Below are 72,089 nucleotides of genomic sequence, written 5' to 3'. Positions count from 1 at the left end.
CACGCTAAGTGCTGCATGAAAAGGGATCTTATTTACAAGGCGAAATTAGGCCATAAAATGTGACGTTCTGGTGGTGATGAGCCCTTGTAATTATGCCCCATTGTAATTTGTCTAAAGTGGCAAACATTTTTGTCCCAGCTTGCAGGAGGCAGATATACTGGATGACTGTCCTAGATGCAAACAATGATGAAACACTCATTTTACTATCATCATGTCTATCCCTGACAGCGCAGCTGTGTATGAAACGTATTGTAGCCAATTCTTTAAAATGTATTTAGACTGGGGTATGGCTCCTCTCAGAGGAGTAGTACTATCTCAACCAATGCTTCTGACTGTTTCGTTTATCATTCCTCTTTCAAGGACGTGCTTCAACTGGAATGCATGAGGGATTATTTTACATCTGAAAAGTAGACTCGAAGATCAAGCTGTTTCATTCAGTTCTTTCTCTCTGGAATGCATTCTATGCAGAAAGCAATCCTTTTTTCACTTTTTCTTGCCCAGTATTGCCAACGCTGATAGGACAGGCTTTAATGTGTTAAATAGGATTTGTGAACACTTGTGTTCAAATGCACTGAAACACTAAAGCAACACCTGCTGTTATTGGGTTATACTTAGAAGATGGCCTTTGTCCTGCTGTGGGTAACCTTTTCATTTTCTTCATTGATGTCAAAGAAAGGATCAAACTGGACCAGTATTTCGATGTTAGTGGGCCCTCCTTACAGATAATAGGTTGAGAGCTGAGTAAGTGGATGCAGAGTACACAGAGGTACCGCACAGAGTGGTCGGTTAGCCAGTAAGTGGTTGAGGGGGCAAAAGGGTGTGGTGGAATACTGGGCAAAGAAGCACTGAGTGGATAATGTGGCACAGAATTTGTCAGAATCACAAAGTGGGATTAAAACTAGTGGATGAGGGGGCACAATGTGATTGAGGGTGTACACAGTAACCGGTGGAACACAGAGTAGGGTAAGTACTCCTTATTCATGTATTTGTTTGTGGTTTCTATAGCATGTACTAGAGCAAAGGAGAGGCAGAGAGAGCACTTTACAGAGATCTAAAATCTGAAAACTTAACAAGAGGGTTACATTGCATTTAAAAATAAATAAAATTTACACATTATGGTAACACACAAAATCTACAAAGTGAGGAAGTTCACTAATAGGTAGAGAATTCGGTTCGGAAAGAAGTCTCATCTCAGGTGTGTCCATTGTAAAAGATATGGGACACCAGAGACTTGAACTTCAGTAGGCCCCAGAGTAGTGTGTTGTCAGTGTGAAGCTGAGAGATCACATTAAAAAGTGTTGCTGCAATAACAGTCTCTCCGTCTCACTGTTGAAGGCTTCATAGAAGGGGAATTGAATGTTTGGAGGGTGGGATGGAGTTCAGCAGCCTGGGCACACCACTGAAGGATGGTTTATGGGTCCCTTTCTTTCTGTAAGTAAGGTACTCAAGCATGAGTATCTGCCAGTTTTGGAAGTATGAGGATAACAGACTTATTCATCATCGTATGGAAGTGAAGGTGGAAAACAGGCAGATAAGGCCAAGTGCTTCGATCCCATTTATCTTTGGATGAGGAAGAACGTCCATTACTTGTGCAATGTCAGCTCAGACGGCCTTGTGATTGGTGGTTCTGATTACAACACAACAACCCGCTTCAAATGTTCCATCCCTGATAGACCGGCCTTGAACTGAGAGACGAAGGGCCGGATCCGGGCATTTCAATCAACTGTGAGCTCACCACACCTCCTAGTCAGCAAAGGTGTAAAAGAGTTCAATTTCAAACCATCCATCCCCCCAAGGATTGTATTATTCTTTCAGAAAAACTTGACGAAGACATAGTAAAAGGAACAAGGCTTCTTGCAGAAGGTGCCCCTGACTATGAACCACCTGGAGTCCTTCAGCTGACCAAGTTTACGAACATCTCATATCAAAAGTTCAGAAGAAAAAAAACTCAGCCTGGCCCTAGGCAAACAAGGTGATAAAAGGCTAGTTTGTTCCAGAGAGCTAAGTGAACCTACCTCGTCTTCTGACATCTGATATTAAAAACAAATGGGTCTGTATCTCAGGTGCCCAGTAGACTGGCACACATTCACAGTCTTAATAAATGCCTGTTGTAGGCGGCCCACCAGTTTATCTATAGACCCTTCTGTGCCCCCCTTAAAAATCACATGTAGCAATTCCAGTGTTGACAGCCCACCTTGGCAATTACAGTAGCAATGTTCATGGCTCCCACCAGGTGCCTGTGTGGAAAGACTGCAGGCTGACAGGCCCCAAAGTCCTCAGATCACTCTCCATTGCCACTCTCCTCTGTATACCCGTATACACCTGGGGCACACTGCACTGTACCCCTCCTGGACAGACACTTCTCCTGCATGGATGACATGCACCTTCCCTCTCTCAGCAGGTAGTCAGACTTCTAGGCACTTCAGGACAGGTACACAGGTCTTCCAGAGATCCAGACTCAGGTGACGTCATCTCACCTCTAGGAAGCTCAGCATCAGGCAGACAAGAGCTCTGGTAGCAGAGCATCCCTCTGTGTACTCTGTGGAGCACTCCTTTCCCTGGACATATATGGAGCAGCAAGCAGGGCGGTGAAGTCCCACTTTTATACACCAAAATCAGACAGGAGGTGTGAACCCACTGTCTGCAACTGTAGAACTGGTTTGGGATGACTCCCTTTCAAGAGTACTTTCTAAGCTGCTCTTCAGATACAACCCTGTTGTACCCAAAACATAGGCATAATTAGTAGTGAAGTCTTTGCGGCTAATTGTGTTCAGCCAACTGAAGGAGTGGACAGGGAAAGACAAAAGGTAGCCTTCCCTCGGCCTGGGCCTCTAGCTCCATTTCTCTTTGTCTCTGCCTCTCAGCGGCGGCTCCTCCATTAAGGCGGAGAAGTGTTGCCCTACTGCTCTCGCAGCAGTGAAAACATGAAAAATAAAAAGTTAATAACAAAGGTTATTATCATTTTATTTTTCCTCACTTACTTGAGCCAAGTCTAAGGCGGGCAGGTGAGTCGGGCCATCCTGATAAACAGCTGCAGCAAGAGGGAGGAGAAGTGGTACTGGTTCAAGTGCGCATGTTGGTTTAGCCGGCCGTCTTAGGACAGCCAAACTAACGTGCGCACTTAGATCTCTCTCCACTCGAGCTGTGCTGTGCAGCTGGGTGGAGAAGAGGCACAGGGTCATAGTCCCTTAGTGAGCACCGAACCAGGTCGCTCAGACTAATCCCGGCGCTGCTCTGATGCTGGGTAAAACCAGCATGAGAGCAGTCTCTGGATTGGCGTAGGGGAGCCTGTAGACTTCCAGGAGTCAAGGAGCAGACGCACAGAAGACCACCAAGGGGCAGACAGCAGGTAAACACTATTTTTAATATTCTTCTACCCCTTGCTGCCCCTCATGCTAGCCCCACTAATTGAATGCCACTGCAGCCGCCACTGCAGTGCCTCTGTTTCTTGCAAGTTCACCAATTAATTTTAGTCTCCTTCTATACGCTTATTTCATATCTTTAAGTGATGATGAGAGATATAGTAGCCCTTAACATTGCCTCTGAGAAAAGCTGAAGAGGCTTTCCTTGCATGAGATTTTGCACACATTTGTTCCCCTTCCATTTTACCCATCTCAGTTCTTACCAGAAATTCCCACTGGGACCATCCATAAAAGAAATTCTTTTATGCCTCAGTTTCCTTGGAAACCGATGGCAACAGATCTAGATGGTTCCTTCCTGCATATCTCACTCCTGGACTTTGAAATGTGATATTTAATCCATATCATGCCCTATCCTGTTGGCTTCAGATTAGATCAAACATCATCTTGAGATCTAGCCCCACTCCCATCCACTAACACAGGACTCGAAAGTACCCTTCCCTTCCAATAACACATACGCCTATGCAAACATTGTTCCCCCAATATTACCTGTTTCAAATACCTTCATAGAAATATTATTACAGTCAGAGACGAGAAACAAAGGGAACAGTAAGGTTCGTGGTGCAGAAGGTGTAGATGAAACGGGTCGAATGGTTGGGTCGGGCAGATTTCGTCTGGCATCCGAATGTATTTATCTATGTAGCTCTGGATAATGAAAGGCCATCCCCTGCGGCACATCAGAAAGAAACTGTAGCGGAATGACGGCAGACATTCCTATCTGAACAGCTGAGGCATCAAGGACTTTTCAATAAAACGGTCTGCCTTTTCTCAACTATGAGCACTCTAGTGTGTGCCAGCCGACCGCGGAGGGAGTTCAGTGGGGCGGAAAGGCGGGGCTGGGGAGAGGCAGGGTGGGGGGTACTAAATACCGGAATGCGGATAATTGGAGGTAAGTAAACAATTAAATAAATAAAACTAATTTTGTTGCACGCCCTGCATCACAAAAAGGTACGCCAAGGCACAACGAGGATAAATATCTTTAATTCTCCTCGCTTTTTTTCCTTTTCCTATGAGTGCTGCACACACAGAAAGAGGAAAAAGCCTCTTGTGACAATTTTTGTTCAGGAAGGTTTCTCTTTCTCCACAAAAATAATAACCGGAATGCAGGCACCCTTGCACCATGGTGCAAAGGTGCCTGCGTTGGCGCACGTCAGTCCATTGTGCGCAGGTGCAGCGCATTCCTACCCTTTTCTTTTGCCGTAGGGCAGTGCAGCAGGAAGGCCTGCGGCGCTGCTCTGCGTCAAAACCTCATAAATGAGGCCTCCCGTTCGCTGCTGCAAAATCTGTGATTTCTGTGCTTCTTGTGTGATTTAACAAGTTTGTCAACAGATCTTTTAAAGTCGAGTATGCCTACAGTTTTCTTTTCATGAAGCTTTAATAATGCACTCAATGTATTTGTATATTGAGCATTGTTTAAAAAGCATATAAAATACCTGTTATTGAGGGCAATGGTTGTGTGATGTCACTTCCTCATACACCATCGGGGTGAAGCTAGCCCTGTAATTTTTGTGAAGTGACACCAGTGGTTGTAAGTGGAAAAAGCTGAAGGGGAGAGCTGAGCTATGGCCCTCACTACAAGTCAGGCGAAGCGGAATTACTGTATGGATCGTGACTGGCCCGGTGATTAGACATCAGGCTATTCCAGGTCCAGGAACAACGGATCTTACCTTACCAGCCTGTAATTACTGTCCAGGTAAAATCATATGAGACTTTGGCTGCAAGAGCCAAGCCTTGACTTCCGCCCCTTCCTAACCTTCTTCTCTCGCCCCATTTTCATCTTCTCAGAGCAGGTAATAAATATGTGCACAGGAAAAAGGAATACCATGCAGAATACGACATAGTAATTCCTTGTCGGCACGGTTATTCCACATTCTGAGGGGTAACTTGTAATTGCTTGTAACTAGTAGTTACTACAATTTAGATGTCATTTTGTGTCTGGAGTTTGTTCTGTGGGACCATGCCACTCAGAACCATAGAGCAGAGGGCCAGAATGGTGGACTGCTGTAGGGGCTGTGGGGAGTGTCTTGAAGATAATCCTTTTCCCCACCGTGATCCAGTGCCACTTACTCAGGTGGTACTTAATGCATGATCGCCTTTGCGCCAAGACGATGATGAGCAGCCATGCTTTGAATGATTTGAAGGTGAACAACAAAATACTTTGGAGAAATCAAATACAGGCCGTTGCCGTAGTAAAGTATGGTAGCAATAGGTTCTTGTATTACCAGATGCTGGCGTAGGGAAAAGAAAGGATCTTCTTCTGAGGCTTAAGGAGGAGAAAAGAAGTGCATGGCACTTTATTCATTTGAGAAGAAAACATAGGCAATGATGGAAGAGCACATCAAGGTTTTCAATGTTAGCAGCCGCAACATCCAGGAGGCTGCCACCACACAACATCCAGGAGGCTGCCACAACACAACACCCAGGAGACTGCCTCAACACAACATCCAGGAGGCTGCCACAACAACCAGGAGGCTGCCAGAACACAACATCCAGGAGGCTGTTGCAACACAACATCCAGGAGGCTGCCACAAAACAACATCCAGGAGGCCGTTGCAACACAACATCCAGGAGGCTGCCCCCAAACAACATCCAGGAGGCTGCTACAACCTCGAGGAGGCTGCTACAACAACCAGGAGGCTACCACAAGATCCAGAAGGCCCCCACAACATCCAGAAGGCTGCCACCACACAAAATCCAGGAGGCTTCGACAACAATCAGGAGGCTGCCTCCACACAACATCCAGGGGGCTGCCACCACACAACATCCAGGAGGTTGCCTCAACACAACAACAAGGAGGCTACCACAACATCCAGAAGGCCTCCACAATATCCAGGAGGCAGCCACAACACACATCCAGGAGGATGTTGCAACACAACATCCAGGAGGCTGCCACAAAACAACTTCCAGGAGGCTGCCACAACACAACATACAGGAGGCTGTTGCAACACAACATCCAGGTGGCTGCCACACCACAACATCCAGGAGGCCGTTGAAACACAACATCCAGGAGGCTGCCACAAAACAACATCCAGGAGGCTGCTACAACCTCGAGGAGGCTGCTACAACAACCAGGAGGCTACCGTAAGATCCAGGAGGCTGCCACCACACAACATCCAGGAGGCTTCGACAACATCCAGGAGGCTGCCACCACACAACATCCAGGAGGATGCCTCCACACAACAACTAGGAGGCTACCACAACATCCAGAAGGCCTCCACAACATCCAGGAGGCAGCCACAACACAACTTCCAGGAGGCTGCCGCAACACCCAGGAGGCTGCCACCACTCAACATCCAAAAGACCTCCACAACATCCAGGAGGCTGCCACCACTCAACATCCAAACGGCCTTCACCACATCCAGGAGGCTGCCACAACATCCAGGAGGCTGCCACAACATGTAGGAGGCTGCCACAACATCCAGGAGGCTACCACAACATCCAGGAGGCTGCCACAACATGTAGGAGGCTGCCACCACGTGCAGTCTTCAAAGCTGAATATTTCCATAGTCAATCTCTGCCTGACCTGACAGTGATGTGCCTGTCATCGGCATAAGCATAGAAAATGACCTCGAAGGATTGAATGGGAGCAGACAAAAGCCACACACAGACTAACGAAGGTGTGTCTGACGGCAGACTCTTGAGGAACCCAACTCTGAAAAGTATGAGGCATACAGTGATAAGAAGAAAGCCTGTGTTTTGTCAGTGTGAAAAGATTTAATCTGTCTGAAAGCCAACATGACTCCTATTCCATGCTGCGTCTCAGAGCCTGTGATGGTCGAAGGTATCAAAGGCCACTCTATGCATGCACATTCATTCCATTCCATTGAGGGCCCCTCTCAGGGTGGACTTTGTGCCATAAGCCAGAAGAAAACCTGGTTGAGCAGCATCAAAGGTCTGGCAGGGCCGGACTTGGCATTTATCCCAATTGGTACTGTGCTAGCGGGATGGAGCAATTAGAGACCAGTTATTAAAGGCCCACGGCAGCTGCGGCGCCTCTGTCACTTTGTCCAGCAGGCCCAGTGGGCTCTTCATGTGTGAGAGAGAGAGACAGACAGACAGACAGAGAAAGAGGGACAGAGAGAGAGAGAGAGAGAGAGAGAGAGAGAGAGAGAGAGACAGAGAGAACAGAGAGAAGAGATAGAGACGAAAGAACAGAGATACAGAATAGAGAAGGAGAGAGGCATAGCCTGGATATATGGAAAGAGAGAAGGAGCAAAAGTGGCTCGGCTGGTTTGAAAATTTTTTTGAACATTTTTGCCAGGGCTGCTTTTGATTCTCGGTCTGGCCCTGCTGGTGGGTGCAAAGGCGGTTGTTGAGTGTTTTCCGTGATATCTGTGATTATAGGAACCAGAGATATAAGCGAAAATGCATCAGTATTTTCTGGCCAGCTAAAGGTTTTTTCAAGAAAGGAACCACTGTAGCCTTTTTAAGGCTCAATGAGATGACTGCTAGGAGGAGAGAAAAGCGTATGCAGTGACCCCGGAGGGGCAGTCATGGATGCAACATTCCTAAGTCGGATAGGACAGTATGGGTCTAGTTCTGAACCTGATTTAAGGGGCCTAGTCACATAGGTACATTTCCGTTCTAAACCGAAATTTAGACTACATTACCCTCACTTACGCCTACCAGCAATTCACAAAGAGATTCATGAGAGATGTAGGCACTTTGATGGGTACAAGATCTACGTCGTAAGGGGCGTGCTCTCCGCACCCGTAAATTCCACTTGGGATGAGATAAGATTTAACCTTGGCGTCCCAAGATGTGGTTTGCCCTGGAAGTCCGCGAGCACCCACACACTCATATGTTTGTGGGCATCCACCAACTCCTATCTTTCTACTTTCCAGCCTGGAAAGAGTCCTATTTTTACTCCAAACAAATGCTGGTGTAAATCCCTTTACATAGTGTGGATGGGAATACATTACTGTCAAATTTGATGGGGGTGTGAGGGGAGGGGTTTCTCTATGGGCAAAAGTATTTTACAACAGAGAAAACAAACTTACAAAATGTGGATTTCAAATTCTAGCTCTTCAGCGGTCTCTGACATCGAGACCTCTCTGTACAGTGGGAAAAGGTTCCATGTTTTCAAAGGAATCCGCAAGGAAACTTGCAAAGGTTGCAGCTTTTCATGTGTCGCCTTCAGGTAACAGATACCGATTGTCACATTGCGGGAGCGTGTGGCAAGGGCTCTCCTGATTTTTAAAAAAACACTTGTACAGTAATCCCTGCGATATTTCTCTCTTCATTTTTAACTTTAACTTGTGAAAGCTGCTTAGGGACCAGCGCTCACCTGTCAATCACCCCATTCCCCGGTCCACCACTGATGGTGTCAGATTGTTGTGGAGGGAAGGCGGGCCCGGAAGGGATGTATGACGTTAGCACGCATACTATTACCACGCATACCTTTACAACGCGGTATTTACAACGAATACCGTTACAACGCATAGCGCTTTGAGGTGCTGGATAGTGGTAAGTATAATTTTATATTCCAACTCCAGTCCCCGTGGACACTAGGGAAGGTGTTGGATATAAAATTAAACTTATTCACTATCCTAGAGCGCCCCCCAGCGCAATGCGTTGTAATGGTATGCGTGGTAATGCCTGCGTTGTAATGGTAGTGCGTTGTAAAAAATGCGTGCTAAACGTTGTATACCGCCCGGAAGTGATTACAACTTCACTCGCTTGCGGCGCAGGTTAGCAGGGTAGTTCTACCCTGTTCACCATAAAACCCCAATGCCATTCTGGTCACGCAGCGGACGCGCCGGCGGCACGCCAAAGGTGCGCCGAAGGCACGCCCATCTGCGCCCATCCGTGCCAGAACGGGCCAAGGGCCAGGAACCTCTTCCCCCCTTCCCCTAGCTCCCAGATGCTATGCTCGTGAGACACTTCTCCAACTTAGAAAGGTCACATACACACCATGTCTCCACTAGCTCTACATGGAAGATCGACAAAGCAACTGCACTCACTGCTCCTACACTCTATCACTACCAACAAAAACAACTCCACCGCCCACTGAGCATTCGATTAAGATGGCCCTACTCATTGGCAGGTCCCTTTCCAAACACTCTGTGGAAATTAATATACTCCTCCAAGACACAGAGCTAGAGGTTCTGTTCCTGACAGAAACCTGGCTATCCCCTATTTCAGAGCCAGACAGCGTTCAAGCCCTCCCACCAGGTTACCTATTCCAATGCCACGACAGGTCCTCCGGAATAGAATTGCAGTTATTTACAAAAGTCACCTCTCCTGCCGACTTCTAGAGAGCCCTATCCTGGATTGTGAAAACCCCCACTTCTCCATCCAAATCTCCCCTTTAAAATCACTCTCGGGCATCCTCATATACCGCCTACCAGGAGCACAGGGACAGTTCTGTAGCTCCCTGATGGAAGCCACCATCTCTCGGGCCTGCTCTTCTCCCAACTTCACAATACTGGGAGATCTAAATCTTCACTTTGATGACCCGGCAGGCAAAGTGGCGGGAGACTTAACACTGGACCTAGCTTCCTACCACCTCCATTTGAAAAGTCACCTGGCCACTCATACAAAAGGCCATCTCCTAGATCCCATTTTCTCAAACATCTCCGAACTATGCACGGGTGAGCCCCTCGCCATCCCCATGTCAGATAATTGCCTAATTCCATTCAAGTGGGAAATCCGTACTGAACCCCCTTGCAGACCTTCACCCCGCCTCTCTGAACGCCCATGGTCAAAATTAGTCCTTGAGGACTGGAGACATGAACTCGAAGCCTCCACACCATTACTCGAACCAGACCCAGTCTTAGCTGACGAGCAATTCTCCACCTGGATCGAAAAGTCACTTGATCAATTTCTGCCAAGAAAAATTCTTCCTAACAAAAAGGTAACCTTCAAATCCCCTTGGTTTACCCCTGAGCTCCGCGACTTAAAAAAACAATGTAAAAAACTTGAATGTCTATGGAGGAAGGACTGGGCCAACAACAAAAAAATTGAATACAAAACAGCCATCAGATCCTACAAAGCCAACTTAAAAAGAACCCAGGCGGCCTTCTTTGAAGATAAAATTCAAGCATCCGCCAACTCCTCTAAGGAAACATTTCGTATCATCAGAACACTGATGAAAGTCTCTGAACCACAACCTGCCAACGACCCCTCAGGTCATAGATGCAAAGAACTGGCAGAATTTGTCTCCACTAAAATCCTAAACATCCTAAAAACCCTCCCCACTCCCGACTACCTTCCAGAGTCCCTCCCTCTAGCCCCCGCAATCAATGTCCCCTGCCTGGACTCCTTCTCCCCGCTGACAAAGGAGATGCTCCCCACCATCTTAAACTCCATCAAGAGTGGCTCTCCAATTGACCCTGCACCCCTCATTAAGTTAAAACTCGTGATACCCACCGTGACCCCTCTCATTACTAACCTAATAAATTCATCCCTAGAAAAGGGCATCGTCCCCCCAACTGGAAAAGGGCCACAGTCAGAGCACTGCTAAAAAATCTCACCTTGACCCCCTAGAGCTGGGCAACTACCGACCCATTTCCCTCCTACCTGGAATCAGCAAGGTGGCTGAGAAATTTGTCAATCAACAGCTCTTCACCTTCCTTGAATCCAACAGACTCATACATCGTTCTCAGACAGGATTCCAGCCGGGCCAGGGCACTGACACCGCCCTGATAGCAGTGGTTGAAGAGGCAAGCAGGAGGCAGCAGGAGGACGCAGGAGGGTCGGCAGCAGTGATCCTCCTGGACCTCAGTGCTGCCTTCGACACGGCGGACCATGCCATCCTTTTCCACCATCTAAGCAGAATTGGAGTCACTGGTCTTGCCCTATCCTGGCTCAAATCCTTCTTAGAACACAGAACCTTTGAGGTCGCCAAAGGAAACACACGATCCAGAGCTGTGCCTCTCCAATATGGGGTTCCTCAGGGCTCATACTTAAGCCCCACACTTTTTAATGTATATATGTCCCCTCTGGAGGAAATTGTAGTCCCCTTTGGCATAAATTTAGTTATGTATGTCGACGACACCCAACTCGTAGTCTCCCTAAACCAGTCGGCCCATTGCCAGGAAAACCTATGCTTGTGTCTCAAAAATATCTCCAAATGGATGAGCGAATCTCTCCTCAAACTCAATGGTGACAAATCAGAGATCCTACTGCTAGGCAATCAACCAAACTCCCCACCAAACTGCTATGGCCATCATGCATGGGACCTACCCCATTCCAAGAAAAGAAATAAAGAGCCTAGGTGTCTGTCTCGACCAGGATCTCAATTTTCAAACACAAGCGAGGAAAACCGCAGGAACCTGCTTTGGCCTCTTACGCACTGCACGCAAAATCCTCCCTCTCTTGCCCCCCCCACTCCAGAAAACTCCTCATTTATCTTGTCCAGACTAGACTACGGAAACACTCTATACCTTGGCGCTCCAAAATCGGTCATCAACAAACTTCAACATGTCCAGAACTCGGCAGCTAGGCTGCTAACAGGCACAAAAAAACGATGCTCTGCGAAGCCTGCCCTAAACTCCCTACACTGGCTCCCAATCCCTGAAAGACTCAATTTTAAGGCCCTCTGCATCACACATAAAATCCTTCAAGACAAGGGACCCCCAATCTTGAGGTCCCTGATTAAACCATACAAAGCTAACAGGAAGCTAAGATCCGTCCTCCTCTCCCTGGCAAGCGTCCCCAGAATCAAGAAAGCACGATCAGGAGGACGCCTATTTTCATACAATGCCTCCAAGCTTTTGAACTCCCTACCCCTCAACATCCGTAGGGAGACCAATCTACTAAAATTCCGCAGGCTCTTGAAGACCTGGATGTTCCCCATGGTCGCTCTGTTCCAGATGTAATCTCACGAGTCGAGCGCTGGGACGCCCACAGGTAGCTATGCGCTCTACAAATCCACTTCCAATTCCAATATTCCAATCAGAATCTGTGCATTCCAAAAAGTAGTAAAATTACACTTGATAGTACATTTAAAAAATCACAGTGTAGTTTTAGTACTTGTTTTTGAATATCTACTCCCATAAATTTCTTGTGACTAGACTCGTGGTTTGAATGATTCCTTATTATTAGAAAATATGTATTTATGCTCAATTGTAGCACACTAGAACAGAAGATGCACAAAGGGAATATTGTGTTATAATAGATAATTTTTCATGTTACCATGACAAAACATGGGAACACCTTGCATAGAACGTTAGGGGATTATTTACAAGCCCCTTTCACCGCCGGCGCGTCACTTTTAGCATGGGAAAAAGTGACGTACCAGCGTCGCAATGGGCTTGTAAATAAGCCCCTTTGTTTTTTGTTACTCTTTTCATATTTCATTTAATATTATGAATGTGAGGTGCTCTAATTAATTTATGTGTGATCAGAAAGTTTAGTGTTGGGCGTGGCTAGCAGCCAACAGAAATGGCCGCACACTAACGGAGACCTCGTCGAATATCCTGCCTTAATCCTGATAGTAATCCTGCGAAATTACCTCCACATGACGGAGACCCCAGGCCAACCCCAAAGGCGATAGTTTGCCGGCAATTCCAGGTGAGAGAGGCTGCGAGCAGGAGTGGTGTCTCGACACGGCCAGAGCTCCAGGAAACATGGCGGCAAGTCATCGCTCTGCTGCTTGATGCCGTGGGAAGTGGCTTTGTGCAGCAGCTATCGGAACCCCTACTGGAGCCCTCCAGAAACAGCGGCAGACTCTGGGCGGCGTGGAGCGGAATACTACACACTCCGGGCTGAACCATCCTGTGACTCCGTCACAAAAGAGGCGGGCTCATCTCGACGGGCATGCAGGAGGCTGGCCGGCTGGAAGCCGAAACTGAGGCCTCGGCGTGGATGGTCTAGCGGGTCATACTGGCAGCCTGGGAGCAGAGACACTACGCAACTGCACTGAGGCGGTGAGTGACTCCCACGAGCCATAAAAAGCCCTGGGCGTGATACTTGCAATGTCTAGGGGTTGTTCGCAGCTAAGAAACACGTCGAGGAGGTGGTTAAGGGTGGTGGATCTGCACAACTGACGGCGAAAGAGTATCGCCGGGAGACCTGCGGATGGCAGTCTCTCACGCGGTAACATCACATCGAAAGGGAGCTACCAGCTTGCTGTAGGAAGAGCGGTGCTCCCCTGCAAGGAAGCCAGTTGACCACTGTTAGATTTGGGGTCTCTAGTTGGCACAGGTAGGTACTTGTGACAAATAGGGACCCTTGCCTCTAGTCAGGGTAAGGGGATACACTTCTAAAATAACCCCTGCTCACCCCCTTGGTAGCATGGCATGAGCAGACAGGCTTATCTCAGAGGCAGTGTGTAAAGCATTTGTGACCACATACAGTAACCAAGTGACAACACTACAGATGGACACCACAAACCTTAAAATTAAGTATTCTTTACATATATTTAACACAACCATAAACAACAAAAATCCACAATAGTATACTTAAGATGGTAGTTTTAGCTTAGTTCTGTTCAGTTCTTAAAATGCAACACTTTAAGTCAATGTACCTTTCGATGCGTGACGCTTCCACAACAAACAGTGTTGCAGCGATGGAAATGGGGCAAAGTTTGATGCATCGACTGCAGCGGCGGCACCCTTGTTCAGCGATGCAACAGCAACAGCTTTCGGCTGTGACACTCTTCTCCGATGTTGCGAGAGGCTTCCGCACAATGCAACAACTAAAGCAGCGACATTGAAGATGCGGCAGCAGCAGCTCTGACAGTGGTGCGCTTCTCCGGGGATGCAAGGTGCTTTTCTTGATGGGGTGCAATACGACAGCTACAGCGGTGACATACACGATGCAACGGCAGCAGCAGCGACAGCGACACACTTCTTCCTTGTTGCGAGACACTTCTCTCAATATGGTGCAATACGACAGCTACAGCGGAGACATCCAAGATGCAATGGCAGCAGCAGCGATGGCGACACGCTTCTTCTTCGCTGCGGGATGCTTCTCTTGATGCGGTGCAATATGACAGCTACAGCGGCGACATCCAAGATTCAACGGCAGCAGCAGCGATGGCGACACGCTTCTTCCTCTTGATTCGTGCTTCCAGCTCCTTGCGACACGCAGTCCCTCAGAAGGCCCAAAACAGCAGCAGGCACTTCCCAAGGAACTCTGGGGAGCTGGGGTGGAAGTCTGTTGCCCCTGAGACTTCAGCAGGAGGCAAGGAAATCCTTCAGAAGTTTAAAACAAAGTACACAAAGTTCCTTTCTCCTTCCTTTGGCAGTCAGGCAACCACTGCAGGCCAATCCCCCAAGCAGCACTTCAGCTTAGGGATAGTGTCTCCTCAGTTTTCTTCAGGTCCCTCTCCTCAGCAAAGGTTTCTTTGTGTTTGCCCAAAAGTGATCTAATTTCTTGGGATCAGGGTCCCAATATTTATACCCCAAAATCCTTTGTCCTCTGAGGGCAGAGGGGCCTGTGCCAAGTCCGAACCAGTTCTGGAGCACTCTGTTGACATGACTCCTTCTTTCCTTTCACTGTGCAGGGCAGAAACATCAGACGCCCCACAGGAGGTGGAGCCAGCATTGTGGAGGGAAAGCACAGCCCTGGTGCACTCTGTTGACATGATTCCTTCTCTCCTTTCACAGTGCAGGGCAGAGACATCAGACACACCACAGGGGGTGGAGCCAGCACTGGGGGGGGGGGGGGGGCAGGCACTGCCCTATTCAGGTCCCAGGTGCAACTCCTCCCTCCCATCTAGATGCAGATCTCTCTATTCACCACTTGGCGGACTCACCCTGTCTCCTAGAATCCCCCAGCCCTGTCACTCAAACTCCAGACAAGGAATACACAACCAAGCAGAGGCAAGCTTGGATAGTTAGACAAGAAAATACCTACTTTCTAGAAGTGGTATTTTCAAACTCGGAATTTTAAAACCAACTTCACTAAAAGATGTATTTTATAATTCTGAGTTCAGGCATACTAAACTCGAATTTCTACCATGTTTCCTGAGTCAGTTAGGATTATAAAATGTAATAATCTAACTGCCCATTCTGGCCTATGGAGAACAGGTAGCCTTGCACTAGTGAAAAACGAAAATGGCTGTAATTCACTATTAGGACATGCCACACACACCAGGGCATGTCCTACCTTATACTTACAATGCACCCTGCCCTTGGGCCTACCATAGGGGTGTCTGATATAAAGAAAAGGGAAGGTTTAGGGACTTGCAAGTGGGTGCACTAGCCCAGTCAGCATGGCAGTACCAGACTGCACGCAGGCTCTGCAATGGCAGGCCTTAGACACACTTTTACAGGCTGCTTCTGTGGGTGGCACAACCAGTGCTGAAAGCCCACCAGCAGCATTTGGATTTACAAGCCCCGGACACACTCAGTGCACTGCACTAGGGTCTGAGAAGTAAACCAAATCAGCCAATCATGGAGTCACTAATCCATACATCAATTTTCACTAGGGAGAGCATATGCACTTTAGCACTGATCAGCAGTGGTAAAGTGCCAAGAGTCATAAAACAGCCAACAACATGTCAAAAAAAATGCAGGAGGAAGGCAAAGGGCCAAGTCCAGTTACCATCATCACAGACTGCCCCCAGACCTATGCAAGGAGACAGAGACAGTCTGGAAAAGGGCCCATTGCGAAGGCATAACGGTTACCACTGATCCTGAACATGGCTCCATAGCCCTTGCTAATAGGGCTCACCACAAGCCTAATTCCACCAGAATCTAATCCCGTCCCCTACAGTGCAGGGCGAAGAGATTGCAGGGGAGGCCCGAGGTGTCCTATCAAGACCATAGCCCTCACTGAGAGGAGATTACATGCACTTGCCCCGCATACTAATTTCTCCTACACCCTCTCTTCTAATATGTGGGGGTCAGAAGACTAGGAAACCCGACAGGCCACCCGAGGGACGGGCTCCCCCTGGGCAGGCAGTGAGGACTACTGAAACTGATCCCTGGATGCTCGGACCTCATTGCTACACTGAAGATTGAAAATGGCGAGCGGGAGAGGGATTAAAACGACAGTGCAAAATAAACTGGCCAAATTTGCCTGGGTGAATGCCGGAGAAGAACAGGACACAGTACACCTGGAGGCCCAGGGCACGGCGCGAAACCCCCAGAGGCAGCGGGACTTTACGTTTCAAGATATTATGGCGGCCATTACTGGAGTACGAACATCCCTAGAGACTCGCCTTGATACAGTGAATATTGAAGTCTCCCTCATCAGAGCTGATCTAAGAAAGATGGACCTGAGAGTGAATGAAGTGGAAGACGCCACAACAGCACTTAACAAGGTCTCTACCCTGCTCAAACAACAATTGCTCCAATTACAGAAGCAGCACATCTAAATGGAGGGGCTGCTCGATGAGTATGAAGGGAGGGCACGTAGAAATAATGTACATATCCTAGGGTTTCCGGAGCGCTTGGAAGGCCATGCGGTGGATCTATTTGTTGAGGACTTAATCCTACAACACTTGCAACCTAAGACACTATCGAGTTACTTCTCTATTGAATGTGCTCACCGTGTCCCAGGTGTGAGGTCTAAGCCGGGGGCACCCCCACGGCCGATCATAGCTTGAGTCTTTAACTTCAGAGATCGGAATATCATACTTCAGATTGCACGTGCCAACCCGCCAATTAAAACTGAAGATAGTCCAGTCACATTTTTCCCAGACTTAACAACAAAAGTTCAGAACCAAGGTCGCATCTTTCTTGCAGTCTTGCGGTCAAGCGGGCGTTGCAAGAAAAAGAGGTGAAGTACGCCATGTTTTTTATAGCAAAACTCTGAGTGGAATCAGATGGCAAGGCATGGTTTTTCTCTTCCACCGAAGATGCGTGGGAGTGGGTGGAAGGCTGGCGTTGAGTGGAAAAACCACACAAGGAACAACGCAGTGGACTCCAAACAGAATTGAACATAGCACTGGACAATGAGGTGCTCCTGCCACAAAAGAGACAGACTCAAAATCACAAAGCTAAAACAGCAAAACTCCTGGTTACAATATGGACGCATATATATTACAGCTAAGTGATTTTGATGTAAAATTGTGGAACTAATGAGAAACAGTAGGGTAACCCCAATAACATATTCTTGTATATGGGACCTTGATATATATGCCCAGAGCTGGGGAATTTGCTATATGCTGTATCAGTAGATTATAACATGGAAGGGGGTCGGGGTCTACCCTCTAACTACTGCCTAAATACTGTCATACTTCGACTCAGGCAAGGGGGTAGAGCTGTAAACTAAGCACCTTTCAGATAAGGGGAGGGGCAAAGGCACTCTGCCTTGTTGGGGAGTGAGTAGTTTGAAATCCACTGGAAGGGGGCAGGAAGGGGAGAAGATGGGGATTGTTTGATGTTTGTTTTTGTGTCACAAAGTTTGGAAACTCAGATTCAGCCACATATATGCTTGCTCCACCTGCAGGGAAGGTAGTCACATTGTTCTTTAAGCTGTATGTGCCCGGTCATCACTTAATGTTTATATACTTGTTGCTCCTCACGATATGCCCATGAGCTCCTGTGTTATCTACCCACAAGCATCATGGAGGGAAATCTGGTAGAAACATCACTATCCGTCCTGACCTGGAACTTGAACGGGGAGCAGGATAAAATAAAACAGGGTATCGTATTACAGTATCTTAAGAGACACACCCCTGATTCTGTCCTGTTGCAGGAGACGCACTTAGTGGGAAATAAATGTAAGGCCCTAATGCGATGGGGATATAAACTCCTGGTTCATGCAGGATATACAACAGGCTCTAGGGGTACAGGCATCCTAGCTATGAAAAACCTCGCAATCACTCCAACACGTACATGGGCGGATCCCCACAGTAGATTAGCAGTTCAAGAGGCCAGCTGGGAAGGGAAAGCACTCAGTGTAGTCTCGGTGTATCTTCCACCAGCGCTGGGCAAGGAGGCCCTTATAGACCTCAGGAAAATCATGGTAGATCTCTCCATGGCAACCCTTGTTTTAGGGGGGTATTTCAATATGACTATGAATGATCAGGTAGACAGACACCCACGCCACCCCCAGACACGCCCCAGTACACATATGGAGGAATCCACGAAGGCCATGGGCTTGACGGATGAGTGGCCCTCTTTACACCCAGACCTGACCTGCTATACATATTATTCCAATGCACATAAAAGTATGTCCCGCATAGATTACTTTCTGACACACCTGGCAGACATTGGAAATTTTCAAAACCCACGCTGCCTACCATGAGGCGTTTCGGGCCACTCTCCGGTGTGGGTCGAGCTTACGTACTACAGTAAGCGACAACATAGCGCCACAATACGTAACCCCGGGTTGCTTAGAATTCCAACCATTAAAGAAAATCTGCTCACTCAGAGTGAACACTATTTCAAAGAAAATGTCAGGTCAGTAGACTCAGCAGAGATAATATGGGAGGCCTTCAAGGTGGTGCTGAAGGGGCAGGCACTGGCACTTAAACTGGGATACATTAGGAAACAACAACAGCACCTACTACAGCTAGAATGTGAACTCCAGCAGCTGGAGGCGGAGAGTGCTAGGTCACTGAGCGAAGCCATCACACACCAACTGTCCATAAAGCAGCTAAAATATAGAACCCTGGCTGAAGAGGGGATGTCGGCTAGATTACTTCACACACAGCAGCAGCTATATGAAGTGGGAGATAGGATGGGGAAAATGCTTGCATGGCTGGAAAAAGAGAACAAGGAGAGTGCTGGGTGTCCTGATTGACACTCACTGATGCAAAGCAGATTTTAGATCCACAAGACATTGCCGGGGCATTTGGAGACCACATAGAGAAGGTCTATACCTCATCGACTGAATATACAGCAGAGGATTCCAGTCAATTGCTAGTGAATATACATCTGCCCACCCTATCTTGAAGTACCGAAAATGTATTACAACCCAATAGAGCTATACTTACAAATAGCCCTAATACAATTTAGCAATAATCAGTCAGTTGGCAGTGCAGAAGGTCCAATAGTTTATCATACAAACAAACTCTGCCAGAGGAGCCTCTCGCGACCTAACCCCTCAAGGTCCGCCGAGAAGACTGCTGGCACATTATCAACAGTTCGCATATATACTGTTACATTTCGAAACTATTACCTAAGAAGGAAAAATACAAGTTGGTACAGGTTGGTGCAAAGGAAAGACCATATATGGCACACAAAGCATCCTTAGTTTTAGCTCAGCTCGTTATAGCAAGGTCGAGGAGGGTGACTCCCTTCTGCTAGCTGTAGGAGAGTCCGCACAGCACCTCCTGAAATGTGCTTATCCAGCCTACCCCCACCCACAACCTTGACAGGCCTGACGTGCAGAAGCAGCAGCTTGTTACATTTGTCAGACTATTTTTCAGGAGAACGGTTCTTACTAAGTGTAATGGTAGGTTTCCACTAATGCTGCAAGCGGACTAGGCCCCAAGATGGCGCCCGTCGGATCAAACTATATTGCTAGTGAGAAGACGAAAAGCTAAATAAGGTTTACGTTAATCCCAACAATATTACATATGTGAGCTTATTAATACTCGAATACCTACATTAGTCTAATAGGTACATCACACTAATTTCTAACCGTATTTATGTGTTTTACTAGGCCTAATTCAGATTTTGGTTCCTAAAACCCTCTTTTTAGCGTGATGTAGCTAACTAAGAGAAATATTAGTTTTGGAAAACTTCCTTGTCAATGGCCATTAACTCACGAATCTCCTGTTGGAGCATCTGAGGCTTAGAAAGGGTAGGAGAGGGGACAAGCATGGCTATCAATTTGGTGGCACAATAGGAGCAACAGGCTGGACCACATTGCATACAAATGCAGCAAGTGAAGAGGATACCTGCGACTCCAGCAACTATCATCAATAATTTCCAGCCCCAAGTAGATAAAAGCCCTGGTTCTGAAGAGAAACGAGCCCCGTAGCCTGAAGCTCTACTGTAATATTTGTCATAATCTCAGTAGTGATATTTATGACATTCTCCACTATCCTGGACAATCGTCTTATTTCTCTACTATTGAATATCGGTATCCAAAATGGGACCAATCCCTTTGTAAAATCCGTAAACTGTTGCAAGGAAGTATCAGTTTGATCAACCTCAGTCATTCTGAGCTGCCTTCGCTGTCTATTGAAAATTATTTTTGTGTTATGAAGTTGACGAGTTTTGTGATAATCTGATGGTGCTATGTATACGGGAGGTTACAGGAAAGACAGGTAACATTGCCCAGCCTATCCCCGTGGTAACCAGGTGTAAGCATTTTCCCCGCCTACAAAATACACATTCGGTGGTGTCAACAGTGGAGGACTGCTAAAAATGTTCATTCTATATGTGTAATTACAAACACTATTCCCAACTTCCACATGCCCAATTCCCTGTACACAGAAAGCAGAGGAAGTATTCAAGATAGGGACGGGCATAATGCGTTCACTTGTAACGTTCCTGGTGACAAAATGCCGGAAATACTGAGAATGAATAAAATTAGCAAAATCATAAAGTTCATCTTTCAAACAAGTACTGTTTTCATTAGTAGTATACAAATTCATACAAGCATCTGGGTCCAGTGATCCCTCTCCCCCATTTCCCGCTGGATCGAATCCCTGGTGTGTTTCAATGTAAGCAAGAATGATATTATAATCTTTTTCTGAATAGTGTTTTGGGTTTTCCACATAATGGTTGTCATGGCGGAGAGCATTTGGAACCATGCTTCACAGCTACCTAAGTATGATAAGGGCAGAGAGAGGAATAAGTTGTGTTTATGCATAACTGATGGCAAAAGTCCACAAACCCAACAATCGGTCATATTAGTAGTACTATGGGTTTGGTGGAGCATTTCTACGAATATATTCTTAGCATAAGTCTGGCGGTGTCTCTCCTTATGTGGTGCTAAAGTGAACATCAAGTGCTCAGGCGGAGCAATGGTAGAGGGCATCATGGCTTGCATTGGATATCTATACTCCAAATATACCAATATGCTCATAAAAATGACTAATATAACTGTTATTACTAACACAAAAGCTAATTTTACATGCATAGTCCAGGCAGAAAACATGGGCTCATAAAATGGCAAATATCGTGGTGCAAAAAGACGTTCTTCTTCAGGTACAATGCGACCAAAAGGGTACATTCCTAACTAAAAGTCCAAAGCTAAACTCGGGCACAGCAGTCCGTCCTGCCAGAGGGGTTCTTCTCCCTGTGTCCGTCTCGAGTCTCACAGGCAGACTCCTATCGTTCATCTCAAGAAAGCAAAACATTGTCGACAAGGAAATCCAATGTACAACCTGGCCGTTTACAGGTGACAGTCTTTCTTTCTGAACAGAGCGCAAGACCAAAGTTCCAGCTCTCAACTAGTTCAGTCCAGTGTCTCACTCAGTACCTCAGACTTGAAATTTAGCAAACCCTACTTATTCAAGTCTTTCCTTATCTCCTAACCGTGACATCTGAGGTACCGTGATGTTTCTTGGCCTCAGGTTGTAACGTACATGACCGGGAACCTCCTTATCAGAGAACAGCACAGAAGGTACGTTTCCTTCATCAGAGCCCCTGCTTACTGGGATATCAGTGACAGGATGAAGGGCAATTGCGGATTCACTGGGGACCGTTCCGCCCGATCCCGTCACTCCTTCTTCTTGCCTTTGCTCTATTTCACAGGCGTCGGAAAAAGGAACAAATGCAGTGGCTCTCTCACTTTCCTGGGTCGAAATTCCATCTGGATGCTGCTGATCATAAGGGAGCGGGAGTGGTAACCGTTTGAGATGGAAACGTGGATCCAGTGTTTCTTCCCCTCCACCTTTACATTCGTCCGCATGGCAAGAAGGATTTGATATGGCTTAGACCACCTCGGAGCCAAGCTGGTGTCTCGTTCTTACTTCTTGACCAGTACCGATTGGCCAGGCTCCAATCAATGTCCAGGACCCTCTGGCAGGGGCTGCAGTACAGATGCTACCTGCTGATGAATAGAACGGAGGTCTTTAGTCAAAGTATACAGATAATCAATTAACATAGGATATTCAACATCGGTAAAGGACCGTGGTCTGGGCACTCCCCATACATTAGTAGGTCACCCAAAAATTACTTCGTAGGGAGAGAGACCAGAACGTGAATGAGGGGTAACTCGTAATGACATGAGGGCCAGGGGAAAGGTATCGGGCCACTTCAAAGCAGTACTTTTCTGAATCTTAGACATTTGTAATTTCAGAATCCCATTATACTTTTCCACTAATCCTGCCGACTGAGGGTGTCGAGCTGCATGAAACTTCTGTCGTATCTGCAGTCCGTCACGGATATGTCTAACAAGAGCCCCATGGAAATGTCCCCCGTTATCTGACCAAATCAAACGGGGCAGCCTGTATCTAGGGATAAAATCTTTGATAAGAGCTTTTGCTGTAGCCAAAGCAGTGTTCTCCTTAGTTGGGTAAGCCTCAACCCATTTACTAAAGGCACAAACCACTACCAGAACATATTTTAAGTTGTTGACGCGCTCCATATGGATGTAATCCATCTGGAGTACTTCAAACGGTTAAACAGGAGGTGCAAAATTCCCACTCAAAACACTTTCTCCCTTTCCCAGATTGTGTTGTAAACAGACCATACAATATTGGACCAAATGGACAGCCGTCCTTTGAATGTTGGGATTATTCCATACTGGGTCCAACAAAGCACAAATTCCTTTAGCTCCAATATGAGCTGGACTGTGTGCCATAGTTACGACGGCTTGAACCAAAGCATTGGGTAAGAGGCATCTTTGTTTTTCCGTCAATTCAACCCAACAGTTATTTTCGTCCAACCTTCCCACTTCCTGCTCCCATCGCGCCAATTCTACTGGAGTGGCTTCCTTCTGTATTTCTTTCACACTCTCTATGGTATTATTGAACAGATCATATTCTTCCACCCATCTAGCAGAAGAGGTTACAAACATAGTCGATAATGTGGACTGAGCTGTCTGTTTAGCAACCTGGTCAGCAAAGGCATTCCCCTCCCCTACTTCATTTACCACAGCCTTATGGGCACTGCATTTGATTATGGCTAGTTTCTTGGGTAAGGTTAGGGCAGCAAGTAGTCGTAACACCAAGGGGCCATTCTGTATTTTCTGAACGTGAGAGGCGAGGAAACCCCACTCCCTCCCACCAGTTCAGCAGCTTGGGCTGATCGATAGGGAACTCGAGAAGTCTCAACTACCGTTTTCAGTGTGGTGATTACATATGCAGCTGTTGTTGTGCCATCTGCTAACTTGAAACAAGACCCGTCCACATATAATTCCCCTTGGGGGTCAGATAGAGGAATGTCAGTGAGGTCAATCCTCCCCTTCGTTTCTTCCTCAGTTCGAAATATGCAATCATGTACATCATTTGTAGTTTCACTTGAAGGGAGAGGTAACAACGTGGCAGGGTTTAACGTGGCACATCACATAATCGTAATATGTGTAGCAAATAGTGTCAATTCATAATCAGTGAGGCGAGCGCTTGTAAGATGCTGTGTTTTGGTTTTATTTAGCAATGCATCCACAGCATGTGGCACCTTCACTGTTAGGCTAGAATTTAGAACGAGCCCCTCTGACTGTCAGTTGGCCACCGCACTAGCTGCAGTGGCCCTCAGACAGCTAGGAAGCGCTCTGGCAACATTATCCAATGTGGCCGAGAAGTAAGCGCAAGGCCCTTGCTTACCACCAAATCCCTGCGTTAACACTGAAAGCGAGCAACCGTCGACCTCATGCACGTACAGTACAAAGGGTTTACTGTAATCAGGAGTACCAAAGACGGGTGCAGAACAAAGAGCAGATTTCAAAGAATCAAAAGAATGCTGACATTCATCAGTCCAAGGAAGAGGTTCATGCACATCTTTAGTGGTTAAATGTAATAAAGGTTTAGCAAGGAGAGAAAAATTAGGTATCCATTGGCGACAGTAGGAAGTGTTGCCAAGAAAAGCACGAACTTCACGTTGGGTGCAAGGGACAGACATGTTAGAAATAGTAGTAATTTGTTCAGGAGTCAAACGCCTACCCTCCTTCGACAGTAGATGACCTAAGTAGGTCACCTCCTGTCGACAGTATTGAAAGTTAGACAGGGACACCTTATTGCCTTTCACTGCCAGATGGTGCAATAATTTAACAGTGGCATCTTTACAACCCTCCTCAGTGTCGGACGCTATCAACAGGTCATCCACATATTGCAAGAGCACATTGCCTGAGGGTAACACTAAATCGTCCAACAGGGCCTTCAGGGCCTGACTATAGATGCTCGGACTTTCAGTACAGCCTTGAGGTGCACGACAGAATCTAAAGCTTCGGCCAGATAACGAGAAGCCGAAGATCTGCCGGCTGTCTGCATGAATCGGGATGCTGAAGAAGGCATTCTTCAAATCAATGACTGAAAAATATTGAGCAGTGGGTGGGATCATTGTTAATATAGTGGTGATATCAGTCACCACAGGGTACTGTGGTACTACAATCTTATTAACCCCCTGCAGGTCTATCACAAAATGATATGCATCAATATTCCCAGGGGATCCAGAATCAGAGCATTTCTTCAAAATCAGGAGAATAGGACTGTTACAACTATTAGCAGCTGTTTCCTCAACCACCCCTTTATCAACTAAGTCCTGAATAATTGAGAGTAATGCTCGTTCACCAGCCGGCGAAATTTTGTACTGGGGTATACGTGGTAATTTCGCACCAGGTTTCAACGTGATATGGACGGGAGGGATGTCTAATTTACCGATATCCGCATCCCCTGTTGCCCATAATGTAGTAGGGATGGCATCAAACTCAGGGGGAAGAGGTTCATTTTTGGCAAAGCACTGTTTCATATTATCAGTGTGGGGCTGTCTCGTTAAGTAAACACCATCGGGGGAACAATAGATTTTCGCATTCAACTTCTTCAACATATCTAAACCTAACAAGTTCTCACCACAATGTGAGGTCAACAGAAAGGGGGAATTAATATTTGCAGGACCAATAGTGAATGGGAGGGGTTTAGAGATGGGGCTTACCACCAGAACTCCTGAAAATCTCACTGATACATTTTTTTGCCCGGACAGAGCCTCCCCTGGGACCAATGATCGAGCAACAGAACTATTCATTGCTCCTGTGTCAATCAGAAAAATCTCGGAAGTCCCCATCAATTCCCCTTTCACATAAGGTCCTTGTTGATTGACTGGAATCAACACTTGGCCCCTACTCTGTCCCTGGCTGTCTTATGGATGATCATACCCATCCTGTTCTCCAAATGTGTAATCCTCATTATAGTATTGCCTACCTTGAGTGGTTCCGTTCAGGCTTGCCTTGAGCAACTTCTTCCCTACGCATATCGCTTCGGTCTGGGCCGCCTCGCCCACGTCCCCGTCCCCGGACAGCTCCATTCTGGGCAAGCAGTAACAGACACTGAGCTCTCCAATGTCCTTCCTGTATACAATAAGCACACTGATTTATCCCTAACGGCGGGGCCGCGCCAGCACTTCTTCCTGTCCCTACCCATTGAGATACTGGCCCTCGGACTCCTCTCCCTCCTCCTTGTCCTCGAATGACTTGCTGCAGCAATACTCGGGTCTTAAGATCCTTTGCCTTTTTCTCCACTTTATCCTTGCTCTCATTTTCCCTATGCTCATAGTATTGGGCCATACTTAATATCACGGAGGGAGTAGAGGTAGTCCAAGTACTCTCGGCGGCTTGCAGCCGAGCAGAGATTTCAGATATCAAGTTAGTCACAAAACGGTTTACAAACAACCGGACCCCCCCCTTCGTGGCCAGGTCATGCCCGCTTAAGTCGATGAAAGTACCCTCAAACCGAGTGAAGAAATCGGAAACACTTTCGTCTTTCTTCTGTTTACAAGCAGTCAATTTATCCCAATCAACTTTACGTGGGGGAATCAGGGTGTGCATGTAGGCAATTATTTTTTGTGGGGAGGGCAGAAATTTCATCTCTGGGCTTATCCCCAGGTTTGCGGTCCCGGTCCCAGTCTTTCAACTGATTCCAAGTCCCCCCTAGTTCCGCTGCGTGATCAGTGTCATGAACCTGTCGCCATATGTCTACAGGACCAGCAATCCGAAAAACAGTTCGACATCTGCTAAGGTCATTACAGCCGATGCTGCAGCTTCAGTTAGTTCTTTATAGTAGGCGGTGGGGTTCTTACGAGGGTCAGGCAGTTGTGATTTTAAAGCAAGGACCTCGCTTCGTTTCCATGGTGTATTTATCCATTGTTCCTGAAACCGTGCATCTACTCGAGCTCTTGTAACTTGATTGTTATCATCACGTGCTTCAGGCACTTCAGGATGGAAAATAGGATGCACTTTCCTCATGGGATGTTGAAAATCCCGGTTGGGACATTTCACGAACATTCTGCCCCGGTAATTCACCAAGGTTTCTACGTTTTTGTACACTTCCACCGGACTCAGATCAAACTTATGAGCTCCGTCCAAGATGTCATACAATATTTGAGGGGCTAATCCTGAAAGCATTGTTCCCATACGCCAATAAGGTACCGGGACATTTGATGCAAAGCATGTTGGTGCATAACCGGTTCGAGGTCCCTTATGGTACTCCATAAATCGACCACTGTATATACATCCTTCCGCATCCATTGACTGCCTGTTCTGCTATAGCCTCCTTCTCACTATAGCCCAAAGAGGCTCTCGTAAACAGTCCCCTAGCATTCATTCCACCTGGATCCCCCAATGGAGTACGCTCCCTCTCCTCAGGGGTCGCACTAGCTGATTGAGATGTCCATTTGGGATTCGGGGTTGCCAGAACTATACGGGAAGTTCCCGGGGGTTGCCGTGTGTCAGGGATAAAGGTAGCCGTGTCTCTCAATGAGGTAGTGGTGGCACAAGTAGAACCTAGGGGCGGTGAGAGACACGCCTGCTTCCGGGGCGGAGGCTAAAGAGGCAGTAGCCAGATGAAGAGGCACAGCGGGGTATATGCGCTGAGGCGCATACGGTGGCGGTAGCCGAACATTCAATAAATCCTCTATCTCATCTTCCGCTTCATTTCGAGTCACATAACTCTTGTCTACCTGTAACCTGAACTGTCTATCTAAACATTCAAAATTTTGCTCGGTCTGATTTTTATCATGAGCAATGACTTTCTGAGTCACAGTTTGTCCTTGCTTTATCTTTATTAATTTCTCTGCCCTGATATGTCTCCGCTTTGCCTCCTTCTGCCATGCATTGAGAGTATCGAACATGGCCTGTCTGCTGCGTTTAGCAAACAGACGGTCTTGCAAATACTGGATCTTTTTCTCATCAAAAGATCCTGTCAGCGGCCACTGTATTTCTACATTATCTTTGGTGTACTTATTCCATAAAGTATTAAATAGGAGTGGGCCAATCCCATGTTTACAATACATATCATGACTGGGACTTCCCTCTGGAGGGGCTGGTTGGCTTTCGTCCAGTCTCGTACCTCTCCGGCAAATACAGCCGAAGCATAACTTACTAAAACACGGCATTGCCCCTCCTCTAGAATCTAACTACTTCTAGCTGAAAAGGAAAAGGTTAGTTTACAACGCTCTCACACACATGGCCATGTTTTCAATCAAATTCAATTACACACAAATAGATCGACCACAACCTTTACATCGACATAAAAAGACAAACTTATATCAGACAGAAGGTGGAGCCCGTCGACTCCCACATATGGAGAACTCTTTCCAATATTTCCAAAACGAAAAGACCCAAAATCAAGCATCAGAATCAAACAGTCTTGTCCTTATACTGTCTAGAGATAGCCACACAGGTTTCTTCAAACCACAGACCGACCTACAGACCATCCGGCAACCTTTATAGTTCACCTCCCGGACTATTCTGGATGAGCCCGCTTTTCCAAGCGCCGCTCCAGATCTGTCCGAGGGCTACCCAATCTCAGCTATCAGCCTTTCCGAGAGCAGTCCGTCCGGGTGTACACTTCAGAGTTACACCAAGACGTCTGGCTCCAGTCTCTATTACTCTCCAAAATATTCCAAGACAGGAGCGTCTGCCCGTGCAGTCTCAATACTGCCCCGTCAGACCCCCTTCTGAGTTCTCCGTGGCCTGAAACCACCAAATTCCAAATTCCAATCCAAAGGATATCCAACACAAAACAAAACAAGTCACTCACCTGGTGCACTCAGGTTTTGATTGCGCGTTCTCCACTGCCAACTCCTGTAGACCAACGTGGTCTGTTCCCGGGTTACACCCGTAGGACTCCGGGGTGAGGTCACTAGCAGCTGGGGCTCTCTCGATCGGGAGAGCGGAGCAACCCCCAAACTTTTCGGTCGATCCCCCCCCCATCAAGATCACCCTTCCCAATGTCCTGTTCCTTTCTGATTACAGAGGGACGACCCCAACGTGGAGTCCCGGCGGAGTCGCCAACTGAAGTACCGAAAATTTATTACAACCCAATAGAGCTATACTTACAAATAGCCCTAATACCATTTACCAATAATCAGTCAGTTGGCAGTGCAGAAGGTCCAATCGTTCGTTATACAAACAAACTCTGCCAGAGGAGCCTCTCGCGACCTAACCCCTTGAGGTCTGCAGAGAAGACTGCTGGCACATTATCAATAGTTCACATATATACTGTTACATTTCGAAACCGTTACCTAAGAAGGAAAAATACAAGTTGGTACAGGTTGGTGCAAAGGAAAGACCCTATATGGCACACAAAGCATCCTTAGTTTTAGCTCAGCTCGTTATAGCAAGGTCGAGGAGGGTTACTCCCTTCTGCCAGCTCTAGGAGAGTCCGCACAGCGCCTCCTGGAATGTGCTTATCCAGCCTTCCCCTACCTACAACCTTGACAGGCCTGACGTGCAGAAGCAGCAGCTTGTTATATTTGTCAAACTATTTCTCAGGAGAACGGCTCTTACTAAGTGTAATGGTACGTTTCCACTAATGCTGCAAGCGGACTAGGCCCCAAGATGGCACCCGTCGGATCAAACTATATTGCTAGTGGGAAGACGAAAAGCGAAATAAGGTGTACGTTAATCCCAACGATATTACATATGTGAGCTTATTAATACTCGAACACCTACATTAGTCTAATAGGTACATCACGCTAATTTCTAACCGTATTTATGTGTTTTACTAGGCCTAATTTAGATTTTGGTTCCTCAATCTGATGCAGATAGGGATGTAATGGAATAGGATTTTATGGATGAGGAAATCCGAAAGGCAATTAACAGTATTCAGTCAGGGAAGGAGAAGGGATCCAACGGGGTCCCTATTGAATTTCTTAAATCAATGGCTTCACATGTCGCGCCCCACCTAAAGGAAATGTACAATGAAAGTTTTGAAAAAGGAGTCCTCCTGGAAGACCAACGTCTGGCTTCTATTGTAGTCATCCATAAGCCGAGGAAAATAGCTGAGAGGTGCAGTTCTTACAGACCAATTTCTTTCATTAAGGTAGAGGCTAAAATCCTCCCAAAACTCCTGGCCTCCCATCTGGTTTCCTTAATTTCTTCTTTGGTCCATCCTGATCAATCAAGTTTTGTGCTGGGTAGGAACACGGCTCTGAACATCCGTCGCCTTCATAATGTCCTGGGGCGTAAGCAGGTCATACAGGAAGATGTAGGGGTGTTATCCCTGGACGCCTCAATGGCGTTCGACTGTATAGAATGGCCATATCTCTTTGAAGTGCTGAGGCACCTGGGGTTTGGCCCGAAATTTCTGGGTTGGATCAAGCTGCTTTACAAGGAATTGTGGGGCCAGGTCAGGGTTAATAACTGCACATCTAGAACATTTATTTTGGGATGGGCAGCCCGTTATCCCCTCTGCTTTTCTCCTTAATGTTGGAACCGCTGGCATCTTGGGTAAGAGGTGACCCACTGCTCTGAGGGCTGAATTGGGGGAAGGGCATGAAGACAGGATATCGCTATATGCTGATGATATCCGGTTATACCTAGCATCCCCTTATCAATCAATACATAGAGTTTTTAATATTTTCAAAAATTAGGCAAATATTCTGGCTATTCCATCAACTAGACCAAATTGGTGCTATTTGTTTTCCAGGGACCATTTCCTAAACTCCCCCCGGGCTGCAAGGTGGAAATAGTCCTTGAAGAATTCCGGTATCCAGGGATCTTTATAACCCCGAATCCTCAGCTCTTTCAGGAAGAAAATTTAGCCATCCACTTGCGGAGATTACGCGAGGACGTCAAGTAATGGAGATCCCTGCCTCTCTCTTTGCTGGGGCGGACTGCCCTGATTAAGATGCTAGCTCCCCCATGGTTTTTATACATTCTTCAAAACTGCCCCTACAGGGTTGTTCCCTTGTTCGTGTAGATACAAATCTGCTGTGCGGAGGAGTAAGTCCCATGTATGTGTTGAGTCCTGAAGAAGGTGGCTTTTTTAATCATTTCTGTAACCACTGAAACACGTCAACGCCAGTTTTTCTAAGAATCCAACCCACAGGAACTTCTTGGATAGGATTAGTAATCCCACCAGGTCTTCTTTCTGAACATGCTGTGTTGGATCAACTTGGGCAACAGTATTTAAAACTGTGCAGATTGGGTTTCCTTCTGTAGTTTGGTATATATGTTTATAGGTCGAGCCTAGCGCAGCGCACATGTGCTGCTCTGCTCGACTTTTAGTAAGGGCTTTTAGAAATCACTCCACACGCTCGCACATGCTCGCGCGTGTGCTTTTAGTTTTGCCCCAGACAATTGGCCTTTGCGTGCGTCTTTTTAACTGAGACAGCACGCAATTGGCCAAAGGCGGGCGCCCACGGCCTATTGGTTGCAGTTACCCGCACGGCCGCCATGTGGTTTCAATTATCGTGCCCAGACATGGGCGCGATAATTGAAACCAGATGTCTCTCTGTGGCGCGCGCGTGCGCACCACTCGTGGGCTTGTTTGATTACTGTTGTGCCGCAATGCTGTTCCCTGTGGCCGTGAGGGCTAGAGCAGCATGGAGTGGCCCGGGAGGGGTCAATGTGCCCTTTGTTGTATTGCTTGACTCTGCCTGCTCTGCTACAAAGCAGGCGCCCGCCCTTTAGCTACGGTTCTTAGCGGGACACATGGCGGGGGAATCGAGCCAGCCCTCTCCCACCTTGAAGAAGCATGAGTCAGGGAGCAGCGTGCTGCTGGGACTGACTGACAGCAGCGCTACTCGAGGGAAGTCAAAGTGCAGCATGCGGCGCTAGAAATGGATTGCCTCAAAGCTGAGGTGCCAGTGCGGTCCATCTTCATTCCTCGTTGCCAGCTGTAGGAGGGACGTTTCTAGTCAGGGTGTGGCAGGAGGTGTATCCAGTTCTTATTCCCTTGAAGCCATCTCTGCTTTGTGTGTAAAATGGATATTCAAGAACTGGAGGACTTTGCACAGATCTTCCGACTCCTTAAAAAAACTTGAGTATCACAGATTTGGGGTGCGGGTTCGAAATAAGAAAGGCAATATGAGCGAGTTAGGCAGAAGAGGTAGAAACAGCAACTGGTAATAACTAACAGTGTAAGATGGCTCAGAGAGTTAAACTTTAAGTGTTGACATTAGCTGTGACTTGTAGGTCTAGATATCAGGTTCCAGCAAGACGAACTGACCTGTTCATCCTTCCGAGTCTGGTTTCTTCTTGAAGCACCTGGCCCATTAACAGTTGCCCGCGTTTTTCTCATGATCGATGGGATAGATACCTCAATGCTTTAAAAGCTTGATATTGCACTACGCCATGGTCTGCGGGTCACGAAAAGCTTTTCATCCTTGTTTGGTCAGTGTGTCGAGTAGCATCCCAAGGCCATAGTAACCCCTCCAAGAAATGGAACAAGTGGCTTTTGAAGATAATCCGTTATATTTAACCGCTGCTCCCTGCCGGCGCTTCGGTCTTCTACCGTGTCTCGCGCTGTGCCAGTCTCTTCTGCTTTTCTTTGCATTCTTATTGTGTGTCTCACCTGACGTTTACACCCTGTACGGTCTCAAACTTCACTGTGCGCCTGCTGTTACGGTCATCAACACACTTGCCTCTGCAATCTCTCTGTGTTTTTACACGCATTTCTACATTTCCAGCTTTACTAAGGCCCAAGTTTCCATCGCCGTTTATTCAAGTACAGTGTCTAAAGTGCTGAAGAAACATAAAAACTTGAGTTTTAATGTTTCTTCAGCACTTTAGACACTAATTATGATCTTGAATGAATTCTGAATTGTACTCAGCACTATTCACATGTAATGTATTTATTTTTATAACGCCTGTATATGTTGGATGATTTATGTTTTTATTCTCATCATATAGTCTGACCTTTGTTTGTTTGCTACATGATTTTTAATATATACCAATTAAAAACATGTTTTTTATATAACATGGGAAACTTACCGGAATCATCCCCCTTGGAGGATCGGCTGCTATCTGACCCATTTTAAACAAAACCATATAGCTAACGTACAGAAAATTATGTAATAATATGCCAGACCCGTTTTCTACTCTCCAAGACATGTGGCAAGCTGACATAGGGTACATTGAAGATGAGAACTGGCAAACAGCATTGATGTCCCCAAGAGTGGCGGCCAATACCCTTTGTCTCCGTCTGATCCAACTAAGGATCTTGCATAAAACGTTTCTCATTGGGGTCACGCTAGCGAAAATGGGAAATAGACATGATGCATTATGTCTGCATGGGTGTCACCAAGAGGCAACCTTTTACCACACTATATGAGATTGTGCACTAATATTACCCACATGGGAAAGGGCTACAAAACATATATAAACTACTTTTAAATTTAAGCCCTTCCTACCACCTCCTTCCATACATTCGAATGCCTATCCCTAGAACTTCAAGTACATCACTGCTCACCCTTCAGGTTCCATGCCATCTACCACCCGCCCGGTAACTGCTCTTTCTTTTTGGAGGAACTCACAGACTTCATCAGTGACCAATATTCTAAAAGTGGCAGACAGGTCTTCCTGGGTGACTTCGATCTTCAATGGGGCTCTTTGGAAGACTCGGCTGCCAACAAGCTTTCCACCTTTCTCTCAGTCAATGATCTTTTCCAACAATGCTTGGAAATTACACACTCTAAGGGCTCAATTCTGGACCTAGTTATATCTAAAGCAGACCTGCTTACTATTGCTCCCCCATCCATGTAGACTGGTCAGACCACGTCCTCATTCCCTTCCGTTGTCATCTATCGCACGTTATAACTCTTGGCCAACCTAAAAGGGCTTCTACCTGGTTCTGCAACACTAAACACATTGATCTTGACACTCTGTGTGATTTTGCTATGCTAGACCCTAACATGGATGTCAACGATCTCACCTCCCATTACCTCTCTGTCCTAGCAGTCAAAATCAATATTGTCGCTCCACTCCAAAGCAAAAGGAACAGACCCACCCCCTCAGCACCATGGTTCAATAAAGCTCCCTATGATGAAAGAGAGAACCTTATAATCTTGGAAAAACATTGGAGACAATCTCCATCTACTTCCAACCCCTCTCATTTACATTCAGCAAGACCAAAATACCACAAGCACATCTTCCATTAAAAAGCATCACATTTCAGATCCCTCCTCGACTCAGCCAAAACCAGACCCAAAACAAGTTTTGACCTCATCAAAAACCCAAACTGCTCTCCCCAAACCATAAAGCCTGAGGATTCTTCAAAAAAAGCAGCAGAATTTGCTATATTCTTTGATGAAAAGGTAAAATCTCTGGTGAATAAGGTCACCCACCCCCATTGAGGAGCGAAAATCCTTAGTCACTTGGCAGCACTTTGCTGTCATCTCGAAAGATGACCTCCTCAAATGCATCCTCGAAATCAAACCCTCCAACCATTCTTCTTACCCAATTCCCAATGTCATCACCATTGCTTTCGACACCCATACTATCTCTTACTGGACCAGACTAGTTAATCTCTTCCTCAGTCAAGGCACCCTCCCTGCCGTCCTCAAAACAGGACAGGTCACCCCTCTTCTAAAAAAAACCCTCCGCAGATGCGAACGGCCTCAACAACTTCCGACCCATCACCAACCTCCCTTTTCCTTCGAAAATCACAGAAAAATGTATTGCAGAACAACTTTCCCTACATATTATGGACAATAATCTCTTTGACGTATTCCAGCCTGGCTTCATTCAAAATTGCAGCACTGAAACTGCCCTGCTGCAAGTGATTGATGCTGCGCTGCATATACTTGACTCTGGGAAATCGTGCCTTATGATTCTTCTTGACCTCTCTGCAGCCTTTGACACTGTTAATCACAACACCCTCCTTAACACTCTTTAACAGAGAATGGGCTTGTAAGGCACAGTGCTTAAATGGTTTGCCTCATTCCACTCGGACAGATCCCAAATGATCAAGATAGCGAACAGTCTTTAGTCTCCATTGGCGGTAGGTCAAGGCATCCCTCAAGGTTCTATCCTTGCATCACTTTGTTTAATCTCTATCTAGAACCATTAGGGAACCTCCTAAGTAAATCTGGGATCCTCTTCCATCTCTATGCGTATGACACTCAAATCTACCTCAAGGTGTCTTCCGCACACGATCTCTCACTACTCAACTCTATTCACAACTGGATGTTACTTCACCAACTCATTCTCAATCCCTCCAAAACTGAATTCCTCCTCCTATCTACCTCTCTCTCCGCTCCTCCTGTTTAATTTTGGCTGGATCAGCTAAACTTACTCAAAAATAAACTCATTATTGTCGACAGCGGTCAATTCCTTGGTGTCATACTTGACAAAAGACTCAACCTAATCTCCCACATCAACTCCATTGTTAAGATTGCACTTTACCAGCTGTGCCTTCTGTGGGAGATTTGTTGGTTCTTCCCGGAGAAAGACCTAAAAACCTTGGTCCAATCGCTGGTCTCTCTAGAATGGATTATTGCAATTCTCTTCTGACTGGCCTACCCGAAACCCACCTCTCCACTCTTAAATTCGTCCTCCATTCAGCAGCTCGCTTTATTTCAGGGTCCAAACCAAGTGACCACATCACACCTTTCCTGTCTTCTCTTCGATGGCTTCCCATCGAGGCAGGATCTATTTACAAAACTGCCTGCATCACCCGCAACGCCTTACACGCTTCCTCCCCTCGTTACCTGCCGAATAAACTGAAAATGTCTGGAGGCTCGAGACCTTCTCGGATTGCGGAAAAGTTTCTGCTTGGGCCCCCTCCTTCAAAAGGGAAAGATCGATGGCTCAATCTTTCTCAGGTAATGCGGTGAGAATCTGGAACTCGCTTCCTCCATTGCTCTGTGCACCACCTTTACCCAGATCTTCAAAGCCGACCTCAAATTTCTTCTCTTCCAAAGACACTTTCAGAACTAATACCTTCATTCTCAGACACCACAAGGAAGTTTGTTCATCATTGTAAATTTGTAATATTTTTCTTGTACATTCCTCACCCTTGCTTGCTGTGTTTAAATTTGTGTTCTTGCCTTCTATGGTTTAACACTACCTCTTCTAGGGCCAGATGTAGGAGCCCTAATACCGGTTGGTAACGGCTGAATTCGGCCGTTACCGACCGGTATTAGGGTTTTCAGATGTAGGGGGCCTATATTTTACCGATTCTGTAAATTTACAGAATCGGTAAATTTACAGAATCAGTAAAATACCGAATCGGTATATTTACCGATTCGGTAAATCACATGTAGGTGGCACTCCTAAGAGTGCCACAGGCCCTTAGAATCGGTATTTTACCACCCAATCCTATTGGGTGGTAAAATACCAAATTCAGGTGTGCATGCACATCTGTGCATGCACACCTGTGCAATGTGACACACAGACATGCCCTTAGGGCAAGTCTGTGTGCCACATGGCACACAAGTCCGGAATTGGGGTGCTAGAGGGTGTCAAAGTGACACACCCTTCACCCTTGCAGGATTCGGTATTTATCGATTCGGTAAATACCGAATCGGTATTGCCCATTGATTCCTATGGGCTTCATGGCCCATAGGAATCAATGGGCAATACCAATTCGGTATTTACCGAATCGGTAAATACCGAATCCTAACGTTTCAGTAATTCTTAAATTCAAATTACCTACATCTGCCCCCTTCCTATTTACCGACTCTTAAATACCGAATCGGTAAAATTCTGTATTTAAGAGTCGGTAAATAGGAATTACCTACATCTGGCCCCTAGTCTCCTGTTTATTTTTGTAACGTTCTATTTTGTAACATTTCTGTCATGGTTCTATTGTACAGCGCTCTGACACCTTCGGGTAAAGTCTGCACTATATGAAAATGCATTAAATACATAAATATACTGGATGACCTGGGGAAAAAGATAACCCTTACACCACCACTGGTGCTCCTTAATGTATGGGAGGCGATTAACATTATGGAAGTGGAGCAACAGCTGGCTACTCTAGGTTATACACTAGTAAAACGAACTATCGCAATGAAGTGGGGAATGGCAGAGGGACCATCGACAAAGATGTGGGCACATGACCGCGATAAATGTATGATAGCAGAGAAAGAGGTGTTTAAATCTAGAGGTTGTACCAAACAGTGGGATACAAAATTTAGCTAATGGAACACATACTGAGGGAACTTGTGTATCTCCCCGACTGAAGAGATGGAGATGACAATGCATGGTGGGTATTCTTCTCTTGAAGCAACTGATTAACTGGTTACAAAATGTAATGTATTCACTTATCTGATGTAACATGGCTGTACGGTTTGATTACAAACGCATGTAATTATTCAAACTTTTGAATCTAATAAAAATATCTATAACAAAAAGAAAGTTTACTGTCTTGGCCCCTTGCTGCTGCTGCAGAAAGTAAACATAGCTCATACGAACACTTTACATTCTGCCCTTGGCACTCTCTTTGCGACCTCCGAAGCCTGGTGTCCTAAAGGCAGCACCAGGGGTCCTCAGGGAATAGCCAGCGGTCGCAGCTGGTGTCCATCCTCTCCTCTTTCGTCCATCTTCATCCTCGCCCCCGCTCTTCCATCAGCTTAGTTCTTCGAAGTGGACTTATAGTGGTGTAAGAAGCTTATGAGTAAACGATGACATCATGTGGCTCACAAAGGCAAGAAAACTGACCCAGCAACCCACACAGGCAGTGAGAACCCAACAACGGCATGCAGTAAATAAGTAAGTCGCCTCCCTTGCTGTTTCCAGAGGAGCAGGGAAAGCAAATAAAATGACTTCTTATTTAAAGGCATCTTTGTAAAACTGTAGCTAAAATTGTACATTCTGTGCTATGCGAGCGCTTTCAATCACCCTTGGCACTGAGTGTTCATACAACTGTACAGAAGGCTCGAAGTCGGTGCTCTGTTTTCTCCTTTCGCCTGCAAACATTTATTACCGACATATGACTATCGACTACCACCTAGTGGTAGAAAGTAACCACTGCATAGAGCCAGGACAACAAAGTGTATGATGTATCTATTGAGCCACGATAAAATTATGCTTGAAGTGTGAAGTCCATCGCCCCACTGACTTTCAGCACGGCAAAAAAGGGAAAATAATATGATAAGATCGCGCTGTCATTTTCATGTTATTTTATTGTGCTGTGGCAGTTTTGTGGGGCAGGACTAAGTTGCGCAGAGGGAGGAGAGGTGGCACCCTCTTAAGTGTGCATGAATGTTTGGCTGGCCTTCTGGGGTCGGACAAACATTCATGCGCACTTTGCATGTTCCCCACCCAGGCTGCATTACAGCCTGGATGCCCATGCCCATCCTCCCACACCCGTCTGAGCGCTGGACCACAGCGCTCAGACCAATCACAAAGTTGCACTGCAGCGTTTGGCTTAGGGGAGCCTATCCTGCTTCCTGTTCGAACAGAAGCCAGGAAGAGAACAGAAGAGAGACGGCGGCCATACAGCCGGCTGGCCAGCAGGTAAGTGACCTTTTTTATTTAATTTTTTTCATCCCCTTCTGCCCCCACTACTGCTTTGTGGGAGCAGTCGCGAACGCTTGGTGCCTTTGAAAGCGCATGATGTATGGAGCTGTGTACCGTACATTTAGGGAACGTTATAGAAACGAAGCCTGTAAATACAGAGACGAATGCTCCAGCTTTTGGGAGACACCGGTTGGTAGTACGTGATGTGGATGGACAGTAAGACGGATATGTGTGTGTGTGTAGGTGCAGCGTCATTGTAAGGATTTTCTGGATTGGAGCAAACATCCTTGGGGATCCCTGTCGGGAACAAATTCGAATTGTATTACCCATTTCTTGCTAATTCCAACATGATGACAAGCAATGCTAAATTATATGTTAAACTTTAACATAGTCACATACATTTTTTTAAATATGTCATTCTCCTAATGCAAAAATCCTTAAATAAATACTGGGTAAAGAGTCAGAGGTAGAGATAGGGAGAAACGGAGAGAGGTTAAGACAGAGAAATAGGATATCACTAAATCAAAGGAGAGAGGGAGGACTAGATAAGCTAGTCTGAATCCCCGCTTTTATATATCCAAAATCAAAAGAGACTAGCTAGGTTAATACAGATAAGACTCGAAGGAGTACGTATGTCAAGGAAAACCAGTAGGTTTTATTTGAAAGCCCTCACCCACCAACCTAGTTGGTGGCATGCTTCATCATCGGGCCCCACCGCAGTGGCACCTAACGTGCCCCGGGTGTGCTGCGACGCCAGGTTACTGCGGAGCTGGTATAATTGCTGAGTGTGCAATGTGGTGGGTATGAAGGTGAAGATTAAAAAGCCATACAGAAGTCCCAGCACCCGAGGGTAAAAACTATTTTAATGAAACTGGGTATCTGTTGGCACGTTAAAAAGGCAGACGGACACAATGGAGTATGGATTATGACCTCCAGTGTCCTGTGTGGTCTACATGTTTCAGCCTGGCCTTTCTTAATTTGAAACAGGCTTTCCTCAGGACCAAGTGAATATGTGTGGGGTTATAAAATTAATTTACAGTGAGTGTGTTTAGGATTCTATGTGTAGCACGCACTAAGGTGCTATATGGGTGAGAAGGGGGTTCCCTCTCGCTTTGCTACATATAACATAGAAGGGGAGACATACAGACGTACAGGGTAGAGTCATATTAGCATATTATTGCAAAAACAGTCGTCATTCCACCGTCTTGTAAGGTGAGTGAGCGAACTATACATGGCTAAAGTGTGGTCTTGTCAGTGGCAAGACTCATGTGATGGTTATCTAGAAGCCGGTTGTAGTGGTGATCTAGAAAACGAAAATGCCAATGTGAGGTTCAGGTAAGTGAAAGAAAATCAAATATTGTCCTCACACAGTGTTTGGCTGATCAAAGCCTCCTTGGGTCGCCTGGCAGAGAAAGAGACCCTAAAAGAAGGTGGTATTGGTTTTACATAATTATCCGACCTGTAAGGGAAAACCTCAACACCTTACCCCAACAGTAGCTGTAGTGCGCAGCCTCATTTACTCACAAAACTATCGATCTGGTTCCTCCTTGGACCTGTAATCCTTCTGCGGCGCCCGGATGTAAAAGAGGGCTGGCCGAGCATGTTTATTTAAAGGTTCGGTAATTGGCTGCACCTGGGTTAAGATAGAAACAGAGGGAGGGGTGCCGCGCTGAAAGCGCCATGTCATGCGCGCTCTGCGCATGCGTTAAGAGAGTAGCAGTCCCTATCCGGCGCGTGCGCCTGCAGGTAGTGACTATCTGCGCATGCGCCGGTAGTCAGAAGCTAAATGGGGCTACCGCGCATGCGTGGGAGTGGCCGCGCATGCGTGAAAGGGTGTATCAGCGCTCATGGTAGCGCTAGTATGTATTAAAAACCCTTTATAAAGAGCAAGGAGTGTCAAAAAGGATATGGACACTGCAAGGAAGCAAATAAATGTATGGGATATCAATGTGAGAAGGGTCGGACTATGCACAGAATGGAGGGGAAAAGGAAGACTCATTCATTAAGTGTTAAGCGAATTCCATGGTATGGAGTCGTTAAGTCCCTCAATATGAGTGGATAGGCGATAAATCCAACGTTGTTCTTTTTGGAAGAGAAAACTTTCATTGTTTTCAGTAATGGGGAATTGCTCAATAACAGTCCAAGCGAAATCATTAGGGGTGTGATTGTGGGACAAGAAGTGGTCAGTGAGTCTACTTATATTTTTGCCACATCGGATGGTACTGCGATGTTCAGTCATTCTTGTCCGTACCTTTCGGGTAGTCATACCCACGTACCGTAGGCCACATCTGCATGTCATGAGGTACACCAGGTTAGAGGAATTGCAGTTGGTAAACTGGCGTTGTGTCCATACCTTACCTGGTTCTAGGTCCAGGGTTTTTGAGGGGGATGTAAGGTGGCACACGCTGCAATTATTGCACGGTTGGTGTCCCGTAAGTTTTGGTAATCCCCAAGCATTGAGGATGGTGTTGTCATTGGTGGCACAGTTCGGTCTGGGTCTGGTGTGTACTAGGGAGTCTTTTAGATTCTTCGCCCTTTTGTATGCGAATCTGGGTTTTTCCCAGTTTCGGTTGCCTGAGTTGATAATCTTCCAGTTCCTGGTGATTATGTTGGAGACCTGATTAGACACGGTATTGTAAGTAGTGACACATCTCAGAGTGGGTTCTTCAGTGGGAGTGGGACTACCGGCGCATGCGCAGATAGTCACTACCTGCAGGCGCACGCGCCGGATAGGGACTGCTACTCTCTTAACGCATGCGCAGAGCGCGCATGACATGGCGCTTTCAGCGCGGCACCCCTCCCTCTGTTTCTATCTTAACCCAGGTGCAGCCAATTACCGAACCTTTAAATAAACATGCTCGGCCAGCCCTCTTTTACATCCGGGCGCCGCAGAAGGATTACAGGTCCAAGGAGGAACCAGATCGATAGTTTCGTGAGTAAATGAGGCTGCGCACTACAGCTACTGTTGGGGTAAGGTGTTGAGGTTTTCCCTTACAGGTCGGATAATTATGTAAAACCAATACCACCTTCTTTTAGGGTCTCTTTCTCTGCCAGGCGACCCAAGGAGGCTTTGATCAGCCAAACACTGTGTGAGGACAATATTTGATTTTCTTTCACTTACCTGAACCTCACATTGGCATTTTCGTTTTCTAGATCACCACTACAACCGGCTTCTAGATAACCATCACATGAGTCTTGCCACTGACAAGACCACACTTTAGCCATGTATAGTTCGCTCACTCACCTTACAAGACGGTGGAATGACGACTGTTTTTGCAATAATATGCTAATATGACTCTACCCTGTACGTCTGTATGTCTCCCCTTCTATGTTATATGTAGCAAAGCGAGAGGGAACCCCCTTCTCACCCATATAGCACCTTAGTGCGTGCTACACATAGAATCCTAAACACACTCACTGTAAATTAATTTTATAACCCCACACATATTCACTTGGTCCTGAGGAAAGCCTGTTTCAAATTAAGAAAGGCCAGGCTGAAACATGTAGACCACACAGGACACTGGAGGTCATAATCCATACTCCATTGTGTCCGTCTGCCTTTTTAACGTGCCAACAGATACCCAGTTTCATTAAAATAGTTTTTACCCTCGGGTGCTGGGACTTCTGTATGGCTTTTTAATCTTCACCTTCATACCCACCACATTGCACACTCAGCAATTATACCAGCTCCGCAGTAACCTGGCGTCGCAGCACACCCGGGGCACGTTAGGTGCCACTGCGGTGGGGCCCGATGATGAAGCATGCCACCAACTAGGTTGGTGGGTGAGGGCTTTCAAATAAAACCTACTGGTTTTCCTTGACATACGTACTCCTTCGAGTCTTATCTGTATTAACCTAGCTAGTCTCTTTTGATTTTGGATAGAGAAATAGGATAGACAGAGGTCAAATAGAGAGAAAATTCACTTTCCGTTATGGCTACTTGGAAGGTTGGGGGCTCAGTGCTCACTTTGAGCCCTTGGTTTCCTGTGCTCGGGACCTGCACCTTAATGTCAACACTGGCCCTTATGACATCCAGCTACATTGTGGCGCTGTTTGTTTAATTTGGTGATGAGCACAGCCACAGGTGGTTCAAAATTGAATATTCATTCAAAATTACTAATACTTGCCACCCAAAGCTATAATGATAGCTTGGACAGCAGGCATTAGTCATTTTTAATGTAAATAGAATAAATAAAACCTATTTAAATGGCTCTACGTTGGCTGCTCAAGGACTCCCAACAACATTGCCAACTCCAAGATTCTCATTAGTCCCACAGGTCAGACTTCCAAGTGCTATGGGTTTTGTAGAGAGGCTTGCAAGAAGAATAAGATGTTGTGTGAGCCTTTCCCCAAAATCTTTGTGGAAATTGAAGGTCATATTATCAAGACAGGCGATAAAATTATCGCAATTTTAGCGGCAGAAAACAGCCGCTAAAACGGCGACAATGGGCTTGAAAATATGCTCTATGGAATTTCAATTGAAGCCCATGTTAGATGTCCTTCACATTTAACATGGACTTCACTTGGAATTCCATAGAGCATATTATCAAGCCCATTATTGCCGTTTTAGCGGCAGTTTTCTGCCGCTAAAACTGCGATAATTTTATCGCCTGTCTTGATAATATGCCCCTAAAACCTTAACGAATTCCTAGCAGCACATTTCTAAAACGATAACCATAAGATATGTAAAAACTCGCTAATGTCAGAAAAGCAAAACCACAAAAAGCACCAAGGACAGGAAGAAGCATCTCCTAAGAGGCACAAGGCAGAAAAGCCCCCAAGCCCCCTGGTAAAACTTCACAGGATTCTGAAGAGGACAAACCTTCAAGTGATGGAGTGAAGTGTCAGACTGTGACATGATGTGAGTGTATGAGGCTAGAACTGTAAGAAGTTAATGGAAACACGTCCAAGCACACTACGTAAAAGAACCGCAGGCCTAACACCCCATTACTTCATATGAGCAAATCAGTACTTGTGATACAGAAAAAAACATCAGCAAAATGTCAGCCTTTCCTATAGTTTATAAAGCATTCACATAAGCAGTTATTTGCCTCGAAAATCGTAACAAATTGATTGAACATTCAATCTACCTGTCACCTCTGTACAGTGTTCCACTGCTTTCTAACTACATTTGTGCTAGTTAACCCCCCCCCCTACATCCAAGAGTTCAAAGTGGCTGAATTCATCTCCCAAAATTAATAAACACGCCACCTTCTGGCAGCAAAAGTCAATCCCAATGCATCATAACAACCTTGTGCTGAAATATGACTCTTAAATTCCTTCAATATTAGAAAGTAATGACCCATCTTAGAAAGAAACACAGCTATTCTCACACCCTAATGATGGTCTCTAAAGCTCTAACCAGGTCAATGAATTGTACCCAATCATTCAATTAAATGTTTATAAAACCTGTCGAGTTGCACAGCTTGCCAGTTTTGATTTAGTTTGTTTAAATGGCCATACAATTTGTGATTAGGGCATTCCACCCATTCCAATATTTAAATCCTATGTAGGATATTATGGACTCACCAGAAACTGCTCAAGGAAAGCTTTTTATTCCCACCTAATTACTGGAACTGCTATTTTGTACTATGTTCATTGGAATATAGGCTTTGCAAATGCCAAACAAATACCCACTTTCATCATAACACATGGGCATACATTCTAAGCACCTACAAATTAAAGACAATATCTCTATCAAGATTGCTGTTCATAAATCATGTAGCCATTCTAAACCAAAAATGAGTTAGCCAACATCCTTCTATACATTGGAATAAGAATACCAAATCATATTGAAAACGGTCCTCTGTAGTGATAACCCCCATGTGGTCAGCCTGGCTCACCTGAGTGAAGAGTCTCCTCCTTGGTATTTTGTCGTCCCAGCCACTTCTTGGCGAATTTCAGACATGTGGCATTTTTATATATGTTCAAAGCCAAAGACGACCTCTAACCAGTTCTTGACTGAATATATAGGGAACCCAATAATCTCCATACCCTGCGAGAACAATAGGGTTAACTGATGTAGTTGTATACATAAGATAATATCTAAATAAGATAATACTGCAAGGGAATGTGCCACATAATTTGCATTTTTGCAGAATGAATAAGAAAAGCTTTCACTGTAATGTGGTCGTCCTTGCCGTATGATTCTAATAACCCAGAGTACACTCTGCAGAGTGTTTTGGGGCTTTCATTATGATAATGAAATCCTTTATTCAATGGGAACCAAGAAATATTTTCCAAATGTCAAGGTTCACTGAGAAATTTGAGGTCTTGTAGCACCGCATTTTGTGCAACGGGCATTGACTGCAGAGCCTTGCCACAAGATGGTCCAGTGATTTCAGCACCAAATTGTAAAACATTTTCTGCTCACAAAATGCTTGCTGCAAGATGACAATTTTCAATTAAATCACATTTTCTATAGTAACAGCAGCATACATGTTTTTTTTTAAAAAAAACAATAGGGGTCTTTTTTTTAGACACCCCTTTTTTTTCCAAACCCCTGTGTGCCCCTCACACCCACCCAGCACTCACTGGGGCCTGGCACCTCTCAAGACGCTCACTCATTGCTGTGAAAGTGTATTTTTTAACAGTGAAAAAAAATCACAATAAAAAAAACATAAATATCAAGATGGACAAAAATAAATCACTTTTGATCAACCAAGCCCTCTCTGCAGGGTCATCCGCAAACCTTTTGGCCTTTACCCTCCACCTTTTTTGCTGGATTGATTTTTTCTGGGCTTAGGACTCTGTGCACTATACCTCTGCTAACCAATGCTAACGTGCTTGCGCTCTTTCCTTAAAATATGGTAGAATTAGCTTATACCCAATTGGTATATTTAATTTATTTGCAGATTCATAGTGAAGTGGTACGACATGTACCAGGGCCTACAAATTAAATGTGAATAATGCACCTGCAGCACTAATTGTGCCACCAACTTAAGTAGCCATTTAAACGTGTCTCAGACCTGACATTGCAGCCTGCGTGTGCAGTTTTAAACTGTCATTGCACCCTAGCAAAATAAACCTCTTGCCATGCCCAAACCTTCATTTTTGATACATATACATCACTAATAGTGTAGCCCTGGACAGCCCAGAGGGCAGGGTGCAGTGCATTTGAAAAGTAGGACATGCACTACCTATAAGTTTTACATGTTTTGGTAGTGAAAAACTCTTACATTAAAATTTCACTACTGCTTGGTGTTTTTGGAATTGTAATGAAAAATCCTAACTTGTGGTAAAGCTGGAAGTTGACATTTTCCCCTCTTTAGCCATTTAGATCCTGCAGCCTGTATCTGGGGCACATGACTGGGTGTAGATGTCTGTTGAGCTATGTGCAGTCCTCCTAGACAGCCACTCACAATAGAGAGATTAGGTGTGCCTGGGTGGGCCATCACTAGCAGTAAGGGAAGGAAGAGCTGGGCACAGCCTAAATTACACTTGAATAGACTGTGTTCTACTGTCTTAGACTTATAGTTACGCTTGAATAGACTTTGTCCTGCTCCCCCTAATACCAGGACAGGGATGGCAGAATGGCTGGGACTTCATAGGGAATTTCTAGAAACCTCTCTCACCTTCCGGAAGAAGAGCACCAGGTATAAAAATTGAACCTCAGACACCAACGCTTCAGTTTACTTCTGGACCTATACATACTCTGCCAGGAAGGAGGACTACTGTGTTGCTGAAAACCTGCTAGTCTTCTGTGTTGTGGTGCTAAACGAATGCTGCCCTGTTGTGCTGATCTGCTGCTTGCTGCTCTCTTGCCTTGGTGAGAATGACTGGACCTGCATCTGTTGAACCCAGGAACCCAGTGTGACTCCAAGAGCTAGTTGGTTGGCCTCCTGGCTTGAGCGTCAGGGACAGAAGGCTACAACAATCTCAGCCCAGCACCTGGACTCTGCCATCTGTGAGTCTACCCTATCAAGTGGTGTCACTCCAGTCATGGATCTTTAGAAGTGGGCCTAAGGTGCGCTGCCAGCCTCTGTGGACCCAGCAGAACAAAATCATCTCTCCTCGGCTCAATCCCAAACAGAACCGACGCATCATCACTACTGCGTGGATCATCTTGTTGCAAAGGCCCGCATCGCAGCCTCACTGGAACCACCGCTGCATGACGCATCCTTGCCGATGGCAACCTTGATGACGACACATTGCCCTGACTGCACAAAGACGCCAGACGTTGTATCACAAGCACCATCGACGGGATCCTCGAAGATGATGCAGGTCCTTGCATCACAGCCTCACCGCATCTAGGAACGGATGCATCACTTCAGCTGTGCAATTCATCTTTTTAAAAAAATCATTTTATTGATATAACACTAAAGTACCAAAGTTAGCAGAAAAACATAAGCTGGAACAGTAGAGTGATAAAACGTATATCATCAAAAGATATTATAGCAAGGAACAATCTGATACAGAGATGATGAGAAAAAGGGGTATGCGATTCATCTTTGACGTGGTCCCTCGCAATGATATGCAATCCAGGATTTAATGTAGTTTGTTCAGTGAGCCTAACTGGGCTCCTGTCACAGGCATGTGCTCCATCATGGTCGGCCTGGATTTGTGACTTTGTCCCATCCAGCGTGACCAGATAGCCACAGTTGGCATTTTGTGCTTTTCGACACTTTTTTCACTGAAATCTTTAAAATGTCATATCTTTGGTTCTACTGATTGGATTTTTGACGTTTCGGTCTTGGTTTATTTATTAAAAAGTACTCCATTGTTCTAAACATGTTGTGGGATACTTTTGAGGTGTGCTATCACTGTGTTACTAATGAAGTGTTGCATAAATACTTTATACGTTGCCTCTGAGTTAGGCCTGTTTGCTCTGTTGTGCCAAGCTACCCGTGGGGTTGAGCACTGGTTCATTTAGGGTTGCTTGTGACTTCACCCAGAGAAGAATTGAGGTTGCTGCTTGAAAAGAGTTTAAAAGATTCCTTAAAATGGGATCTGCTGCTGTATTGTCCACTCCTTTAAGTATAACTCTTTAATATGTTTGCACATTACTCAAAGGACCCTATGTATGAAGCATTTGTACTGTCGCAAACTGGACAAATCACAGAACTGGCCCATTTGTGAACAGAAAAGTGCATTTTGGATTGTATAGAGCCCAAATTGAGATTCTGTAATTATTACTGGATCGCAATTTGGATTTTGAGATGCAGTATTTGGAAGGGGCGTGTTTAGGGTGTCCCGTCCAAATACCAAATCGCATTGATATGTATGAATGTTTTGTGAACAAAAATGCGGTCCCAAAACATTTGCACTTTACCACCAACTCAAAGTTTGTGGTAATGCATTCGCAAATTGGATGGGGTTCCCCCTGGAACTCTTCCACTGTGTGAATGTTGGGAAAACAGTTTTTAAGAGTAGGCAGTGGCCCCACGGACCACTGCCTGCTCTTAAAAAATGAAAACAAAACATTTTTTTTGTTGTTGAAATGCATCCCGTTTCCTTTAAGGAAAACGGGTTTCATTTCAACAAAAAAAAACTTTATTCAATTACAGACATGATGGCCTGCTGACCTCAGCAGGCCACCATTCCTGTGATGGCTGTGATTCCTAATGGGTCGCAAACCGACCTCATTATTATTCATCAGGTAGGTGGATTTGTGACTCACTAGGAATCCCAAGTATGACGCAAAAAACTTCATACATAAGTAATATTGATTTCCAAATAGCAAATCAGATAGAAATCGCTATTTGGAAACCTCTATTCCTATTCTTTGTACATCCAGTCCAAAGTATCATATTTCAGGGGCTTATATACAAACCCCTTGCACCGCCGGTATGTCGTTTTTTCGCATGTTAAAAGTGACACACCGGCGGCGCAAGGTGCTTGTAAATAAGCCTCCTGGGGCCATATTATCAAGAAAGGGCGATACATTATCGCCGCTTTTATTGGCAGGAAACTGCCGTTAAAGCGGCTATAATGGGCTTAATAATACGCCCTTGTGAATTCCCATAGCAGACCAGGTTAACACCAGAACCTGGGCTGCTATGGGAATTCACAAGGGCATATTATCAAGCCCATTATCACCGCTTTACCGGCAGTGTCCTGCCGATAAAAGCGGCAATAATGTATCGCCCTTGCTTGATAATATGGACCTCAGTGTTTTCTTTGCTAGCTACTTTATTAGAACACCTAACTATAAAGTACCGTTAATTTTGTTTTTTTCAGCGAATTTCTAGCGGTTGTTTTAATGTAAGCTAAAAATCTTGGGGCATATTACCAAGCAATAGCGATAATTATCGCTATTGCTTGGTTAGCGTGAAAAATTTACCGCTGAGCTGCAGCAATTTTTACCGCAAATAAACCTTGGTATTACCAAGGTTTATCGCAAATGCGATCAAAATCGCCGCAATGCATGAATATCGCTGAAAAGTCAGCGATATTCATGCATTACCGAGCTAATGCTCTTAGCCATGTTATCCACCTCCCATTGGATAACATGGCTAAGAACTGTTCAGGGCAGGTGTTAGCTTTTGGAGATATTCGCGCTTAGCGCGAATATTTCCATAAGTTGATATTACGAGATAGAGATGTTAGCGACTGTTTTCAGTCGCTAACATCTTGGCACGCCCACTTTGCATGTCAGTAGTGATAAATATCACTGACATGCAAAGTGGGGCCCAAGATGGTCGCTATCTCCTACTAGCTGTCGCTAACTGGTGTTAGCGACAGCTAGGTAATAGGAGATCATTTTATCTCCACTTTCTTGGCTTTTAAAGCCAAAAAAGCGGAGATAAACCCCCTTGATAATATTCCCCCTTATTACCAAACCTAACTATAACTTCACCTTAAACTTTGTTTTTTTCAGTGATTTTTTATGTTAAATCTGTCGAAATAAAATGAGTGTTTGTGACCTAACATTCTGCACTTTAGAAAAGGATTTTAGAGTCAGCTTTCCCTCGCTACAACATTACTGTGTGTTCAAGACCTCACAGTTAAAGCTTCTGCATTTTCGAAAATGTTCCCAATTTGCACGATAGGGAAAAAAAACATTATAGGCCGTCGGGCGGGACAGAGTGGCGTTGCAGAAGTGTTGGCTCGAAGGAAGAAAAAGCGCACAATTGTACAGCCAATGTGTTTGACTACGCCCTCCCCCCTTTAACCCTCGTATCTAAGAATCTGACTTTTTGAATTTTGTCATTCCCAATACAGAGAAATTGAAATGTTTACAAGTTTAAGCGAGTTATGTGCTAGAAGTTGTACAACATCGCCATCGCATGGTTCTATTATTTCTGCCTTCTTACTATTTCTTTTATAACTCATAGTAATAGTAAACTGACGACCTAACGATTGATATTGAGGGAGGTGGCATAGAAACACATTCTGAATAGAGACTTCAACAATCAGGACAGTGAGTAGGAATTCAGGACAAATATGTAACAAAAAAATAAAAAATGGACACATCCTAGCAGGTAGGTGAGAGAGCGCAAACTGACCTAAATGTATAAGTACATCACACTTACACGTAGTAAGCACAAGTCATGAAGAGAAATTCCATGAGTGCTAATAGTACCTGCAACTATATTCTGAAATGTGTAGTTAACTTAGAAATTTAAGTAGAAGTGGAACTAATGCAGAAATGTGTGAAATCATATGATTTTATTAGACGTGATAATTCCCGAATCCATGTCGTGTAGCTGCTAAAATGTAAGATGGCATGCGGGTAAACGTAGAACGTGGTCGGCCTCAGGGCCAGAGATGGAAGGGATGGGGAAGGTGTTTCCTTTCACGACATGGATTGCACTAATGCTTTAGCAATAGAATTGATGGGCCATGATTTATAGATGTGATTACTGGATAATAGAACAAGAGTATTAACATGCTATTAATTAATGTAGGATTTGAATGTTATAATCATTATGAGAAATGCTGTAGGCCTGAAATGTTAATAGACATTGATTTACACGTATTAGTCTGGGCCGAGAAATGTTGCAAACCTTTTTTTGGAAGTCTATGAGAGTTGGGATCTTGGCTGCAGATGTCTGTCTGCAAGAGAAAGGGGGGATCCAATTATAAATGAAATGAATAGAGGTTTGTTCAGGAAAAGGCCCAGACATGGAGGAGGGTTCCGGAATGTTTTAAGGGGTATCAGCGGGCCGGAGAAGAGTCTGAGAAGCAAGGTCAACTCTAACGCACAAGGCCCAACACAAAGCAGCATGGAAAAAGCCAGAAGCTACACCACGTGAGGGGCGTCTCACGAGGGGCGTCTCAAATGTTGTTGACTGTTTTGTATTAGGGACAGCACCCCTGGGTGGAGTTAGAGCAGATGCCTGAGGACCCTTTAGAGAGCGGATGGGTAGGCAGAGAGGGGTCATGGCTGGAGAACTATAGGTTTTCACCAAGAGACTAAGAGTGGGTGACTTCCCTAGGGGGTCATTCACCGCTGACACCTTTTGATAGGTTGGGACTTGGTTAAGTAGGGATACCATCTAGAGCAGGGTAGGGACAGCCTAACCTGTGTTTTTCCTCCAACTTAAATGACGGAGAGATCTCAATACGTGTCTATGCTGATAGCTTTGTTATTCCTAGAACTTGTACTTGTAGTCTTCTTTGCTCGTCTGAGGGTTTTCAGAGAGCACATGTATGTAATTGGGCCCGTATATCTTGTGAATCTCATTCTGAGATGCCTGTACTTGCAGCTTATTCTGACTATATAATAAATCTTTGAAAGCTAGAAGTTGTCTGTGATCCTTTGGAGCGGAGTCCATTATTGGGTGAACTAACTTGGTAAAGGATGCACTTTCTTCCCTCAATGACAGGCAATAAAGGTTCAGTCGACCAGATCGGGGTTTAGATCAATAGTGATAAGGTATCGATCAAAATCTCGCCCCCGCAGTTGGTAGCTATAGAGGATGGTTGCCTTCTTGAGGAAGGTGATCTAGGCCAGGTTAGATTACCCCAAGGCCCCTAGAGACCGATGATCGGAAGAACCGCCTGCCGAAGAAGGTCCGGATGACGTGAGACAGAAAAGCAGCAGTATCGGTCGAGAGTGAGTATAAAGGGTCATGCGTGCTAGATTGCGGTGTTTTTGTGTTGTATCTATGTTGTAATGTCTGGCGGAGTTGAATGCCTGTAGAGAGACTGTGGAACAGGTTGTGAGCGCGCGCAACCGGTGGAAATCTTAAGTTCAAGGAGAGCTTAAGTGGTTCGGGTGTATCGGACACCCAGAGTAATTGTCAATTAGTGTGAAGGGGGTCATGAGGTACCATTGATCACCCGAAAGACCGAGATAGGGGGAACGTAAGAGTGAGTGCGTGAGTAATGGACGCTGGTCGGAGGTTACTGTGTGTGTAAAGAACCTATCAGAGAGACGATAGACATTTCGTCAGTTGTATTGACAATTACAGATAGACTGTGGACGTACAGTCGAGGGAAGTGACCGCTTGGTCGGAAGTAGTCATTTCTTTTCAGTGTATGAATGGGACGCATGCATGACCGGGAGAAGAGCTGAGAAAGGAGGGGTGCTGCTGCGAAGCGGAGACGAGTGACGTCAGAAAGTGCCGCGCTGGGATTGGCCGGCCGGAGAAAGACCGCGCTGCGATAGGCCAAGCTAGCAAAGCCGCGCTAGGATTGGTGGATTGTCATCAGGAAGTAAACAGAGTATTGAGGCTGGAAATTGTGCGTATAATTATGAAGTGTTTTAAATGGTTGAGAGCGGCGTTTAAAAAAGAGAGGCGGGGATCGTATGAAGGGGAAGAAGCCCCGCTGGAGGGTACGCCGGCTCGTTACATGGCAGCAAATGTTGGGCTGCATACGATCTTATGGATATCAGAGTGGAGTAAGATTACAGAAGGAAATGAGGAACTGACGTTCCCGAAGTACGGGACGTTTAGATTAGAAGTGCTACACCGACTAAAAGCAGTTATGACCTCAATGAGACCCTTGCCTAGACCGACCCAGTTTGAAGCCCTTAATGCATGGATTAGGGCAGCGCACGAAAAGAACCTGAACAGACGACAGGAAAGGGTGAAACGATCAGTAAGGGCAGTGCAGGATGCCAAGTGGGATGCGGATGCTAAAAGATGGAGGGTGCATAACATGGAAGTAAATAAATTGTATCCAGTGTTAGAGATGCCCGGGAACAAAAGCCCCCTAGAAGAAGATGATGAGAGCGAAACAGAGGACAGCCTGATAAACAGATTATTGACAGACAGGCCACCCCCGTATAACAGAGCAGGGGGAGATGTCGAGCATAGTGAAAAGGAGGGGGGCAATACAGGAGAGCATGGGCCGCTTCCCAGTTCCGATTGGGATCCCACTGCAAAGAAAGAACTGTCCCAGCCTAGTCAGGTGCAGCAGGTAGTCGGGAGGTTTGTGGTACAAAGGGCGCCGGAAACGGAGTGTGCCACATCCTACGCATTGCCAGATGCACTACAGGTACCTGTTACCATAGGTCCTATAGTATCGATATATGACCCAGAGAGAGCTAGAGGGGAGGAACGGGTACGGAGGGACAGAGAAAGAGCAGAAATGGCAAGGAGGAACGATACGATCAATTCCCCAAGTCAGATGCCGATACCAAGAGAGTGGAGCACCCCGGTACACACAGCAGAGGATCCAGGAGGGGATCCTGGGGGCCATAGATGGCCAGTGGATATGAGGGGATCTGGACGAAAATCCTTTCAGGAGCTAAACGAGTACATGAAGAAGTGGGATGAGGCAGTCGAGGCTCACAAGAGCATCATAGCTGCGGAAGCTGAAAGGGAAAGCCAGGATAGCGGAGCCCGGACTCACTGCGGGGCTGGGGAGAGCAGCCCGGAGTGGGACGGGAGGGAGAAGGGCAGTAGGGGAGGCACCCACTGGGCCCGGAGTGGAGGTAGATCAGACCTGGAAAACGGGGGCCCCGAGAGTGGAGGGGTGTCCCACCCGATACTCAGTGAAGGGGAGAGGAGAACGCAAGAGTACAGAAACAGCTTTAAGTGTACCCACTGTGTGCCCGGCACCAGAGAACAGAATGGGAGTTGTGAGAGGCCGCGCCACAGTCCCTGTGATGACGGACATGAGCGTAGTCCAGGGAATATGGGCAACCAAGAAGGATCATATCAGATACTGAGTGATACTAGACAGAGAGAGGATGGCAACCGGAGGGAGAATAGCCGAGAGTCCTACTGTGAAAGGAGAGAAGAAAGAGAGAATGGGCAGAGCAAGATTGGGGGTAACAGGCCCGTGTTCCATCACCTTCCAAGATCGGATGGCCGAGCATGGGACCTGGAAAGATGGGAGCAAGGGAGGGCACTCATTAACTCTCCCGAGCCCAAACGTAGGGCTCGGAGTTGGGATGGTAGAGAGACCAGCGAGCCCCCTTCGAAAGAGATACTACGAGCTGAGATAAAAGCCAAGAGACTCGATGTCGCCAGCTTAAGGTCAGACCTGGATGACATGGTAGATGGTACCCTGCCTTTAGAAAGAATGGAAATGTATGAGCAAGATGAAATACTGTTCATGGCAAAGGACATCACTCGAAAAGCGAGAACAATTCATGAGAAGTTAGTCGAACTAGCAGGCAAATATATGGTGGACCTGTCAAAGACCAAAGCATTACAGGGGAACCACAGGCTACATTATTCAGATCGAGACCTAGATGAGAGGAGAACAATAGGATTGAAAACACACATAAGGGAATTGATCACTGGAATCAGGACATGGAGGGCACTAGATAAGTGGGAAGAGAGGTGGTCCAAGAAGGGGACCGTCAGGAGAAGCACGCTTGGTATGACGCCAGGAAGACTGCAGGGAATAGAGGCATACCTTTTGCGTGAAGTCGCAAATGGGAACTATGTGCACGTCCCTTGGAGTAGGGGAGACTTAGCTGCTTTTACCACCTCCTTCCCCAAATTGCGGGAAAACCCAGTGGAGTGGTACAAGCAAGTTGAGAGATTTGTAAAAATATCAAAGGTCCTATGGATAGATCTGAACACGCTGTTTGACATTGTAGTGCCAGGAGATTTGTGGACGGCATGCAAGGTTAGCGCTGAGTGGCCCACAACGGAGCCGGAGAGAGATGCTAAGACTAATGGGCCGTCCGAGATTGTGATGGCAAAATTCGAGAGAGTGATGACTTGGCTGAAAGAGAAAGTGCCAATGCAAGACATAGATTGGGTCAAAATAGACCGAACCAGACAGGAACCCAAAGAGACAGTTCACGAATATTATGAGAGATTGTTGAAAGCGTTTAAACAGTATAGCGGTCTGGATGTAATGGATCCAAAGGACATAGGGCAATTTGTGTCCAAATTCGTCCTGGGTTTGAGACCGGATATTAGTTTAATGATTCAGCAACACTTGATTTGCTGGCAAAATAAACCCCTAGATGAAATACTGAGGTATGCCAGGTACTGCTGTGATGAGATAGACTCCAAGGCAAAGAAACTAAAGGAGAAACTGATGGTGGTACAGATGCAGGCAGCCGGGAAGGGGGGACCGCAGCAACAGCAACAAGGAACCGGTACTGGAGGCAAGAAACAGTATAGCCAGAACAAGGGCAGTGAGGAGAACTCCACCTTTAAACCTAGAATAGACATAGCTGCCTTGAAGAAAACGACTAGGTGCCACCAGTGTAACGAGGTGGGGCATTGGAAACGCGAGTGTCCCTATAACGTTGAAATAGGAGAACAAGAGCTAGAGGAGGAAGAGGTCCAGAGTGCGCCTACAAGAGGGGTAACGCCATACCAGGGAAAGGTGCTCAAAGGGGGGGGTCCTCCTCCCCGAGCCCAGTTCCCACAGCCACCCAGAGTAGGGACTATGGGCAAGACATATAGACAGATGCCTCTGTTTGTAGGTGGAGAGGAATGCTATTACGTAGATCCACTAACTGGACAGAGAGTGGAGAGAGAGGACTGCACCCTCGGGGCAGCCTTGGAGGTAGATCAGAGGGGACCCTACGTCGAGGCAGAAGTAGCAGGGTGCCCCACGACATTCCTAGTGGACACAGGAGCCACTCGATCCACGATCAGATCAGCTGCAGTTCCAGACCTGCCCATGTCTGGAGAGACCATGCAAGTGGTGGGGGTCGCAAACAGGAGAATAACCAGCCAATTGACAGAACCAGTACAGGTGAAAATAGGGAAGTACAGCGATGAGCATCAATTTGTGGTTTGCGATTCTAGTCCGGTATGTCTGCTAGGAAGAGATCTTTTGTGCAAGTTAAATTGCACTATATACTGCACCCCGCAAGGAGTGGAAGTATTGACCAATGACGACGATGCTGACTTCAAAGTCGCAAATTCAAGAATCTGTGTGGAGCTGTACCCCACTTTGACAGTAGACGAGCTCCCCTGGGACTTGAGAGAGACAGTGGCACCAGAAGTATGGGACTTCACTGGGGAAGAGATTGGATTGGTCAAAGGGGTGGACCCAGTGAAAATTGTAGTGAAACCACATGCTGAGTTTCCGAGAACACCCCAATACAAATTAACTCCAGAAACGATTGCAGGTATAAAGCCCGTGATCGAGTCCATGATTAAGCAGGGAATACTGAAGGAAATCGTGGGTAGTCCATGTAACTCCCCGATTATGGGTTTGCAGAAACCAAATGGGAAATTCCGGATAGTGCAGGACCTCCGAAAGATTAATAATATTGTCGTTTCGTGTTGTCCAGTGGTACCGAATCCATCAGTGATACTGTTTCAGATACCATTCCAAGCTGAGTGGTTAACTGTGATTGATCTTTGTCAGCTTTCTTTTCGATCCCTCTGGACGAAGAAAGCCATTTTCTTTTCGCATTTAAGCTGGAAGGTCGCGTCCTAACATGGTGTCGTATTCCTCAAGGGTATACAGAAAGCCCATCGATCTTTAACCAGCTGCTGAAGAAAAATCTTGAAAGTCTAGTGCTGCCCCAGAAGTCAGTTCTGGTCCAGTACATAGACGACCTCCTTGTGGCGTCAGAAACAGAAGAAGCTTGCAGGGAGGACTCCATTGCTTTGTTAAATCACCTAGCTGCAAATGGGCACAAGGTGTCCCCGGGAAAGTTACAGTACTGCCTGACAGAAGTGCAGTACTTGGGACACAGAATTGAGAGAGGCAAACGAAAGGTATCACCAGACAGGATAGAGGCGATCATGAAAATGAATGCGCCTAAGACACAGAGAGAAGTCAGGATGTTCCTAGGGATGGTGGGTTATTGCCGACAGTGGATCGCGAACTTTTCACTGAAAGCAAAACCCTTGCAAAAACTGACGCACAAGGAGGTGAGTGATCCGGTACCATGGGACAAAGACTGTTTGATGGCGTTCCTACAGCTGCGAGAGGACCTGTGTCGTGCTCCGGCATTGGGAATGCCTGATTACGATAAACCATTCTTGCTTTACTGTTGTGAGAGAGAGGGTTGCGCGTTGTCTGTGTTAGTCCAAATCCATGGGAATGCCCGTAGACCAGTTGCTTACTTCTCGGCTACTTTAGACCCAGTAGCCGCAGCGTTGCCCGGATGTCTCAAATCCGTTGCTGCAACGGGTGTCAGTATTGAGAGATGTGAGAATATCGTAATGGGGCACCCGTTAGAGGTATACGTGCCCCATTCTGTTGAACTGTTGATGACCAGGACCAAAACACAGCATCTGACCAACAGCAGGCTCACGCGCTATGAGCAAGTTATTCTTGCTGCAGAGAACGTGACCCTCAGGAGATGCTCTGTTTTGAACCCTGCCACCTTGATGCCACTCCCAAATGATATAGATGATGACGATGAATGTACAGACCATGACTGCCTCGATGTGACTGAACTATGCACCAAACCAAGACCCGACATCGTAGATGAGCCACTGACTGATCCAGACGAAATTTTCTTTGTCGATGGCTCATGTGTAAGAGACGAAGTTGGGCAGTTGAGAGCAGCTTACGCTGTTTGTACAATTACTGGAGTTGTGGAAGCAGGATGCCTGGAAGGAGTACACTCCGCTCAGGTAGCCGAGATTATTGCCCTGACGCGTGCTTGCTTGGCAAGCAATCAAATTCGAGTCACCATATACACCGACAGCCAATATGGTTACGGGGTAGTTCATGATTACGGGCAGTTGTGGTCTCAAAGAGGGTTCATGACCTCTTCAGGCTCTCCCATTCGCAATGGAGAGTTTGTGCGCTTATTGTTAGAAGCGTTGCAATGCCCAGCAGGTATCGCAGTTGTGAAATGCACCGCACATACCAGAAACATGGACTTCGTGTCACAGGGCAATAGATATGCCGACGAAGTCGCACGGTATTGTGCAGAACAAGGGTACTCTTTCACAGAGGTGGAAGTGGGTGGAATAAATGTAAGAACTGAATTAGCTATGATACTGGAGACTGTTGACTCTTGGGATGAATTGAAGTGCATGCAAGAAAATGCTCCTTATTTTGAAAAAGAAACATGGGAAAAGGCAGGATGTGTGGTGGGTGAGGCCCATTTCTGGGTCTCAGCAGATGGCAGAGCAGTGTTACCAAATGAGATGGTGAGCCCAATGGCTAGACAAATCCATGGTCCTGTACACCTAGGGAGGGACGCTATGTTGAGAGTTTTTAGACAGACGTGGTACAATCCTAAGTTCAGAATAGCGGCAGAAGCAGTGTGCCAGCGTTGTGCGACCTGTCAGCAGTTAAATGTAGGGAAAAAGACACCAGTTGCACTGAGCCACATAGGGAGGTCGGGGGGCCCATTCAACCGCATGCAATTGGATTTCATCGAATTGCCGAGGTGCAACCGCCTCCGTTATGTCCTGGTAGTTGTTTGCGTATTCTCCAGATGGGTTGAGGCATACCCTACACGTAGGTGCGACACCCTCACGGTAGCTAAGTTACTGCTTAGGGAGCTCATTCCGCGCTTCGGGGTGCCGGCCTCTTTGGAATCAGATAGGGGAACGCATTTCAACAGCTCGCTTGTGAAAATGATTTGTGCGGCTCTGAACATAGATCAGAAATTGCATTGCAGCTATCGACCAGAAGCCTCAGGAATTGTGGAACAGATAAATAGCACCATTAAGGCCAGACTTGCAAAAGTGTGTGCATCAACGTCCCTGAGTTGGCCTGACGCTCTGCCATTGGTCCTTATGAGCCTCCGTAGTACCCCAGATAGAAGAACGGGGCTGTCACCTCATGAGGTGTTGATGGGGAGAGCAATGAGGTTGCCGTCTGTACCAACTACTGCACTGTTAAACATCACAGATGATATGATCCTGGACTATTGCAAGGGGCTGTCTGACGCCATTCATTCTATGTCCCTTCAGGTGCAGGCTGCCGAAGTTCCATCGTGCCAGGACCTGTGCCATGACCTGTGCCCTGGAGACTGGGTGCTTGTGCGAAAGCACTTGAGGAGTAGCTGCCTGGATGTTCGTTGGCGTGGGCCCTTCCAGATCATCCTGATCACGAACACTGCTGTGAAGGTGGGAGGCCTGCCCAATTGGATCCACGCGTCGCATACGCGGAGGGTTCCAGCACCTCTGGAAGAAACAGCTCCTCTCTCGGATAGACGTCCAGCTGAGGACCGAGAAGCCATAGAGGGGGCTAGCCAAGCTGTAGAGGTGCCAACAGAAGAAGGGTACGAGTCTGACCAAGCTGAATACGGTCAGCACAACAGCGAAACGGACGACGCTACTGAAGGAGAAAGTAGCTGGGAGTACGAGTCGGACCCTGATCGGTCTGACAGAGAAAGTGAACAGACCAGAAGAAGAAGGAGTAGAAGGGTACGTGGAGAAGCTAGTTGGCCGCAAAGAAGGAGCTCTAGCCTGAGGTCAACTCCAGAGAGAACCCTTCCTCCGATATCAGAGGATTCAGACCCGGAAGAAGGTGCTCAGGGCGCTGAAGCACCGGACTTGAGAAGGTCAAGAAGAGTGCGTGTGCCTAACCGAAGATACTCCACCCCTGAGTGGACATATCTGGCGACAAATGTCTTTGGAACAGAAAACAGGGAGGATACGAGCGGTGGTGGTGTCCAGCTCTGAGCCCATCATCACAGTGGAGATACGACTGTTAGTACCCGGAGTCGAACAAGAAGGGTCACTGACATTCATGCTCCCCAGACCTCCCCGCCTCAGTAAGTTAAGGCACATGTTTTTCACAGAATTGCAATTCCCCGATTTTGGTACCAAGATAACAGCCCATGAAGAGCACAATCTTCGTTTGGAAATATTGAACTATGCTGTCGAAGCTGCAGGCACAAACCTGATTGTAGATGCTTAGAGACTTTGTAAATAAGCGAGAAGAAAAAGAAGATTACCTAGCGCCCAGGAAGCAGAGAATCTTAGGGACCTTCCCTTGAGTTGACGGAGAAGGGCTAGGGTTGTCTGTATTGAACTATTAAAGGACCTTTTGCGAAGAAGGTTGTCAGCTTCCAGTTGTGTGGTTCTAAGGACAAAAGGAGTAAAAGAGATTGTAAAGGAACGAGAAGAAAAGAACTTTGTGCTGAGATACGAGAGAGCCATACTGTCTGACGAAATGGAAGCCGGCACCCCGAACCGCAGAGCTAAATGTATAATAGGCACACTAATAGTAGGAGTGATAATATTAATAGTTTTAGTAGTCACAGTTTCTTATGTAAAGGGACATGAGGAAGAGGCAAAGGTAACCAATGTGAAATCTGTAGAAACGCCTACACCCACCGTTGCTGGTGAGAAGGGGGAAAACACTCAAGAGAAAGCGTTATTAGCTGCAGAAGCTCGCAGGTTACACGTAGATGAGTCCCAAGGCGACTATAGGTCAAATGCTTACGCTAAACTTTTATATGAATACGTGGATGCCATGGAGGTAAAGGACTGCTACGTCTGCATGCAGTTGCCGGCGTCTGTAGATGAAGGCATTAGATATCATCACCTCCCGCTGACATATGGCATTACATGTAGCTTATTGCTTAGTATATTTTATGGGAGAGATAGTTTTGAATACTATTTCTCCAATTATGACTCAGTGTTGCCAGAAGTCCCAAATTATAAGCAGATGAACAAATGGGACTACTGGAAGAGTGAAGACAGATTGGCCAAGTTCTTCATTCCTTGGATTACTTTAGATACTTCACATGCCCGTAGAAATAACCTGACATGCAAGGTGTCAGAAGTCGAGAAGAAGTTCATAGGGCAGGTGGATGATCGATACAGGAGACAAAAGATTTTGAAAAAATCTGGACAATGGAAAACAGATTGGACCGAGGAAGAGAAGGCACACAAAAGAAAGGGTAGTAGTGGTCCAATAGCTTTGGATAGAACGCAGAGAGGAAAGCTATGTCTTCACCGAGCCAAAACGTATTATGAAAATGTATACGTGGGAGAAGTCAGCTGTGAACATGCTTTCAACTTAGAGTATTACACCAAAGATTTCCTGAAGGGAATGCAAGTGATTCCAAATGTATATTTTGTTTGTGGAAGGAATGCCTACGTGAGACTACCTGATAACTGGTATGGATCATGTTACCTGGCAATTATCTTCCCCAAAATATATCATGCCCAAGACTTAGAGATCATCGAGGGCAAGACATCATCGAGAGGAAGGAGAGATATAGGAGACGCAGAAATGGTCGGAGATGTATTTGGAGCTGTGTTCCCTATGTTGGGACTAATCCTTAATGATGTCAAGATTAGACGACTGGCAACAGTCGTAGACAGGTTGTCTGCCAGCACTGCTCAGTCCTTAATGCTGGTAGAAGGAGAGATGCAATCGATAAGGGCTATGGTTCTTCAGAACCGTCTTGCCTTAGACGTCCTATTAGCAAAAGAGGGCGGAGTCTGTAAGGCTTTGAAGGTCCAGGAATGTTGTACCTACATTCCAGACAATTCCAAACCCCTTGAGAAAGTTATTAGGAACATAACTGATATTCACAAGGAGATCGAAGACCTGAGTAGAGAAAATGTCTGGGAAAAGGTGGGCCACGGAGTGAGTGAAGCTGGAGGTTGGCTCACCACATTAGGCAAAAGCTTTGTGTGGTATATCCTGAAACCTATCATCATAATATTGATCTGTGGGATCGTGTTGTGGGGATTGGTGAGGGTATTCAAATGGTACAGAGCCAGGAGAATTGAAAAGGCTCGGGAGGAACAGCTGCAGAGATTGGCTGCCATACAAGATAATCAGTACAGGAGTCTGAGGGCTCTGGAAACGCAGAAACGAGGTATGCTAGCAATCACTGCAGTTTAAATGTTAGTGATGACCCCGAGAGGTCATCAAAGGGGGGAACTGAGAGAGCGCAAACTGACCTAAATGTATAAGTACATCACACTTACACGTAGTAAGCACAAGTCATGAAGAGAAATGCCATGAGTGCTAATAGTACCTGCAACTATATTCTGAAATGTGTAGTTAACTTAGAAATTTAAGTAGAAGTGGAACTAATGCAGAAATGTGTGAAATCATATGATTTTATTAGACGTGATAATTCCCGAATCCATGTCGTGTAGCTGCTAAAATGTAAGATGGCATGCGGGTAAACGTAGAACGTGGTCGGCCTCAGGGCCAGAGATGGAAGGGATGGGGAAGGTGTTTCCTTTCACGACATGGATTGCACTAATGCTTTAGCAATAGAATTGATGGGCCATGATTTATAGATGTGATTACTGGATAATAGAACAAGAGTATTAACATGCTATTAATTAATGTAGGATTTGAATGTTATAATCATTATGAGAAATGCTGTAGGCCTGAAATGTTAATAGACATTGATTTACACGTATTAGTCTGGGCCGAGAAATGTTGCAAACCTTTTTTTGGAAGTCTATGAGAGTTGGGATCTTGGCTGCAGATGTCTGTCTGCAAGAGAAAGGGGGGATCCAATTATAAATGAAATGAATAGAGGTTTGTTCAGGAAAAGGCCCAGACATGGAGGAGGGTTCCGGAATGTTTTAAGGGGTATCAGCGGGCCGGAGAAGAGTCTGAGAAGCAAGGTCAACTCTAACGCACAAGGCCCAACACAAAGCAGCATGGAAAAAGCCAGAAGCTACACCACGTGAGGGGCGTCTCACGAGGGGCGTCTCAAATGTTGTTGACTGTTTTGTATTAGGGACAGCACCCCTGGGTGGAGTTAGAGCAGATGCCTGAGGACCCTTTAGAGAGCGGATGGGTAGGCAGAGAGGGGTCATGGCTGGAGAACTATAGGTTTTCACCAAGAGACTAAGAGTGGGTGACTTCCCTAGGGGGTCATTCACCGCTGACACCTTTTGATAGGTTGGGACTTGGTTAAGTAGGGATACCATCTAGAGCAGGGTAGGGACAGCCTAACCTGTGTTTTTCCTCCAACTTAAATGACGGAGAGATCTCAATACGTGTCTATGCTGATAGCTTTGTTATTCCTAGAACTTGTACTCGTAGTCTTCTTTGCTCGTCTGAGGGTTTTCAGAGAGCACATGTATGTAATTGGGCCCGTATATCTTGTGAATCTCATTCTGAGATGCCTGTACTTGCAGCTTATTCTGACTATATAATAAATCTTTGAAAGCTAGAAGTTGTCTGTGATCCTTTGGAGCGGAGTCCATTATTGGGTGAACTAACTTGGTAAAGGATGCACTTTCTTCCCTCAATGACAGGCAATAAAGGTTCAGTCGACCAGATCGGGGTTTAGATCAATAGTGATAAGGTATCGATCAAAATCTCGCCCCCGCATAGGTTAATAATGTAAAATTATTTAAACAGTTGGCAAACACAGACACGAGTGAAAATCGGTTTAAATGATTCCTTTTATTTAATACATAGCAGTAGTGTGCCAGTCTGGCTTGGCATTTCTCCTAGCAGCTGCAGTCTGAGTGGCCAAATCTTTATGCCATGACCCTGTAGGTGCTGGACGAGGGGTGGGTGTAGGGGACGGGGTGCATCAGCAGCCCCAAAATAACTGTGCTGGTGCTCAGAAGGTGAACGAGTAATAAAGATGTCTTTACATTTTGTTTTCATCGTGTCATATTGATTTCCAAATAGCAAATCAGATAAAATCGCAATTTGGAAACCGTTATTCCTATTCTTTGTACATCCAGTCCAAAGTATCATACTTCAGGGGCTTATATACAAACCTCTTGCACCGCCGGTATGCCGCTTTTTCGCATATTTAAAGTGACACACCGGCGGTGCAAGGTAAATAAGCCTCTCTGTGTTTTTCTTTGGTGGTTACTTTATTAGAACACCTAACTATAAAATATCGTTAACTTTGGTTTTTTCAGCGAATTTCTAGCGGTTGTTTTAATGTGAGCTAAAAATCGTATTACCAAACCTAATTATAACTTCACCTTAAACTGTTTTTTTCAGTGAGTATTTATATGTTAAATCTGTTGAAATAAAATGAGTGTTTGTGGCTTAACATTCTGCACTTTAGAAAAGGATGTTACAGTCAGCTTTCCCTAGCTACAACATGACTGTGTTTTCAAGATCTCACAGGCACAGTTAAAGCTTCTGCATTTTCGAAAATGTTCCCAATTTGCACGATAGGAGAAAAAAACATGATAAGCCGTCGGGCGGGACAAAAAAGCGCACAATTGTGCAGCAAATGTGTTTGAGTACCCCCTTTAACACTCGTATCTAAATCTAAGAATCTGACTTTTTGAATTTTGTCATTCCGAATACAGCGAAAATTACATTTTCACAAGTTTAAGCATGTTTTATGCTATAAGTTGTACAACAGCGCCATCCCATGGTTTTATTACATTCTGCTTTCTTACTATTTCTTTTATAAATCATTGTACACTACGACCTAACGATTAATATCGAGGGAGGTGGGATGTCCTTGCCTCGATCGGTAGCTTAGCCATCAGATCCGGATTCTACGGTGAACACCTGGCATAGAAACACATTCTGAATAGTGACTTTCAACATACAGGACAGTGGGTCGATATGCAGGACAAATATGTAACAAAACAAAAAAAAAACAAGCACTGGCATAGCCAATAGGTCTCGCCTTTGGAACCTTATAAGTGTTTAGTTATCCAGCACAATATCCTTGGTGCAACAACATCAAGTGTTGCATGGCTAAACACTTTTAAGGTCCCAAAGCGAGACCTATTGGCTATGCCAATGCTTGTTTTTCCAGAAAAGGTTGTGATCTGCCCACCTCATGACTATTAATGAGCCACGGATCAGCCTGCAGCTCCTTGTGAAAAGTATCAAATGTCTGAAAAAAGAAACCGTGGCCTGTGTGTGAAATGGACTCCTATCGTGAACAGAACAATCCAAGCAGAGGTACTTTATAAATGGACATGGGGCTGCGTGCAGGGCCCCAGGGCCCATGGGTCACTGTCTAGCCCCTCCCCCTGTAAGGAGCCTCAGCCTGCACATGCTGGAAAGGTGTAAAAGATTGACAGTCTAGACATTGCCAATGATCCATACCAGCCTCAGCAGGGGCAGCAGGTATGTACTCTGCGCCCCCGCTGGGTCTTGACACAACACGTCTCTGGGTGCCCCCACTTCCCATGTGATTCACTAGGGTTTGCAGCACATGCATGTAGAATGGCCACTCTGACGTGCAAAGCGCTTGTGTGCAATGTTAGTGAAGAGGCTTTCACACTCAGTAACACCAGCCTCGCAAGTGTAAAGTAATTGGTCAGGAGGCCGATAAGATGGCAAAGAGAAAGGGGCCTTGGGCCAGCATGGACTGAAGACCTGTACTGGGAAGGCGACAGCAAGATAGCACATGTGATGCTGAACACCTGACGCAGGCTGTTGATCGGCTCCTGTCAAGATCTCGGGCAAGGGTTCGATCCGGGCAGAGCTGACAACTTCTCATCCTTCTGAGGTTGAGAAATTGTGTATATTGGGCTTTACATTAGTGTCTCGTGAAGCATGCACACCAAGAAACAATTGGATTTGTGGTGCGTGCCTTGTGAACGCTCAGCAGTGCTATTGCCAAACCCCCGCCGGCGTCGAGTTTATTTGATTCAGTGGAATGTGTATGCCGTGCATTACAAACGTCCTGGGGGGTCAGAGGTAAATTAGGTGCTCGCTGTCACCCTATTGATTATCGCTTCTGTATCGCTGTCTGCCCTGCATGCCTAATGAGGAGTAGTTTCTTACCTGTAACTTCAGTTCTGTAGTAGGGGTATCTCTGTTATAGTCATAATCTAGCGAATAGTCCCGCCCATGTGCAGGGACCCCGGCGCAATAAAAATAATCTCTTAAACTGTCTTCTTTGCAGTCCTGCACAGACACTTAAGAGAAAATCAAAGACAAATAATGCAGCCTATAACCACAAGGCTACACTGGCCAACACTTCAACGTAAAGTGAAAAGGATAGCCAAATAACATCAAATTTTACATATATTACTAAGTTTCACTCATAGAGAAACTTCCCTTCATCAAAAATCCTTGAAATTATAGAGAGGAAGGGTTGGACAGACAAGCCCCAATAGACTACCATTATGTGTCTGTAAAAGGGATACAGTGCCTTTAAGGAACTCTCCAGAGACCCTCTGTATTTCAGGATGCTCAGCCAAAGTCCTTTTACTCTCAGTTCTTTTTGACGGTGTATAAAGCAAGGCCTGCTGCATACAGTACATTATCATTATCTCCACCGGGGAGGAGGGCGGGCGCTTATGACTATTGTTGGACCCGGACCTTTAGGCAGGTTCACCCCTAGACTTTTTGCTTTTTCCTAGCCTGTTTATGGAACCTGGTGTTGGTGATTTTAGGCCTCTGCGCACTTTTTCACTGTGGTACAGTGTAAAGTGCTGGAGCTCTCTGTGTCTGTGTGGTGAGTGGCCTGCCCTCCCATAGGGATGAATGAGGAATATGTATGCCCATGGTAGTTCCTGATGTGTGGGGAGTGCAGGGTCGAGTTTGATATGTACGAACTCGTGAGAGTGAATGCTGCAAGATGATATATGCGGCATGATTGTGTCTAGTCTAGAAGCGCCACTTTTAGAAGTTGGCATATTTGTGTAAGTTGGCTCTGGCGTGTGATTGACTGGTGAGCCTGGCCCAGAGTACCTGGGCCTGCTGTGGATTAACTGTCTGGTTTGAGGGTGACAGGGGCTGCAGAGCCCCGGAGGGAGTCGGAGTCAGCCCAGGGGTGAAAGGCAACATCTGTTGCCAGGGAAGGGGGAGGAAGAAGCCTCTGATAGTGCCGGGCTGTGCCTGCCTGACCACCCTGCTGGCTCCCCCTCCTACGGACAAACTGTCACCTCTAACCCTGATACTGACAGGTTGAAGGAAGCCAGAGACATCCCAGTGCTCCAGCAACCACAGAACTGGTTTAGACCGGGCTCAGGGCCCCCTTGCACAAAGACTTCAAAGGACTTCAAAGACTTTTCTGTGTATAGGAAGGGGCTGTGTCCTCTTCCAAAATGTTCTTGTTTTCAACTTGAATCTGCCAGGGGCTGCTGCTGCTTGGGTTCAGGGGAATCCCTGGGCTCTGCCCAGCCCCTGGGCACCTGATGGACCTTTCCCTGGTTCTTGGGAGCTGCTTGCTCCAGCTTTGAATGATCCTGGACTTTGGGAGGGGCTCTAGCGCTTGGGAGCGCTTATTCTGGCCAGTAGCGCTGGGAGCGCTTTATTTGCCCTGGCGAGTGCCCACCTCGCTTATTTCTAATTTTATTTAACTTTGGCTGCCCACGCCATGATTGCCGCTGCCCGGGGGCCTGAAGGTGACCAGAAGCCGCCGTTCGCATGTGCACGGCCGCAGAGAAGGAACCGAAGGGGCAGCGACCTGATTGGGTGCTGAGGCAGGCTGCTCGTGAGGGGCCGCGCTCGGATTGGCTGAGCGAGTCCAAGAATTCCCCGCGTCATCAGGGGCTCGTCCGGGAGCCGCGCAGGGATTGGCCAATTCTTTCCGGGACTGACGTCGTCACCAGGGGCTCGAGGAAGGAGCCGCGCTGGGATTGGACCAGCCGTGATGACGAGGGCCCTGCTTCGGAGAAGCGAGACCGGAGTGGCGGCAAGGAAGAAAGATGGCCGGTGAACAGGGCTCCCGTGTGTCGAGGGAGCCCTGCAACGAGAGGAGAGAGAGCGGAGGGGGCGCGGGGCACATTGTCGGTGCCCGCCCCCGCCGCCGGTGAAGCCCGAGGAGGTGTGGAGTCCCCCGTGAGAGCGGCCCGATGAGTCATAAGGGCCGGGGGGGCTCCAGAGTGGCTGCTGTTGGTGCCGGTCGAGGCACTGAGGAAGGGCGGCCCCGAATGACAGTGGGTCGCCCCACCGTGGATGCAGAGCACGCGAGAGGCTTGAGGGCCAGTCTGTTGCTATTTAAGAGCCCCAGTGGGGGTTCCCCACGGCCAGTGATGCCGATGCCTGGTTGACAAGGGGCATCAGTGTTTTTAGAGCCTGTGTGGCTCCAACGGTTGTGAATAGGTCAGAGCCTGTGTAGGCTCCAACGTGGGGGCCATCATTGTTTACAAAGCCTGTGTGGCTCAGAGGGGCCATATTTTGTTTAAGAGCCTGTTTGGCTCCAGCGCTGGGCCAGATTTAGTTAGAGGGGGCGTCGGGGCACATTGCCGGTGCCCGCCCTCTCCTACCTGCGAGGAATGTGTTTTTGGAGCCTGTGTGGCTCCCACAGTGGGTGCGGTTTGCGCCCAAGGGTCAGTGAGGACCCTGTCGCAGTTTCCTTCATGATTCCAGGTGCCCAGCAAGTAGTGGGCACCTGCCACGTTTAGGCATTTTGTACTTTGAGACTGGCGCTGCATGGCAGCGCACCCTGACATTGAGACTCAGCCCAACAAGGCCAGTTGGCCTAGGGACTGCCACAGGTGGTGGCTTATGTAAGTTTTGCGCAATTGTATGGTTATTGCACCTCTGAATGTGATTGCTTGCATCATGTGTTATTCCTGCACCTCTGAATGTTTTTAGACATCATGTGATTCTTGTGCTATTGTATTGCTCTGGCACCTCTGAATGTTCTTATGCATTATGTGTCTTTCTTTCCATGCGCTGCACCTCTGAATGTTTTAGACATCATGTGTCTTCTTGCGCTGCACCCCTGAATGTATTTTATTGCATCATGTGCTTTATTCTTAACACCTCTGAATGTTTTAGGCATCATGTGTTTCTCTGTATTACTCCGCTGAATGTGGTTCATGCATCATGGGTAAGGTGTTTTGGTATACCCCTAAATGTATTTTATTCTTAGGTGGTTGTCCTTTTTAGTACAGGTGGTCCTAGTGAGGCCCTGGTCCCCTGCGTGACATGCTGCTAAGGTGTTTAGGGTTGCGTAGGTGGTACTTACCTGTTACCAGTAGGTACTTGTTGTGATTTGTAACTGTTACTTCGTGCTACAGTGATTTTATATTCTTTTATTCTAATTTCTGACAGTATTTCATTTCTACTAAGTGCTGATTATGACAGTGGCCCATTTGGCCCTGTCTTGTAAATAATCCCATGTGAATATTGCCCGTGCCAGTTGGCACAATGTATATGTGTGATTTTATCTGATGTGTTTTTACAATACAAAAGTTATTTTTATAATAACCTTGTGTGGAGTCTCTTTTGTGGTGTACCTAGTATGTTGTTGCTGTTGTGCGCTGGCACAAATGCTTTACACATTGCCTCCGAGTTTAGCCTTACTGCTTGTGCCAAGCTACCAAGGGGGTGAGCAGGGGTTATCTTGGCGTGTGACTTCCTTGCCCTGACTAGAATGGTGGTTTCTGCCTGGCTTTGGCGTCAGCCTTAGCCTACCAGAAATAGCCAGTTCTAACATTGTTGGTCAGCGGTGCGGATTTGGACTTGTGTTTGCGCAGTGCCATAGCGACAACTGGCTACATTACAAAAACTCTGCAATTTTTTTCAGATAGTCATATGTTTGGGATTATTGCTTTTGATTTTTTTCCTCAAGAGTGTCATTTTCAAATGTGTTCCTGCGCTTTATGTTTAGTGGCAGATGAGAGAAAGTGACAGGGCGGGACGCCAGTAGAGGGGGAGGTTCCCATATATTAGGAATCCCTTGCTGGGTCAAGTGTCCAATCCCAAATCCTGTACCTGTGTGGGTAGATGGAAGGGAGGGAGTGTGAGGAGAAATGACTAGCTCAGGAGGGTGGTTATCGCCTGAGTGTAGCGTGTGTGTGTGTCTGGATTCCCCTGTGTGGTAGGATCCAGTGGTGGCAGCTTAAATGTGTCCAGTGCGTGTGAAGTCCCATTCCCAGTTCCCAGAGTATAGTGCCTGGTGCTCACTAAGAGGGTACAGGTTGAGAGTCAGGGGCAGTGAGGAACTGCCTTGGAGGACCTGGTGTGAGTTTTTTCTTAAGGAGCTTGCATGTGAGGTGTACCTCTGGTGGTGTGCAGGAGGTCCTGCAGAGGAACTGGACAGGAAGGTGGATGTCTGGCGGTGTGCTAGATGTCTTGCAGAGGCATTAGGAGGTGATTCTAAAAGTAGTGGCTTGTGTATCTGATGATCCTTTGAGGGGAAAAGGTTCATGTGTAACCCAGCTAGGTCCCAGTAGTATGGTAGGGTGTAGGGGCTCACGTCCTGTCTCAGTGGAGGCGGAGTGAGTGTGGGACGGTGTGTCCCACGTTGGCCTGAAACCCTATCTCAGGGCCTGGAGGGTTCAATAAGGGAGCGCCAGGTCAGGGGCCTAAGCTGTACCTAGGTCATTTGAGGAGGATCTTCCTGTGTCTAGAGGACGGGGAGTGTCTGTAACCAGAACTCCGACGGTCCTAGTGTTGGGCAGTACCGCTCCTAAGTGGAGGGTGCAGAAGTCCTGGCTCGCTGAGCATTTGACCGTCTAGAGTGCTTGACCATTTGTGGGGCCTCTGGAGGTCGTTCCCCGAGGAGGGGGGAAAGCCAGGTTGGGGTTGTGGCCTCACCTGGAAGGAGTACTGAAGGAAAGTGTGTCACTGATACGCCGCTGGCGTGTGCTCTGTCTAGCCTGGGACATACTGAGAATTACCCTGTGATAGGGGGTACTGGAGGAGAGTGTGTCGCTGATACGCTGCTGGCGTGTGCTTTGTCTAGCCTGAGACATACTGGGCCTGTAGTCATTGAACTGGAAGGGGGTGCAGAGGGACGGTGTCCTTACTTCTGACCCCGGTGCAACCTGAGGGTTTAGATCTTAGGTTGGGAGATTAGGAAACTTCTAAGTCAAGAGGAATCTCTACCAAAGTGGATCAGCTGAAGAGACTGAGGGGGCTGCCCTTGCTGTGTGTTCTGGGGCTCACCTGCAGTTTGTTGTTTCCACTAAGGTAGAGGAAAGGGGACTTTGCTGTGTGCTGTGTCCCCCCATCTGCTTGAAGAGGGACTGTGCTGTGTGCTTTGTACCTCTGAAGTGGAATAGTTTCCAGGTGGTAGACCAGTGATGGAGTGAGGTCCTGATCTGGTAGGAGAATTGTGTTCTGGTGAGTGCTTCTCTGTGAGGGTGCAGAAACAAAGAAGTAGAGGTAGGGTGGGGCATTCTTGCCCGTGACCTCTAGTCAGCCTGGGGGTGTGGTCCCTAGGTTGTTGGATCAGTGGTAGTTGAAGCTACACTGAGAGAGAGAGAGTGGAGAATGGCTATTGTGTGCCAGGGGTTACTACCCCCCGCTCTGTGGATTGGTTAGGACCTGTGATATTTGGATGGTCTTGGCTGTGGATGACTAGGGAGTACCAGTGGGGTATCCTAGTTGTGTAAGAAAGTTATTGTTTAGAGGTAACCAGGTGGGTTCAGAGTGGCGTAAAACCGGAGGGTGTCCCTGCGGTGCAGGTCCGTGTCCGTGTTTTGTCGCCCAAAGCAAGGAAGCCCATCAGTGGAGTGATTGGTCTACCCTGCGTTTTGGCTGGAAGGGGGTTGTGTTGGACCCGGCCCTTTAGGCAGGTTCACCCCTAGACTTTTTGCTTTATCCTAGCGTGTTTATGGAACCTGGTGTTGGTGATTTTAGGCCTCTGCGCACTTTTTTACTGTGGTACAGTGTAAAGTGCTGGAGCTCTCTGTGTCTGTGTGGTGAGTGGCCTGCCCTCCCATAGGGATGAATGGGGAATATGTATGCCCATGGTAGTTCCTGATGTGTGCGGAGTGCAGGGTCGAGTTTGATATGTACGAACTCGTGAGAGTGAATGCTGCAAGATGATATATGCGGCATGATTGTGTCTAGTCTAGAAGCGCCACTTTTAGAAGTTGGCATATTTGTGTAAGTTGGCTCTGGCGTGTGATTGGCTGGTGAGCCTGGCCCAGAGTGCCTGGGTCTACTGTGGATTAACTGTCTGGTTTGAGGGTGACAGGGGCTGCAGAGCCCTGGAGGGAGTCGGAGTCAGCCCAGGGGTGAAAGGCAACATCTGTTGCCAGGGAAGGGGGATGAAGAAGCCTCTGATAGTGCCGGGCTGTGCCTGCTTGACCACCCTGCTGGCTCCCCCTCCTACGGACCAACTGTCACCTCTAACCCTGATACTGACAGGCTGAAGGAAGCCAGAGACATCCCAGTGCTCCAGCAACCACAGAACTGGTTTAGAGCGGGCTCAGGGCCCCCTTGCACAAAGACTTCAAAGGACTTCAAAGACTTTTCTGTGTATAAGAAGGGGCTGTGTCTTCTTCCAAAATGTTCTTGTTTTCAACTTGAATCTGCCAGGAGCTGCTGCTGCTTGGGCTCAGGGGAATCCCTGGGCTCTGCCCAGCCCCTGGGCACCCGATGGACCTTTCCCTGGTTCTTGGGAGCTGCTTGCTCCATCTTTGAATGATCCTGGACTTTGGGAGGGGCTCTAGCGCTTGGGAGCGCTTATTCTGGCCAGTCAAGTCAAGTCAAGTCAATTAATTTATATAGCGCACTACATACCCAGAGGGTCTCAAGGCGCTTGTAGAAGGATGGGGAATTACTTGTCGAATATCCATGTTTTAAGTTGCTTTCTGAATGCTAGGTGGTTCTGAGTGAGGGGAAGGTGAGTGGGAAGTGAGTTCCAGGTTTTAGCCGCCAGGTAGGAGAAGGATCTTCCTCCCATGGTGGTTTTGTTGATGCGGGGTACAGCAGCAAGGGCTTGGTTGGCAGATCGTAGCTGGCGGGAGGGGGTGAGGAAGGAAAGTCGCGTATTGAGGCATTTGGGTCCAAGTTCGTATAGTGCTTTGTGTGCGTGGGTTAGGAGGCGGAATGTTATCCTCTTATTGATGGGAAGCCAGTGGAGGTTTTTCAGGTGATCAGAAATGTGGTCTTTACGCGGGATGTCTAGTATGAGTCTGGCTGATGCGTTCTGGATGCGTTGGAGTTTTTTCA

Source organism: Lissotriton vulgaris, chromosome 5 (assembly GCF_964263255.1).
Source record: "Lissotriton vulgaris chromosome 5, aLisVul1.2, whole genome shotgun sequence".
NCBI lineage: Eukaryota > Metazoa > Chordata > Amphibia > Caudata > Salamandridae > Lissotriton > Lissotriton vulgaris.
The sequence above is the reverse complement of the archived record's forward strand: the minus strand, read 5'-3'. Positions refer to the sequence as shown.